Source organism: Malaya genurostris, chromosome 3 (genome assembly GCF_030247185.1).
Source record: "Malaya genurostris strain Urasoe2022 chromosome 3, Malgen_1.1, whole genome shotgun sequence".
Lineage (NCBI taxonomy): Eukaryota > Metazoa > Arthropoda > Insecta > Diptera > Culicidae > Malaya > Malaya genurostris.
This window is the reverse complement of record NC_080572.1, coordinates 53,109,834-53,163,180: the sequence shown is the minus strand read 5'-3', so window position 1 is coordinate 53,163,180 and position 53,347 is coordinate 53,109,834. Positions and strand designations below refer to the sequence as shown.

The window sequence follows — 53,347 nt, the reverse complement described above, 5'->3', positions numbered from 1 at the left end:
TCTACGGATATACGGATCCGTAGATAAAATCTACGGAAATTGGATTTTTTCTACGGAAATCTACGGAAATTAAAATTTATCATCAAAGTAGAACTACGGAAACTAGTTTTGCCTGTCGAGAAAAAAAAAGCTTTTCACCGCGAGAGCTTCCGAGAAATATGCCAATCTACGGAAATCATACTACCACTATCTAGTATCGCTGATAGCGTGATGGGTGAGTCGATGCCTTTCACGCTGCCTACTTGGGTTCGATGCTCTGAAAATGAAAGCTGAAAGTCAATTCAATTCTCTCCTTTTTTCGGGATTGAAATTTATTTGGTGTCACAACAGCGACCATGAAATGTTCCTTAATGCAAATTACGCTTAATCTAAAATGTGATAAATCCTTTTATACCGAGTCATCTCATTTGTTTACTCGCTTTATTTTTTAGCTGAAAGTCGAGTTTCAATCAACAAATTGTGATAAAATCGAATTAAACATCTTTGCTTCGGCTCTAAGAAACAGTATTTCAGAAAAAATGGCTTGAGAATTGAGCAATACTGCTGTTTTAGCAACGCGAAAACTCGTTGCGAATGATCCTATTTCCATTCAATCCCTTTGAGCCAGTGGCTCGAACAAAGACAGCAGATCTTACTTTAAGCAATGATTTTAGTATATGAGAAGAGTACTGGAGCTAAGTTGAACAGGGGTACCGTTACCCTATATTGACCTTATTATTCGAAACAGAAAACTCTAACACTCGATTCACAATCAAAGGATTGCATGTTATGAATACATTAAATGAATAGAAGAGCCGACATGAATATAGCATTGTTATCATATATCTATGAAAAGGTTTAAAATATGTTGCACATTCCACTCTAATATCGTTTGAATAAAAATTTCAAATCTGTTGTAATATTCACAATAGAACTGATACAACTATGATGTTCCTCGAATTGAAACCACTTATATGCATACTTGACTGCACAGAAGATTAACAGGAGTATTGACCCTATCAAAAGAAACACAACTATGTTCTCATTTTTTTCAGTAATATCTAATACATGTTTGTTTGTTAAATAGCGAGAACATTATAAATTTAGTGAACATGAATGCATCGTAGCTACGAGTCATTAATAAAGTATATTAGCTCCATTCATTATGGAAAATCCGTCGTGATGAAAACAGATACGAACTAAGTTTACCAAACTATATTTCATGTTTCATCTTCGTACCAAGAGTTTTATACATTAATGATTCATCTCTAATAACTTATTAAAGAGTTTCCATTGAAATTTATAAAGTAGAGTTGACATAATTATCAAATCACATTCGATTTTCCCTGCGGAACAAGACGAGACTCATTGAAAATGTCCTTACATATCACGCCACCCGTAGCAAACTAGCGACCCATGCTTTATCGCAAAAACTGGATAAATACATTTGTTTTGGAAGAACCGGTTAAGTTTTTGTCCGGTTTTTGCATTCAAAGTATTTTTGTCCGGTTCTTGCAATAAATATGGTTTTAAACGACTTTTGCATTTCAAAGTCCGTGTCCGATTTTTGCGCTCAATGTTTTTATCCGGTTTTTGCATTCAAAAATACTTAAACTGGTTTTCCAAACTAAGTTGCACTTATCCGACTTTTGCTTTCAGCCGTTCATATTGTCTAGCTATTGAAGAACCGAATGAGCGTGGTTACCGATTCTTTTGAAATATCCCATGTATTTAGCATATTTTTGGTCGATTTTACCATTAAAAATGCCTTACACTTCGCTTCCCGAGGCTGGGTGTCTATTTAAAACATGCAAAACTAATCGCGTAACATTTTGCTGTCATGTGTTTGAACGCTTATAACTCAGTCATTTGTTGATGGATTTATATAATTCAACAACCAATCGATTCGGAAACATTTAACTTAAACTTATAAGATAACGTCATTTGAATATTTCAATTGCATACCATTGAAAAATTGGTTTGAATTGAGTATTTCATTTTGGTTCAATTTAGAATTATCGGCGATAGATTTTTCGGATCTCATTTGCAGCGCTTGTTCCTCGATGATTTGTTAATGGATTTTCCTTATTAGAATGGTTCCAAAGCTTCAATATTGTAAGCTTAAAAATGTTTTAATTTGTTAACGGAACGGTAAGCATACTTAAATCTTCATTCCCATACGAACAAAACGTGACAAGTGACTGAACAAGTTGTTATCCCACCAGGAATTAAACGCTTCAAAACATTCAAAATTAAATTCTAAAATTTATCTAAAAGCGGCCTCCTCGGTTTAGTAGTATAAATGAGTTCCACAGGCTCACATATACAGTACAATTAGATGCAATATCATATAGTATCAAAGATTATCTCAAGGTAAGTTTACCTGCGATTTGACATGTATTGTTTGAATAGAAACCCTCGTAGAATTTTTTTTAACCGCCAGTTTCAGTTTAATTATTATTGTTGTAACTATGACAATGATCATTCATGTTGTAATAACATCAAGTTACAATATGAACAAAATTTTGGAATAAAAAAATTACACTATTACTGAGTTTACTGGTTCAACATTTTTCGTTAAAATAAATAAAATCTTCTCTTAGATCGATTAACTGTTTATAATATTAATAAGTTTGTACGTTTCTCGAAAATTATTATCATAAAATAAAATAGTTTTATTTGTTCAGGTTCAAATCTTTAGGTTGTTTGTATCTAAAATTGATCTTTCAAGTAACTTTGAATTCATCATAATTGACTTCTAATTAATTTCGTATTCTCGAGACGGGTTTGACAAGTAATTGAAATTAATGTCATATTAATTCCCTACTTAAATTTAGAAATCCTAGAACGATTCGATGTGGATTTTGCCATTTATGACTAAATTTTAACATTACATTTTTATTTTTATTGGTCTTGTCCCCTACACAACCCCGAATTTTGTCGTTCTCATGTGTTCCTCATAATTGTACCGTTACAATTATGCAAGTGGCACATTAAAAGTTTGCCAAATTTACACAATCAATCAACAAGCACGTACAAGTTGATTGATTGTGTAAATTTGGATTATCGATATTCAGATGTGTGGAAAAAGCATGTCAGTTTTATTCGTATTCACGTCATCCAGTTATGTCTCTGACATTACCCTCTCGCTTTTTTACTGGTGGTTCTGTAGCACTGATATTTTTTTTATGTATGTGTGTTTTAGTGTTCAACTGACCGTCATACTCAAACTTATACAGAAAGGCTATGCAATCACTGTGAAAACCAACCTTTTAACCAAGGCGGAGGGCCAAATGTCATATACCATTCGGCTCAGCTCGACAAACTGAGCAAATGTCTATGTGTGAATAGAATTCAAATGAGAGTTCTCATGGTCCCATAGCCTAAAATTGAATTTCATCTCGATCCGATTTCCGGTTCCGGAGATACATGGTGATATGCACCAAAAATGGAAAAAATATGCACTCACTTTTTTCAGAGATGGCTCAAACCGATTTTCACAAACTAGGACTCAAATGAATGGTATTATCATCCCATAGCCTGCTATTGAATTGCATTTGAATCCGACATCTTGTTCCGGAATTACAGGGTAATATGTGAAAATTAGAGAAAAAATGTGCACTCAATTTCATCTAAAACGGCTTAACCAATTTTAACAAACTTAGATTCAAATGAAAGGCCTTATAGATTCCTAAAAAATTCTTGAACATTTTATCCAGATACGACTTCTGGTTCCGGAACTAACATGATAAGTAAAAAATTACCAATTTCCCGAGTATTTTTTTAACAATGGTTAAAACAAGTAAAAGTCCCATAAAACTATCTGATAAATTCTTCTAGTTTGTAGAATTTGTTAGTTTGTGGGCATATGGGCTTAATTCGGCACAATTGGTCCCCCCTTTTCCTGATCCGGAAACACCAAAAGTTGTGAAGAAAAACTTCAGAAATAGAGCTCACTTCGATTTCTCGGCGATACTTGAATCGATTTTCACAAATCTTAGTTTAAATTAAATCTGTCAAAGTTTTCAAGCCGCCATACAGAATGACAATAAGTACAACACCGGTACGTGCAACGTGGAAGAATAAAACACAAAACGAACGATGCGTGCTTTGTTCTATTTCGTATAAAGAAAACGAAACAGTTACGGGTGTCTGCTACTGGTGTGTGATATTGGTAAAGGACGGTGCTGAGGTTGATAAAAATTTTAACTATTCTATGGTAGTTGCAACCAAAAAATAAACGAATGTTAATGAATCGAAATTTATTTGAAAAATTAACATACATCGGAATTTCAAGCTTCGCGATGTAAATGCAATTTTCACAGCCGGTAGTGCAGTAATACCGTGCCGGTGGTGTAATGATGTCAATAATAATAATAATCCTACTACATATTTTATGCTGCTGATTGATGCTGTTTAGCTTGACTTACATATGCAAAAGTAACAGAAATGCAGGTTCGCTTCGTTTGTTAGATTTCGTTTAATTGATTTAATCGAAATAGAGCGTGAGATAGTAAGTGTAGGTTGAACTAGGTTGAAAACTGTCCGAATTTATTGATCATATTTGTTGCACATAACTAATTTCACTATCTTTACGTTTCGTCTTATCTGAATCGGCCAGTATTAGCCGTAACTTGTTTTCGTTCGGCACGTCAGGAAAGACTTAGCACTTCGGGGCTTATTACAAGTGTGTTGCAAATAGCAATAACTTTACGTCTGCTTAGCGGTTCAAATTGAACTGGTTGAGTTCGCAGTAAGCAGTTCAATTTGAACTGCTCTGCACTGACGAGTCTAAGACGAAACGTAAAGATAGTTAAACAGTGACGCTTAAAGTGATTTTATATTCGACAACTCTACACTCCCGTTGTTTCTCAATTGAAACTACTAGAAGATTTCAATATGGAGATCGTTTCCGGAGCAATAATTAATAAACAGTATTAAGTGGAATGGGTTTGGCATATTTTTTGGGCAAACTTTTTTAAATATCTTAGCCACCAGATCCACAAGATGCTGTAGTAGTTCAAAAACCCGCGATTAAAAACTAACTTGACGATCGACGCCTTCCGAGACACGTTGAAAGGTCTACCTCCACTGCATACCGGCACGAATTGGTAAGGTTAGTAATAACAGCTTATACTAGTGAAACCTGAAATATTTCAGTAAACCAGAAATAGAAAATGAAGAACCCTGAACGTGATCCACTATCATTATTGGAAATGGTACATTTACTCCGGGAGTAGAACTATGATCTCATACCATAGACAATTGTTTATTGGATATGAATGACAGAATGTAGAATATGAACGTTGCACTGGCGTCCGACTACATAATAATTGCACTGGTCATACGGCTGTGGATCACTTTATCGTCGATCAGAAAAGCATGCCTTCATTCGTTGGCGTTTCTAACGAATTGTATCTCACTACATTGTTGATATAAATTGAGCAAATTTGCTATTGTCTTATCTACCTAGAGTCAACTAAGTGGATTGCACTGTCTGTGACTGGCTCAGGAGGCAATGAGAAAATTGTTTGAACATTGTTTTATAACATTCAAGTGACATGGAGCTGCAGCGAGAATCTGTAAAGCACAATTTTTGCTTCTTACTTTAATAGATCCAGCTAAAAATTATTGATTCAAAAAACATTTTTGCTGGTTTTTTTCTAATATTCAGATAGTTTAATAATAATAATGTTTTACAAGTATTGTCAGAAGATAGATTTCCTTAAGTGAACGAGCATTATTATTTTTACTTCTTTTAGTATTATTATCTTTATAATAAAAATGATAATACATTAAATTACATAAATTTCTGATGTGCACTTTATTTTGTTCTCAAGTTAATGATTTGACAAGGCTTTTGTTATTGTTTATTCAGTCACCCGAAGATCTCTGAATTTTTCATTTTTTTAAATACTGCCGACAACGAAATAACAATGAAAATAATTAAAAAAAAATGAATTGATTAAGACTTTTAGCTAACTAGTAACAAAGAAAATGGTTTGATTTGAAAAAAATTATGTTCTTGAACAAGATTGATTTAAAATGAAACTAGAAATTGTGCTCATCATTCAGTATATAACAGTAGCAAGTTAATACATTTTTTCAAACCAAACTCAATAATAGCCTCGATTTCAGTGTTTCAAGTTGAGAAGGTTCCCTAGGAAACTCTGGTATGAAATGAATGTTTCCCGTAAATCACAGGCTGAGTACAGTTGAAATCTGCCGAAACGATATTGTTACAATGATGGAGAATGGAGAATGATGTGATTCGTTAATGTTATAGAGAAGCTTGAGGAACATACCAGCAAGTGGAACGATTGGGAATTTATTTCCAACATTTTTCAAATGTTTTCGAATTTCGCATACATACAAATAAGTTTAAAAGAAACACAACAAAAATTGCCGTCTAAATATCCAAAACCAGTTTCTAGCTATGATTTTAAAAATGTTGTGTAGTCCTATATCATCAGCGCGAACAACTCCGTAAGACCGTCCTTTGTGAATCTATCCGGGAATTCAAGAACAGTCGAACGGCGTACGATCACATGGTTAAAGCCGGGTTGAAATAATCCCAAGTAGCAAATGTAACTTACTGAAATTTCATGATGTTCCACAATTGTTTTAGAATTGAATTGTTATTTATGTTAGAAATGTGCAGAAAAATATTCAAACATAATAAAATCGGGTGTGCAACTTATCACTGTTAAGTTTCACAATACTACTGAAAAAATCACTATAGAACAACTTTGAGTACATCTAACCAACTTGCTCTTGTTACACTAGCAGTTATATAAGTCCTGAAAAAAATTTCACATAGTTATATAAAAAGGAAGTAACTATAACAATTGTGCATCTTATCCCAAGTTTTCCATATAGCTGTCATAATTGTATCGGACACAATATACGCCGAAACGGTGAAAAATCTCTTGAGAAAGGAATGATGCTCTTCGCAAGGTAAAAACTGATAAGCGGATTAAGAACCATGCTTAAAAAATGTTTTTCTGCTGAGTCTACATAGTTTTGGCCGCCTCACAGGTCAGTGTGTGCAGTTTTTTTATTTTTAGATAAACAATGATATGACATTTACGCAAAACTTGCAGACATAAGAACATCATTATTAATCCTGAAGAAATTTAAACAATGAAAACAAAACTGTATCAGAACTTGTGTATGATTTTCATCTTGCTGAAATAATGAGCAGACCTGAAATTACTTTTGAACAATATTGAACGCAAAGTTAAGATCATGAAAGTTACTCTCGTAGGTATATATTACCGCCTGAGTGACATGAGTTGACCAAAATCAACTAGACTGTGATTTTTACAGGAATTTGAGTAATACCTTTAAAACACATCTATTCGAAGGCGCTTTAAAATTTCAGGTGTAGAAACATATGTTTCGCCAAAAAATGCAGTTCTATTTTCTATTCACAAAAACACAAATGATCAATTCTAAAGTATGTAGAATTATCATTCTCCATGTTCAGCATATTGTTTAAAAAAAATTTTGTGTTACGAGCAGTTGTATTGAAAATCAAATGCGAAACTTATTCATAAGAAATTCTGTTTGTAATGTTTTGTAAACATCAATTCATTCTTGTTTACGTGCACACTTAAAAAAAACCTGTGATTTTACATCTTATTAGATGCACATAAATGGAGCGTCGCAGTTCACGCAAATCTACTTCGAAGAACAATTAATATTGGGTTCAAAACTCCATGACATGAAATTCATTGAAATAAAAAAAAAGAATACTGATAGATAGCAACCGACGCGACTTGAACCGAGAATCATTGGATCGCAAGTACGTCTGTTAATCGACTGAGCCACAGAAGCATGCATCTGCTTGGCTGGTAAAAGGTGCATTTAAATTCATACAGTCGCACCTGCTAGCAGAACGCAAGTTACAGTCGAAACCAGTAAAATTCGAGCTCATCTAACATTAAGTCATTACAAATAAAATTTTTCGTCATTTGACAGATTGGGTCTTTATGAATTACATCATATGAGGGATTAAGTCACCTGTAAAATTCAATTTTTTTGGAGTGTGGTAGTTTTCATGAGTTTCCCAATTGTTTTTTCGCTGAGTTGCACAATCGTTTAAAATGAAGCAGACACAACTACAAAAGATTTTTTTTTTAAGTTTCACAATTGGTTCTTTACACGGTCACATATCTCTAACGTTTTTGGTTATTTTATTTCACTCCAAAAAAAATTGAATTTTACAGGTGACCTAATCCGTCATACGATGTAATTCATAAAGGCCTAATTTGTCAAATGACGGAAAATCTCATTTGTAATGACTTAATGTTAGATGAGTTTGAATTTTACTGTTTTCGACTGTAACTTGAATTTTGCTAGCAGGTGCGACTGTATGAATTCAAATGCACCTTTTACCAGCCAAGCAGATGCATGCTTCTGTGGCTAAGTCGATTAACAGACGTACTTGCGATCCAATGATTCTCGGTTCAAGTCGCGGCGTTGCTTTCAGTATTCTTTTTTTATTTTAATGAATTTCATGGCATGGAGTTTTAGACACAATATTAAATGTTCTTCGACGTAAATTTGCGTGAACTGCGACGCTCCATTTATGTGCATCTAATAAGATGTTAAAATTTTTAAGTGTGTAGTTTCACAACAGATTTTCCAAGATCATATTATATAGGTATTATTTATATATATATATATATATATATATATATATATATATATATATATATATATATATATATATATATATATATATATATATATATATATATATATATACATATGGTCAGTTTGTGTGATACAACGGGCAAAAGTTCCCAAAGTTGAGTTCAGAGATGATGTTTTCACCGCTTTCTCTGTGTGTGCGGAGACGTTTTGTTCGAATTTCAAGCAATGCTAGATTCAATTTCTGATGTCGGTAGCGATTAGTATTTACAGGCCCTTATTACCGGTATCACTACACGGTGAAATCCAATTGTAGTGATTGTGACCCTTATTATACATTCCAAAAAAATTTAATTTTACAGGTGACTTAATCCCTCATAGGAAGTAATTCATAAAGACCTAATTTGTCCAATGACGGAAAATTTCATTTGTAATGACTGAATGTTAGATGAGCTTGAATTTTACTGGTTTCGACTGTAACTTGCGTTCTGCTAGCAGGTGCGACTGAATATATTTAAATGCACCTTTTACCAGACAAGCAGATGCATGCTCCTGTGGCTCAGTCGATTGACAGACGTACTTGCGTTCCAATGATTCTCGGTTCAAGTCGCGTCGGTTGCTATCAGTATTCTCTTTTTTTATTTCAATGAATTTCATGTCATGGAGTTTTAGACACAATATTAAATGTTCTTCGACGTAAATTTGCGTGAACTGCGACGCTCGATTTATGTGCATCTAATAAGATGTAAAATCACAGGGGTTTTGTTAAGTGTGTAGGTATCACTTCCCGGTGGAAATCAAGTGAAATGAATATACACACATAAAAAAAACCCTGTGATTTTACATCTTATTAGATGCACATAAATGGAGCGTCGCAGCTCACGCAAATTTACGAGGAAGAACATTTAATATTGTGTCTAAAACTCCATTCGACTGTAACTTGCGTTCTGCTAGCAGGTGCGACTGAATATATTTAAATGCACCTTTTACCAGACAAGCAGATGCATGCTCCTGTGGCTCAGTCGATTGACAGACGTACTTGCGTTCCAATGATTCTCGGTTCAAGTCGCGTCGGTTGCTATCAGTATTCTCTTTTTTTATTTCAATGAATTTCATGTCATGGAGTTTTAGACACAATATTAAATGTTCTTCGACGTAAATTTGCGTGAACTGCGACGCTCGATTTATGTGCATCTAATAAGATGTAAAATCACAGGGGTTTTGTTAAGTGTGTAGGTATCACTTCCCGGTGGAAATCAAGTGAAATGAATATACACACATAAAAAAAACCCTGTGATTTTACATCTTATTAGATGCACATAAATGGAGCGTCGCAGCTCACGCAAATTTACGAGGAAGAACATTTAATATTGTGTCTAAAACTCCATACATGGAATGCATTGAAATAAAAAAAAAGAATAATGAGAGCAACCGTCGCGACTTGAACCGAGAATCATTGGATCGCAAGTACGTCCGTTAATCGACCGAGCCACATGAGCTTGCATCTGCTTGGCTGGTAAAAGGTGAATTTGAATTCATACAGTCGCACCTGCTAGCAGAATTCAAGTTACAGTCGAAACCAGTAAAATTCAAGCTCATCTAACATTAAGTCATTACAAATGAGATTTTCCGTCATTTGACAAATTAGGTCTTTATGAATTACATCGTATGAAGGATTAAGTCACCTGTAAAATTCAAAATTTTTTGGTGTGTAGGTTCATATTGCAAAAGTCGCTTTAGAGCAAAAATATAATTACCTAGATAAGCTCGTGGGTATTACGAACATCACCTTACTAAAATTTAGTGGGAAAATGATACTGATAATAGGGAAAATCAAGTTAAGTGACATGTAAGTTAAGAGAATGTGAAAGTGGAAGTGAGAACGGTAACAAGGGCCACAGTTTCCTCTGGTTTGTCTCGACAGGAATTCAATGGGATTCAGCAGCACCACCACAAAACAAAGTAATGATACAACACTTTTCGCGAATGCAGTATGTATATTACACTAACTTGATATTGACAAAATAGCAATGGTTTTTGGTTGTTGCAAAAAAAAACGCGATAGCTTCGACGGTTAACTAATCCATGGAAAAAATCCCGTTTTATTAACTGGCACATCTGGTTCTACCCAGCAGTGTAGTACCTTCGCAGCTTGCTTTAGAACTTGAAATTATCAATGAAAAACATTATCGATAGCTTTTCTGAAAACATTGCGTCGCACTGATAGTGTTTGTTGATGTTTATACACCATTTCGTGATATTTTGCATTCAGTTCCGCATCCTCCGGACCCCAGTCGTATGTTGGCTTGAAGCAATTCAGAACTCGATTCAGCATTCTTGGATCTTTTCGTCTCATAAACGTGTACACCGCCCAGGCTGGCAACTGTAGAACACCGCCAGCAAAAACGCACCAACCGAATGCTGAATGTAAAGCTTATTAAACATTATTTAAAATATTTCGTTAATCAAACATACCATACATTCCGTCAGTGAAAACGTAGCCATGGTATGTAAGACTCTGGTAGGTCAAAATGTGATAGAACAAAATGGCAACCAATAAAACCGGGGTTACAAACGCCCAACATATCCGCCAGTATAGACCGGTTTTAATGTTCAACATGAACTCAATATCCCGGCAAAGTCGTCCAACTCCGTAGATCCAGGCAAATGTAAGAATCTCGAATACTGCCAGCACCAGAGCAACGAAGGATGCTCCGTAGAAATCCAGGAAGTTGAGCATAAACTGTCCTCCCGGGGTGGTGTAAATTATTCCTATACCGAATCCAGCAATCGCTATTACAAATGCCACCAGCGAAGGTTTCAAATTGGGAAACCGATCTCGAATAACGGTCATAATGGTGGTAGCCATTCCTACGTTGCTTCCAATCCCTAGGACAAACAGCATCAGAAAGAAGACGATAGCAAAGAACTGTGGCCAAAATTTGAATCTGGCGATGGCATCAGGATATGTTATAAAGGCAAGACCGGTACCACCACGAACTACACTGCTAATGTCATCGACGTCCATTGCATGGGCCAAGTGGCCAATAATACCAAATACTATCAGCCCCGCTATCATTGAGGTACAGGTGTCCAGTAAAGTAACGATTGTAACATCTCTGAAACGAAGATGCAGTGTCTTACACTTTTTGGTTTAGGATCATCACTCAAAGTTTGAAACAAACCTGTACACATTGTTCGAAAATCGATTGTACGAAGAGTACATTATAACATTTCCGAAACAAACCGTCAACGAAAAGAACATCTGGGTGACAGCGGAGTACCACACTTTGGCCTCGAAGATTCGATCCCACTGGGGCTTTACAAAATACAGCATTCCGCTGCCAGCTCCTTCTAGTGTACTTGCCCGAATCAACAGAAGTATCATGACGACGTACGGGAAGATCGCCAGAAAGTAGGAGGCCTTTCCGGAACTTCGGATGCCTAGAAGTATAATGCAAATTCAATGATGCAAATATACTAATGTATATATAATAGGTCAAGGAATGAATTTTATTTACCTTTTATTAACGTCAAACAAATACAAATCCAGGGTAAAAGAAGACACAATACTAATTTCCAATCCGGATTACCAATACCGTTGTCGATGTTGCTGGATTCCTTGAGAACGTCATTTCTGTAAACAATATATGACTTGGATTAGAGAGGAATAAAATAATGCCATTCTTCTGGTAATTAATGAAATCTAAATGCGGGCGACTATGCAACGGAACGGTGCAAGTTTCGAAAACGCGATATTTTTTCCGTTTCCTACTTTCAATTTTGCCTTTTTCAGAATAAATGATACAGGATTACTGGAATTTTTGTTCGGAGCTACGGAGAGCTATAGCAGAATATACTAGTCGACTCGGTTCGATGGGATCAGAAAATATATGTATGTGAATCTACGTTTCATATCTACTCCGTTTTCTAAACCGATCTCAACAGTCGTAGGATTGTTCGAATGCTACTATTGGGTAATTGATCAAGGTCGAAGATCAACTGGCGGGAACTTCTGGTTCCACAGATGAAACGGTAAGTGAAAGTGAAAGTTTTTTTCTATCTGTTCAATATTCTCGGAAATGACTAAACCGATATGAACAAACTTAGGCTCATTTTAAAGCCATTAAACATGGGTGGAAGGCAAGGTCCGTATCCGTGTATTTTGAGATCATGTACATTTCTATTTTAAATGACGATAATTCACTGCATTAATCATTCGTGAGTAGCACGGAAAGAAGTAGTCCGAGATTGTTCCTTTGAAAAATCGGAAAACATCTTCTAAATATGTAGGTCATATTAGTCGACGGGCATATAAACTTCTTTTGGTAATACTGGTTTCGAATTCAAGTTCCGGAATTAGCGGTATAAAATTCCAAAACGAAACTCACATCGATTTCTCAGAGATGACTTGCACACCAGATTTTTCTCTAGGATGCCGGTAAAGTGTTACTGACTTTCAAACAACTGAACATCCAGCAATCAACTAAGTAGAAGTTTCATTTGCTGAATGATCAGCAGAGTTCCATTAATTTTCGATCTGTTATAATTCTACTGACTGATTTCGGTGAAATTTACAAGATAATCCTCAAATATATAAACATCTTAATCGGTGACGTGTTACTGTTTTTCGGTAATTTTTTTTTGAGATCTGTGAAAGGAAGGAGCATTTTATTTAATCAAAACATATTTTTTTCAATTCATTAATTAATTCCAAAAATGATTTACACGAATATAATGATCTTTCGGTTGTCGTCTTTAGCGTTCGAATTTCAGTAAAATATCATCAATCATTTTATGATAGAGCTAAATGAAAAGCTGTAAAAGGCTTTTTGAATATGTTCACCCGAAGTTAACTTACCATCAGAAATCAGTATTTCTATTTTTCCACAGTAATTAATTTGCACCAAAAATCTTTCTCTATAGATATCGAAATACTGAGAACTTCGCTTTCGAAAATTATGTTATATGACAGATCTGTATTTATTCTGAATTTACTGAAATTCTTCATTATTCTAATGAACTTACTTAAACTAGGTCAAACATTTACTGAGCTCGACAAAAGAAATGACATTTCAGACCGTGTCAGTAGATGTTTTGGAGGACGGGTGTAGCATGATGGGTTAATCGTTGTCTTTCGTGCAGCTCGATCCCGCACATAAGGTCAGACATTTTTTTTTACCTTAAGAGAATGACCTTAAGGTTGAAACCTCTATAATCAGAAAAAATGTAAATGAGTCTTAACGTTTACATAGGATTTGCCGATATTCAGTAGTTCTTTGATAGATGACCGTAAGTTGAAATCAGGTGACCTGTGTTCAAATCAGGTGACCGTTGTGATTATAATAATTACCGTCCTATATCTACATTGTCCGTATTCAACAAAATATTTGAAAAACTTCTAGTCACTAGACTTATCGAATTCCTAAGTAAGCATAATATCCTCTTTAAATTCCAATATGGCTTCAGACAAGGTTCTAGCACCCAAACCGCTATAATTGAATTAGTTGACGAAATTATAAGCGAGATCGATAGTAAAAATATAGTTGGTGCATTATTTTTAGACCTTAAAAAAGCTTTTGACACACTAGATCATAGTATACTATTGGACAAACTCGATTGCTATGGGATAAGGGGCATTGCTAACTCAATTATCCGTAGTTACTTGACTAATAGAAAACAATTTGTATCCATCGAAAGTGACAGTAGCAATCTTGCTCCAATAAACATTGGTGTTCCACAAGGAAGTAATATTGATCCACTATTGTTTCTTTTATATATTAATGATATAGGTAATTTACATCTTAAAGGAACTCCACGACTATTCGCCGACGACACAGCTCTGTTCTATCCTGACAGTGACATCAATGCTATTATTAACTCAATGGAAAGTGATTTAAGAACTCTTGATCAATATTTCAATGCGAACTTATTATCATTAAATGCCACAAAGACTAAGTATATGATTTTCCGTTCCACAAGGAAAATTATACCAACGCATAATCATCCCCAGCTTGGACACAATATTATTGAAAAAGTTGACTATTTCAAGTATCTGGGCATATATTTCGACCCCACATTAACCTGGGCTCACCACATAAAGTTTGTTGCCAAGCACGTGGCGTCGTACTGCGGTGTTTTATGGAGAGTCAAGTCCTTTGTTCCCCAGCGTGTGCTGTTAAATTTTTATTTTGCTTATATCCATTCACAGCTCAACTACTTGGTATCGGTGTGGGGGCGAGCCGCTAGTTCTTATCTGAAGAAACTCCAAACTCTACAAAACAGATGCCTAAAAATCATTTTCAATAAACCCTTACTATTCTCGACTCTATTGTTATACTCTGACAGAAACCATAATGTTTTACCAATAACATACTTATGTGATGTCCAAACGTTGCTATTCATCCATGATAATTTGTATAAATCCACAGTACACCATAACCTACAGTTCCCAACTATATCCCATTCTATAACAACACGCCGTAGTAACAATTTGTTTCGTGTTCGAGCAGCTACAAGCCTTGGTCAAAAACGGATCCTTTTTGTTGGTCCAACTAAATATAATGCACTTCCGCCTGACATGCGAGGAATAAGCAATCGTGCCACATTTGCGGCTAGACTAAAGTACCATTTTAAGCACAGACTGAACGAGATATTTAGCTAATTTAGTTTTTTTGTCTTATAATGTAATGTATTTATCGTCAACAGTATTTCATATTAATAACTAATTACCTAGCGTAGTAATTAAATTGTGGATCCCTTAAAAGGAAATCTTTTCCACTGGGACTCCACTTTAATAACTTGCACATCAAACCATGAATAAATAGAATCTCAGCGGACTTTGTATCAAAATTAAATTTGTATTTCTAGTATTATTATTGCCAGTGTCTATTTGTTTCTTGTTTTTCCGCTGAGACTAGTTGCGTCCACTACCAGGGGGCTTCAAATGGAAGCTTTTTGGTGTGGGGGAGTGTGGTTGGCATTCTAAAAATAAAAAAAAATAAAAAAAAAAAAAAAAACTTTTGCATTATTCTGCATATCGTTCAGTAAAAATAATATTTTATAGATCGTAGTCGCAAGTATATTCACATAAAAAAGAAATTTAATGTGTAAGGTTTGAGGACCTGTTGAACTTATCGAAATTTCAAGATGTTCTACAATTGTTTTAGAATTGTTATGTTCGCAAAAATTTTCACATGGCTATGTAAAACGGGAGTAACTAAAACAATTGTGCAACTTATTATAAAATTTTCCAATCGGCTGTCATAATTGTATTGGACACAATATACATCGAAATTGCTATAAATCTCTTGTGGAAGAAAAAATAGTGAAATGATGCTCTCCGCAAGGCAAAAAATGATTTTCTACTGAGTCCGCATAGTTTTGGCTGCCTCATGAATTTTTAGGTAAGTGTGTGCTGTTTTCTTTAGTTTAAGAAAAGCAATGATATAAAATTTAAAACTTGCAAAAATGTTGTGCAAGATTCATATGTTTTAAATGTACACAAAACTATGTTTGAAATGTACACATTATGCGGACATATATACATCAATGGAAAGCTAAAGTCCCTAACTAACAACTGTATAAAAAATTAAGTTGATTTAATCGATTGAAAAAACTTTTTTATAAATTTAGTAAAGTGATCAATTTTGGCCATTTCAAAAAAGGTGTTCGGTTACCGGCATGCCAAGAAATTTCGCTAAAAATAGAAAAATATAAATAAAGACTGCAATTATTCAAAGAAAAAATGGAATTTATTCTTTTCGGAGGCGTTTTGGACAAAAATCTTCATTGTCTGGTGGTGATTTCGCTTTGGCTCTCTTGGCCGATGATTTGAATGGTGGCGCCTTTGGTGTTGATTAGACCGGTCTTCCACCGGCTTCGCGGGATTGAATACGTTGCTGCAGTCGAATTTATTGACTTCTTATCCACTAAGCAACGTTTAATGGCATTAATCAGTGCATTAAAGTGCATTTTTCTCGACTTGGACAATTTGTTTGAAGTCGCCATGGCTAACAGAACCAGAGAACCAAAGTTTTTACTTATATGACGGATGTATTGAACCAGTCAAGTTGTCCACGTGTGGCATATCACCAGAGATGACAGGTAATACAATAAGTTTAGCTAACAAAAACGAAAAGATCGCGCCAATTTTCGAATGTCTGTAATTTCTCGAATCGAAGTTTCAAAAGTGTGTAAAAATTCTTTAGACGGAAAAAGGGTTACATGTTAACAAAGAAATTTGATAATTTACAGAAAAATTTGCTGACTTGGCATCTCTGCATATCACTGACAATTTTTCGCGATTTGTCGAAAAAATTGGGTTCCGGTAACCGAAATCGGTAGATATTTTGAAATGATGAAAAAAAGCTTTGATTGCTAAAATTTTGATTAAATCACGAAATAGATCGATTTCACCTCATAAGTATGCACTCACCTTTTCGATTGATGCTTTTCAATTTTTGAAACTATAAAAAAGTCATAAAAAACTTTTGTGTTGATTTTCACGCAATTAAAATTTGTTTTGAACGCACCACAAAGTTCAACCGCCTGTTTGCTTCAGTATTCGGCACAGAAAAAAACGTGCTGCTATTACACACACATGACATTTGTCGGAATGACGCTATCTGCTTTCTGTCAAAAGTTACGGTGGGGTGCAGGCAACCGAACATCAAGATAGTGAACGAAAAGTTAAGTTCATTACTGCTTTAGCAACTTGTTTTTGCAACTCCTGCACATGTGCTAACCAAAATAATACCTACAGTGCGTATCACATAAGTCGGGCCCGGGAAAATGAATAAATAAATAAATATATATATATATATATATATATATATATATATATATATATATATATATATATATATATATATATATATATATATATATATATATATATATATATATATATATATATATATATATATATATATATATATATATATATATATATATATATATATATATATATATATATATATATATATATATATATATATATATATATATACTATTGTTGTTCAGTTCAACTAGAAGATTTAACCCCTTAACGCTCAAGGGAAATATGTTTCCCTTTTATAAAAATCGTTATAGATTGTTCAATTACTATTAAATCGATGTTTTTTTTTACTGAATGTTCAAGAAAACTTATGTCCAAGGTACAAATTTGTTTCTGAATGAATAAGTAAAAAGAACTATCAATCTTTATTGCGCTAAAAAACTTTGTGCAAAATGACGTATAGAAAATAGAACACATAATAAATGTGTTATGTGCAACTTTCACAAGTACATGAAATCGTTTCGTAGAATGCCATAACTAACTATTTATTTTACTATTGTGATAATTAAAGTAATTAAAGCAATAAATTAAATTACGGCATGATAAACCCAACTCTTCTTGTATTTATTTCTAAGAATTAAAGGGAAAAATATTTCCCATGAAATTATAGGAAACGTATGCACCCTGCTATGTTTTTCTGGTGATATTCCTTTAATTTACCCTCCAATAGCCAAAATGTTGTCTTGTACTGACATATTTCGTCCTGTACATCTTATGGTCGTGAGAGGGTTAAACTGATAAAAAAACAAAACGTAGAGCATTTCTTTCCGAAATATTAACATGATAATGTTTCCTGTTATTTAGAAAATATAAGTCGTTGCGTGAACCATTTTCTATTCAGCTCACTGTTACCGTCGATGCCATATTAGAAAATATTAGTTTCATCAAAATCGTCTGAAAATTGTAGGAGTGTTTGAATATATGTAATTGAAATACTATTCCGATGATTCCCATTGAAAATAATAGACTGTTATATTCACTGACATTGGTGTACAAAAAAACACCTTAATTCAAAAGCTCTTGAAAATTTCGGGCGTACGAATACATGTTTCACAATAAAAATGCAGTTCGTTCTCGATTGTTCATTTACAAACACACAGAAGATCAACTCTAGAATATGTAGCATTATCATTTTTCATGCGCAGATTATTCTACAAGATCCATATTTGTGTTAAGAGCAGTTGAATAGAAAATCAAATGTGACACTTAACATATTCATTAGAAATTAATTCCATGTCTTGTTTACATAACGTAGTAGTTTTCACGAGTTTCACAATCGTTTTTTCGCTGATTTTATTACTGCTTTTGTAATGGAATCGACTCATGCTTTTTGTATTAGTTGCATAATCGTTGTGAATTCGTTATAATTCGTAATAACGGAAGAACTTGAAGATATATTGCACAACACAGAAAAATTGCGCTTTTTCCACAAAACATCAGTTACTGGAATTGTAATATAAACTAACTTGATAAATGGCACAATCAGTAGAAAAATACAGTTGCGTATTGCTCGTGTAGACTCTTAAAACTTGTTTTCACTGAAGTTGTTGGACTACTGAGAACATGCCTGGAACCAGTGGCGTGCCGAGGAAATTTGGCACCCGAGGCAAAATAAGAGATTTGCCACTTTGCCGCCCCCTATCAATGGTTGCGCCCGGGGTCAAGTAAGCAATGTATAGCTCCTGAAATATGAACAGCAAACAAAAAATAGACATTCTCTGCTGAAGTTCTTGCTGTGGCGCAGTGTAGTTCCGAAGGACAGCATTCCACGTAATTCTTGGAATATCTCATGTGTCTTAGAATAAAGGGCCGCTCGGGTTTTATCGAAAAGTATTGAAGGAATTTATTTGATTTTTTTACTGTAAGTTGAGACCTCCGTTCAAATTTCATCAAAAATATATGTATGTATTTTTACATTTCCCAAAAATTACCTTTTCAAATCGTTGCAACTCGGAAACTGTTAATTGTACAAAAATGGCGTTCAGGAGGAAGTTGTAGGGAATCGATTGGGTACTCTAAAAAAATATACACTGAAAAAAAATTTGATTTTTTTCTCAATAATTACAAAATAATCCGAAAAAGTTAAATAAAAAAAATCGGGGTTTTAATTTTTTTGATAATTTTTATTTTAAAGCTGTTATTAAAACCTACATATTGCTGGCTGTCCCATCCGTGCCTTTTGAAAAATGTAGAAGTTACAGCTAAAACAATATACAAATATAATCGAAATTTCAAGTTCTCGTTGAAAGATAATCATTTAAGCAGTAGAACTAACGTAACTACGTCAAAACGAATAAACACATGTAGAATCAAAGAGGTGTGCCAGTTGACTACCTACTGTTTACAACCAACGTACGTACCGGCGAATTGCTTACCTATATTCTACCTATTTCACATATGAATAGCTATGCATCGTAGAACAGATATCTCTTTCGAAACAGTTACAATACTACAATATGTTTTTCCCAAAGTGTTGTAAACCTTTTCCAGATTCCATTTCCAGATCGAGGAATTTCCAGATCGAAATATTGGATTTAGTACATTTGCAGCATTAAGAGCAAAACACTGCAAGTTGCTTGGAAGTTCTGGTTCACATAAGATATGTGTTTGCACAATCCATGAGAATATTTCATTAATGATTCATGCTGTTGGAAAATATTTCAAGTGTGATGATAAGAATAATTATTTAGAAAAGCTAACTCATCAAAAAGATCCTGCTACCTCCGTAAATGCAAAAGTTGTCCAGCGACACAAGATCTGGATAGAAGCGTTTTAGACAATTTCGAGGAACGTGATTTGACTGAGATAAGATTTGAACAATGGGCTTCTACTGACAGATGTGATCTAGAGAAATTTGTCAAACCAGTAGAAGAATTTGCAGCATATTTTTGCGAAAAATTAGAAAAACTTGTGACTCATGATTTTATTAAAAATCAGTAATCTGATTTTCTTAAAAAGTCAAAATCTAATTTAAAGACAGGAAAAATTGTAATTATTTCGGATTTTTCAGAAAATTTTTCATTTGTGCTTCAGGATGCTGTTCAAAGCCACTATTGTAGCAATGATCAAGCAACCATTCATCCGTTTGAAATTTATTATAGAGAATTTGAAGAGCTTAAACATTTAAGTTTCATTGTAATTTCAGAAGTGCTTAAACACGGTACCATCGCGGTTTAAGTGTTTATTTCACACTTAATGTCATTTTTGAAAGACAAAATCAAAATAAAAAAAGCAATATTTATGTCTGAGGGAGCTGCCTCGCAGTACAAAAACAGAAAAAAATTTGCAAGTCTCTGTAAATTTAAATCAATGTATAACATTGATGCTGAGTGGCATTTTTTGCAACTTCTCATGGTAAAGGACCATGTGATGCACTCGGGGGTACTTTAAAGTGAAAGGCACGACGTGAAAGCTTGGTTAAACTACATGAACACCCAATCATAACTACAAAACAATTATATGAATGGGCAGAGCAGAGACGTCGAGATGCATTCACGACCATGTCTTTTTGTTACGTGTCACAAGAAGAATATGAACGGGGTGTGACCGAGTGGAGTAGTGTTTATAAGGATACCAAAATGATTCCAGGCACAGAGAAATACCATTCTTTCGTTCCGATTTCAGAAACCACAATCGTCACAAGACTGTATTCGAATGACGATGCACGTAGTACTCATACAATTTTCAAAAACTTAAAACCTTAAATGTAATTATGAATGTACATGTAATAATTATAGATATAGCAAGCAAATAAACAATTCATGGAAATATAAAAAATTGTGTTATGATTAAATATCCAAGTATCTCAAGAACAGCTACTTCTAGATAAAAGGATATCATGAACAAAGTTTTGCCTTTAACCTGTAGAATAATATTCTACTCAGTTTTTGCAATGACTGAGCGGAAACATATATTGGAGAAGCCAAATGAAAGAAAAACTAACAGAAAAGATTTTTTGGAAAAAGATACGCTCAGAGACAGAACCTGCGTTCTTATGCATTCCGTGCATACGCGCTACCATTTCGCCACTCTCAATCTTGTTTTAGTCACTCTAAAACGCCAGTCAGACACAATAGCGCGTACATCGAACATGGTCTACATCCTGGCCGTCACCCGGCCATACCTTATATCCAAACATCCTCTCTGTCCATCAAACACTAGTCTTCTCGCTTTATACCTATTTCTCCGTTCAAGCATTGAGTAGGAGAGTGTATTTATAATCGCTTGTCACCTTCTTTAATGGTGCCAGTCGCTGGCTGGACATATTCTACTGTTTAAATGATTATCTTTCAACGAGAACTTGATATTTCGAATATATCTGTAAATTGTTTTAGCTGTAACTTCTTCGTTCTTCAAAAGGCATGGATCATCAATCTGTAGGTTTCAATAACAGCTTGAAAATAAAAGTTATCAAAAAAAAAATAAAACCTTGATTTTTTTTATTTAATTTTTTCGGATTATTTTGTAATTATTGAGAAGAAAATCAAAAATTTTATCAGTGTATAATTTTTTTAGAGTACCCAATCGATTCCCTACAACTTCTTCCAGAACGCCTTTTTTGTTCAATTAACCGTTTCCGAGTTACAACGATTTGAAAAAGGCAATTTTTGTGAAATTCAAAAATACATATCCCTTTTTTTAAAAACAGTCTTGAGTCGGATTGACCTCTCCATCGGTTCAAAAACTTATGGTTTGCCATACTGAAGCCATGTGCAAAGTTTCATCCAAATCGGAGAGGGTCGATTCTGGTTTTGTCACTTTTTCGCCTACTCATTCCTGGAATTGCTCATTGAGAACCATAATTGTATACCCAAAGAATTATGCGAAATTTTCCTTCACTATACTGTATTCAACCTAGTGTTATTTGGAGTAGAACTTTCTGAAGATTTTGTATATAAAATGCATAGCACTGACTCAGAATAGATTCGACCTCAACTCGTCACTATCACGAAGGTTTCAGCCTCCATAAAAGGTTTTTTCAGAACCACCATTATTTAATTATAACGTACTACAATGGTTATTTCGTAATATTTAATTGTATGTCAGAATGTTTAATGTAACTAATCTGTACTTTAGTTTAGGTGTATCGTTTCAAAATCTAGTAGTGAAAAAGGTGAAAGCTTGCACAATACACACAGTTGATCAGCTAATTGATATTCGGAAGTATAAAGAAAAAGTATCAGTTCTTCGTATTCACGACATCCAGTTATGTCTTTGACATTAGACACCCGTACTTTTATTATTTGAAAAGAAAAATAAATTATCTAATTTTTGAGACGATAAAGTAAATAAAAGATGAAAATACGTAAGAAGTTATCTACACATTAAAATTCAGTAAAAAGAAAACGCGAAGTGAATGTATTTCGTCAAATTTAGAAATCAGTTTCGTTTCAAATAATTTTTGCCTTTCTCATATAGGAAGGTTATGCAATCACTTGAAATATCGATCAGCAAAAATTCATATACCATTTGACTCAGTTCATCGAGCTGAGCAATGTCTGTGTGTGTATGTGTCAAATAATTTCACTAGGTTTTCTCGGAGATGGCTAAAAAGATTTTGACAAACTTAGATTCAAATCAAAGATCCTAAATTTCATTTGGATGCGACTTCCGGTTCCGGAGTGTTAAATATTTTACACCGTCACTTAAGCCGGCGAAACAAAAAACGCAAAAAAAAAGTCATGCTCAAAAATAGATATCACTCACTTTTCTCAAAATTTGTCGATGTTTCCAATCTTAGGGTCAAATGAAAGGTCTCAAGGTCCTACCAAAAGTTACTGCATATTTTCGGATTCAACCGTCCTTTAGAGTACGATGCAAAATCGTATAAAAACATCAAAATTTGAATAAAAACTAGAAGAGTTTGTACGTCATGTTAGTTGCTGGCCGTACGAACCGACTTCGATTATACCAGTTCTCGGGTTCCGGTGCTGGAAGTACATATAATTTCAAGTATACCATATATATAAATATGAATCACTCTTGCGATTCACGAGAGACATCACAGTAAAGTGCGGTGGTGTAAAAGGTTACTAATACACTACAATTTTTTTAATGCACATATGACAGCTTTTCCAATCAGTACGCTGAACCAAACAACTCCAAATATATGGGATATTTTTCGATATACACTGCACGAAAAAATAAGCTGGAAATTCGGTTTAGAATCTCAATCTGATACTAACTCGGAAGAGAACATATTGTTTTATAAAAATCCCTATTTACATAAATGTGTGTGAGATGTACACGCAAAACTAAAAAAATAATTTCAAAGATAGTTCAAGAATTTTACCAAAATTTACGAATTATGTACTAGAATTTCTTGATTTAAAAAATTATTCCATTTGTACTCATGTTTACTGTGATAATGATTACGGTTCCAGTTATATAAATGCACAATATCAGGTAGTTTAATAAATAAAAAAATAAATAAATGCTTTAAAACAAAATAATTTAGTATATAAATAAAACGTAACTTGTCATTCGCCTCAACGAGAGCTATCAATTGAAGTAAAAGTAATAAGTATAAGTTATTCTTATGATTACTGTATTGCACTTATCATACTATTCATTAATTTTTTTCAGAGCTAAACAAACTTTCCATTTGTTCCATTTTTGAACGGTTCGTCTGTTGATTGAAATTCATCTACTCTTTAGAAAATAAATATCGAAATTTCAAATTTTGACTAAAAGTTTAAACTTTTCACAAAACAGTTCACAGCAAGGGGCAGATCGCTTAGGGTATGCACTTTTAATTCATAGACTATATATAAAATATAATATTTATATATATATTTCTTTTACATTCTAACTTTCCCTGAGAGAAAAGATAATGTGCAGTTATTTTAAATTCAATGTCATGTACGCAATGACAAAACATATCGCAATCAAAGTAACTTGTAATACACCGTTCATTTCATTTTAATTTTGTTGATATAGTGATCTGCCAAACATTGCCCTCAAAGGCTATAAGTTTAAATTTTTTAAATATCATTTATTTTACGCCGGCTTTAACCAATAAGTTTCGTCTTTTCAGCCCTATTCATAACATTCATGAGCAAAGTTGAATACTACTTTATAACTCTTGAAAGGGAAGACGATAGGTCTAAAAAAGCGTAATTCTACATTATTTATAAGCGATATTTATATTCGTCAGAAAAAACACAGTTTAATATAAAAATGTTCACACCTCGATGTGGGCGTCATGCTCAATTATTTTTGACATTTCACTTCTGGGTGCACGCAAAACGCAAACTATTAATAGTGTAACTGTGATGTCTTTTTCGATTTGTATTGGATTCGTTAAAGTGATTCATATTGATAAATAATATATTTGATAATAGCGTTTTCTAAAGCACGACCTAGTTAATGCACATCGAAGAGAAATATTTTGAATAGATAAATATATATATATATATATATATATATATATATATATATATATATATATATATATATATATATATATATATATATATATAATATATATATATATATATATATATATATATATATATATATATATATATATATATATATATATATATATATATATATATATATATATATATATATATATATATACATATATATATATATATATATATATATATATATATATATATATATATATATATATATATATATATATATATATATATATATATATATATATATATATATATATATATATATATATATATATAAGAAAAAATCATTACACCACTTGTCATTACACCACTTGCTGTATTAAAACAGGTTTTTACTGTTTTCAATATACCGATTTATGTTATCTCTGTTAACTTTGTAATATTAACGGATTTGCAAAATAGTTTAGTTTTATCATTCAGTTTATAATCTTGAAAGACAAGCAATAACATGAAATAATGGAGTTATCAGAAATGAATCGTTGAAAATATCTCATAACTGCTAAAAGAAACTCCTGCAATTGTGGCCTTTTACGACATGGAAGCAGGAACCTAGTGGATCTATTATTGGCTCATTTTTTTGCACCGAATTCCACACGGCATCTAGGTTGGCATTGTCCGGAGAAAGATAATAGGTACTATCAATCTCCTAGTGGATCCCAGCCCCTACAAATAATTTAATTGCCGAGTAATAGCTTAACTTTTTATTATACACCTGAGTCACAAAGCGGTAATAATGAATTAACAAAGTTTGAGCGCAGTTTACTGGTCCATTCTAGGAGTAATGAATACTCGCAGAAATTCCATCCACTGCCAAAAAGCTCACAATAACGTTTAGCATCAAGGGCAACTTTCCCATGCCAACAACTCTTTCTAATTAAAAGTAATCTGTGTGTAAAGCAAATTAGAATCGTGTTGCCGTGAGTAAAATATGTGTTCCATTGCTCAAGTTTCCGTCACCGGAAGTTCATATCATTTGACTGGTAATCCGACTAGCAACGACATTTGGTTAATTCTCCTTGCCGGTGGCGGCTTATTTTCAAATCGTTTCAACCGGAAAGTTGAAACCTGAGCAAAACACGTGTCAATGTTCGTATCAAAATATTTGAATTGCAATTTACGGCTAAATTTGAGCTTCGAACTACAAAGCGTTTCCTGAAAAGTTTTTAATCATACATACAGTAGCGCTCAAAAGTCTTTTGTAGGTGGTAGTTTTTCGATAGTGTAGGCGTCTCTGTTACCAACAAAAGAGTGCATCAAAGTCTAACGACAAAATATGTTCAAACAAACCAATATAAACATATTTTAGCGAAGAACATCGTGAAGCGAGTGTTAAGATTTGAAAAAGATAAACATTCAAACGTCTTAAAACTGCTGGGTCACAAGTTTTTGCCGTTCTCATATAAAAAGGTTATGCAGTCATTGTGAAAACCGACTTTTTAACTTTTAATGTCATATACCATTCGACTCAGCTCGTCGAACTGAGCAAATGTCTGTGTTTGTGAGTGTTTTTTTAGGAGGTGAAATCGCCAGATCATCAAGCTACCTGTGAACTTGGTAAGTGGAAGTCGAACCCGAACTAGAACACCCCCTTAAGCTTCGTCCTCCTTTTCCTGCCGGGACTACCATAAGGTATTACTTCGGCAGGGGGGCTGTGCATCTATCTGCTGTCTATCGCCTCCGTGGCAAGAACTTCGACTTCTTCCCGGCATTCTCCAGTTACTGTGAGCACAACGTCATCCGCGAATCCAACAATCTTCACACCCCTGGGAAGCTTCAGCTTCAGTACTTCATCATACATCGCATTCCAGAGCGTTGGGCCGAGGACTGACCTTAGTGGAACACCTGCGGTGATTTGAATTCTTCTCTGACCTCCATCTGTTTCGTACAAAAGCATTCGATTACGGAAATAGCTTTTCAGGATTCTAAACAGATAAACCGGCACCTTCAGTCTGTGCAGTGAACGGGCGATTTCTTCCCAGCACACACTGTTGTGTGTGTGTGTGTGTGTGTGTGTGTGTGTGTGTGTGTGTGTGTGTGTGTGTGTGTGTGTGTGTGTGTGTGTGTGTGTGTGTGTGTGTGTGTGTGTGTGTGTGTGTGTGTGTGTGTGTGTGTGTGTGTGTGTGTGTGTGTGTGTGTGTGTGTCTGTGTGTGTCTGTGTGTATATGACAAATAACGTCACTCACTTTTCTCACAGTTGGCGTGAGCGATTTTCACAAACTTAGATTCAAACGAAAGGTCTTATGGTCCAATCGATCGCTATTGAATTTTATCTTTATCTGACTTCAAGTTCCGGAATTACAAGGTAATATGTGCAAATATATAAGAAATATATCCTAAGAAATCTCCTAACCGATTTTTACAAACTAAGATGCAAAAGAAAGGTCTTAAATTTTTTTAAAAAATCCCCTAAATTATTCAGATCCGACTTCTGGTTCCGGTATTACACTGCGATTAGTAAAAATTTCCAATTTCATTAGTATTATTTTAACAAGCAATGGCGAAACGAGGTGCAAAAACGGAACTCACTTTGATTTTCACAAATCATGATTCAAATTAAAGCTCTCAGTGTCTTAAAAGATACTGTGCAATTCCAGCCAGATCCTAATGATTCCGGTTCCAAAATTATTGGATACTGAATAACGAAACTTAAAAAACTATCATACAAAATTATGCAAAATCGGTACGCATCGGTACGTGCTTTTACGGAAGAAGAAGAATACGCACCCGCCTAGCACACAGCGTGCTTTGTTCAATTTTGTATAGCGTGCAGGGTTGCCATGTTTGAATCTATAAGTTGACAGAACTGTTTACAAATTGAAAAGGTGGTGGTAGTTTATACCAAAGAAAGTTTTTGATTTTATTCAAATTTGAAAAGAAAATCTTGAAAGAATCTTCCAGTGATGTTTTTGAAAACATAGCAGTTACGATATAACAATAAATTTGTTAATTTAATGTTCAGGCTTTTTTCAGAACCTGATGAAAAACACATTTTGACAACATATAGTTCCAATTTTTACATAATAAATTGCCGAAAACATCAAATCTGAAAAATCTGAGATATAGATTTTGAAATTTCTCAAGAACCTTCTCAAAAGGGAGGCTTGAGTTAAAATGCCAAACTAGTGATGCAAATTGTCGGTTTTTTTTAACAAAATCTAAGTCAAATAAAAAATTCAACAAAAAACCGTGACTTTCAGTAGAACCGCACAATTTACATCGTCTTAAGTTTTAACAGTGTCATCAATGAGTATTTAAAAAAACCTGTTTTTATCCACCTAGTGGTGTATTGATGCCTTTCTCATATCAATCATTCAATCATATATAATACTATGGCATTCTACAAAATAATTTTCTTCGATTCTTGAAGAAATAACCGGAATCTCTTTGTCTACTGGCCGTCTACTGATAATTATAACCGATCGGAGCAGTTTTGATGATAATTAAAATTTTTCCACGTGTTTTGTTAGCCCATTTAAGTTATGGAATCAATTTTAAACACACTTCACCCTATAAATCCCTAATGGGAGCATTTGGGAAAATATGACCACTATTTCCGGTGCCTCCGGAATCGGAAACCGGTAACCATGATAGCCGGAATCAGTTTTTTTCTCCTTTTCTGATAATGACTATCGGATGGAGTAGTTTTGAGGCCTGTTTAGAAAATGTTTCAAATGTTCAAGTGATGGTATACAATTTTTAATACACATTACGCTATAAAGAGTGTATCGAAAATAAGCTATCCACATACATACCCGGTTCTTCCAACCCGAAACTGGACCAGAAAGTGGTATTTCTAATCATGAAAAACAAATCAAAATCAATACGTGATTTGGCCAAAAAAGCAGGAACGAGTGTCGGAATGATCCAGCGTATCAAGAGACGAAATCACCTGAAGACCTACAAGAAGCGGAAAATCTCGAAACAAAGTGTAGAACAGAAGCAGCGAGCAGCAACAAGGGCCCGAAAATTGCATTCGCGTCTATTGCAGTGTCCGGATGCATGCGTTTTGATGGACGATGAGACTTATGCAAAGGAGGACTCAAAAACCCTTCCACAATACTGTACTGTCGTCGTTGGGGAGGATGTGAGCGATGCGGACAGGTCGTGGTCGTTCAAGTGGAGAAATTCGGTTGAAAGGTACTGGTATGGCACCATTTTTCACACTACCGGAACTATAAATGCAGAAATCGATCTGAGTGTCTCCAGAAGAGATTGCTGCCTTTATATAAAAAGCATAGTACACCTCCACTGTTTTGGGCGGATTTAGCATCGGCTCACTTTGCCAAAACCACTCTCAATTGGCTTGCGGAAAATGGTATAAATTTCGTTGAGAAAAATATCAATCCACCAAATTGCTCTCAGCTTCGAACGTTACTGAGCAATCGTGAAGAGCGTCTTCAAGAAGACTGGTAAGGCAGCTGGGAACATGCAGAAGTTCAAAAAAATTTTGCTCAAACGTCCAAAATGCGATGCAATACTTGTCCGGAACTTTATGAAGAGCGTTCGATCAAAAGTTCGAAAATTCGTGAAGGAATAACTTAAATTTCATTTGGTTTTCATTATGCTCAAGTTTAAATTCGTACAATAATGGATCAATTTTTAGTTTGAATAAAATATCGCTTTTTATCATAATTTGAAAGAAAAATTGGTGGATAGCTTATTTTCGATACACTCCTTAATTCCAAAGCCAGAAGTTGGATCCAGATGAAATTCGAAAGTTATGTATACCTTATGATCAGAACAGAACCGGAATTCTATTAATAAACGTGCTTAATCCACCTCTCAGTGAGATGATACCTTTTTTTATCAATCCGCATGTGTTTTTTTCATGAATATTCTTCGGTTCTCATGACATTATTTTAATGACCGTCGTTTTAAGCTGCAATTTGACATTTTAATCACTCATTACTCTATCTAAAAAGGTTACAATCGATTCAACTTTCCATGATATGTCGAAGTGAGTTCCACTTTAGAATTTACGGTAATTTAAGGTACTTCCAGAGCCGGTATTCAGGAACCAGCATAAACCAAACCGATTCGTATGGCCATATGACGAATAAATTGCAATAGTTTTGAGTCCAACTTTCAAACTTTTCGGGATTATCATCTTCTATATCGGTTTGAATTTTAAAAATTCATCCTCCTGTAATTCCAGAATCGGAAGTCAGCATTGAATAAAATTAATTAATTTTGTGTGGGACTATAAGTTTATTTTAATTTGAATTTTTTTCTGAAATTCGATTTGGCTTTATTTGAGAAAACGATTGAGCTTTGAGAAACGATTCGATACTGGAGCCGGAATTCGAAAATCGGTGTGGCCGAAGTCAGACAAATTCACTTGATTAGTTTACATTTTTTTCAATATGTTTAAAAGTCAGTATTGACATCTTTGAGAAATCGTAGTACGAGTTAAATTGTTGGGTGCCTTCCGAATCGAAAACTGAATACCACTAAAACTGAAATAAGTTTATTTGGTTGTCGACTATTCAAATCAGCAAATCTTAGATGATTCTTAGATATCATTTGAATCTTAGATCGGTTCAGCCATCTACGAGGAAAATAAGTTACACAATTTTAATTTCGTTTCACATATCCAAACATAATTCAGGAACCTTGTTTAGGAGCATACGAATTTTCATATGAATCTGAGTTTGTAGAAAACGGTTGAGTCATCTTCGAAAATAAGGTAAAAAATTGAGTGAAATTATTTGTCACATACGCATTTGCTGATCTCGACGAACTGATTCAAATGGTATATGGGTGTTTTGTTCTTCCAGCATTTATTGCTGTAAGCAGTTTAAATCAATATAATTATGAAATTGTTCAGAATTCGGAAGTACTGCCATCTTTCCAATATGTCATATTCGAACGATTATGTTGCCAAAAACGAACCGTGCTAAAATTGGTCCGAGGCAAAATGTCATGAAAAATAATGCTGTTCACAGTCTTTTTGGTACTTAGAAACTATTGTATGTAACAGTATAAAAAATCGTGTTTTACGTAGCTCCCAAGCCTTTCTTTGCCATACAGCGCTCAGAACTTCTACTGCTGGAATATGGGGAAAAAGTCGCTTACACAAAAAATTCGATATCTCCGTTAAAAATGGACGGATTTTAACAATCTATGGCTTGTTGGATAGATATTACCGTGCGGAATCTAAGTCTGAAAACATATTTTGTTTTCAAGGTCAATTGTGACAGATACTGTCAAAAAACTGAAAATTTTGACATAAAACTTCGTATAACTCAAAAAGTAAACATCCGATCTCAAAACCATTCAATAGCGGGTGACGGGGAGACCTTTCATTTGCGACTAGTTTGATCAAAATCGGTCCAGCCATCTCTGAGATCTCGACCTCTTAGTTGACAACACACATACAGACACACACACATACACACACACACACACACATACACACAGACATTTGCTCAGTTCGTCGAGCTGAATCGATTGGTATATGACATTCGGCCCTCCGGGCCTCGGAAAATTTTTCGAAAGTTTGAGCGAATTCTATACCTATTTTTTATATATATAAAAAAAGGTAAAACGCAAAATTTCAATTTTTAATAAATTTCTGTATTATCGCCTTCAAAGTACTCTCCTCCTACGACAATATATGCATGCCAACGCTTGATCCAATTTTCCATACAAGTTTTATAGGCCACCGAAGGTATGGCCTTTAGTTCACGCAGCGAATTCTCTTTTATAGTCTCTATGGTCTCTAAACACGTTCCCCGCAATGGCAATTTGAGTCTGGGGAAGAGGAAAAAGTCACACGGGGCCTTATCTGGAGAGTACGGTGCTTGGTTGATGATATTGGTTGAGTTTTTGGCCAAAAACTGCGACACAACCGACGATGTGTGAGCCGGCGCATTATCGTGGTGTAAAATCCATCAGTTTTCCTTCCATAAGTCTGGCCTTTTTTGCGAATGGCCTCGCGCAAACGACGCATAACGGCCAAATAATATTCCTTATTAACCGTTTGACCGTCCGGAAGGAATTCATAGTGCAGCACACCACGAATATCGAAAAAAACAGTCAGCATAACTTTGTTTTTGGGCGGCCAGGGATCTCATCATGATCCTTTGAAGCGTTTATACCACTCGTATGCCTGTGTTTTTCCTAGACACGATTCACCAAAGGCCTTTTCTAACATTTTCAACGTTTCGGAACACTTAAATCTATTTGCAACACAAAATTTGATGCACGCACGTTGTTCTAAATTTTCAACTTCTTTGTATAGACGCCAAACAAAAACTAATCGTACGATATGCGTCAAAATTTGACAGAATGTGTATAAAAGTGTTGCCAACGTTGAGAGAATAAAAGTTTACCGATTGGACAAGCACGGGAATTTTAAAAAGAAAATTCCGGTTCTTTTTTTATCATAAGGTATAATCATAAGACCTTCAATTTAAATCCAAGTTTTTGAAAATCGGTCACGCCATCTTTGAGAAAAATTAGTACACATATTTTCATTTCTTTTGCACTTTTTGCATTTTTTTAACCCCAAAACTCCAAAACCGCAAGTCCTATCAGAACAAAATCCAAAATTTTAAATGAGATCATAAGACCCTTCATTTGGATCTAATGTTGTAAAAATCGGTTACATACATAGACATTTTGCTACACGACGAACTGAATCGAATAATATATGACACTCAGCCTTACGGGCCTTAGTTAAAAAGTCGGCTTTCACATAGCTTTTTTATATACAACAAGAGATATTCACGATCGAATATTTAACACTCTCTCAGAGGGTAAATCTTGAAAAGTTGTCCCATGATAATTCACGACAAAGTCGGTTGACCGGTCTCCTAGAAATTCGAGTGCACTTTTATCATATTTTTGCATATTTTACCCTGTTACTCCAGAACCGAAAGATCTATCTGGATAATATTTAATAACAGGTTATGAGCCCAAGAGACTTTTCATTCGAATCTAAGATTATGAAAACCGGTTCAGCCATTTCTAAGAAATTGGAGTGATTTCCGGTTTGAAGTACATGATCACTTATTTTCGATACTCCCGGAATCGAAGATCCGGTTACGTTTCATGTAAAAAGCACGTCCCTGAAAATGAAATTTTTATACATATAAGTCTGCAATTCCGGAACCGGAAGTCGTATCCTGATGAAATTTGGTAGAATTATATTGGGTTGTAAGACCTTTCATTCGAGTTACACTTGTGAAAATTGGATGAGCGGTCTTTAAGAAAATCGATTGCATGTTTTTAGATCATTTTGCACATTTTACCCCGTAACTCCCGAGTCGGAAGTCGAATCCAGATGAAATTCAATAGCAACCTGTGAGACTACAAGGCCTTTAATTTAAATCTTAGTTGAAGAGGTTGAGCGGTTTCTGAGAAAATCGAGTGCACATTTTATTAATTGTTTTGCGAATTTTATCTCGTTACTCCCGAACCGGAATTCCGATCCGTGTAAAATTCGATAGTACGCTATGGGACCAAGAGGCCTTTCATTTGAATCTTAGTTGGTGAAAATCGGTCCAGCCATCTCCGATAAAATCGAGTGCACATTTTTGTTACACGCAAACATTTGTTCAGTTCGTCGGGCTCACTTCGATTTCTCAGCAACGGTTAAAGCGATTTTCACAAATCATGATTCAAATCAAAGCTCTCAGTGTCTTCAAAGATACTGTACAATTTCATTTAGACCCGACTTCCGGTTCCGAAATTATAGTGCAATGAGTATCAAAACTTTCAAACCGTCATACAAAATGATGCAAAATAGGTGCTCATCGGTACGTGGTGGTACGGAAGAAGAAAACGCACGCACCTGTTCAATTTTGTATAGCGTGCAGGTTTGCCACGTTTAAATCTGTATTAACTTGACATAACTGTTTACAAATTGAAAAGGTGACGGTAGTGTACACCAAAGAAATTTTTCGATTTTGTTCAATTTTGGAAAAGAAAATCTTGACAGAATCTTCTATTGATAAAAAACATAAGTAATATGAGAAAAGCATCATTAAACCACTATTCCACCAAAAGTAAACCATGATAATTCCAGAAAACCGACGTCATGATCATTCCAACCCGGTGGACTTCAGTTTATTGCCGGGTAATCATTCTGTTCTTTGACGTTTAATAATGGATTGTTAAATAGTTGCCAACTGATTAACCAAAAGTCAAACCAAAACTGCATCAGCATAGTCAAACATGCAGCCGAAGTGCGCTCGCGTTCGTCTTTTGAATGCTGAATAAGTATGCTTGGCACTCAGCATCAATTTATCTGTCTAATTTACAGAATCTTTTCCAAAATACGTCTGCGCTCACTACTAATCCGCGATATTGTTAGGAATCGCATCTTCACTTTGGGTTGTCCAGTACCATTTTATGTAGTTTTAACACTGTTAAACGCAACCGCATCGTAGGGTCTTCTGCCGCGGGCTGTACCGGTAGTGGAGTTTGACCATCACAAGTTTGACGGAGTAATCCTAAGGAGCATTAGCTTCATAATTTTTATCTTACTTTTATTTTTGTTTTTTTTGTATTGCCTCACAAAAAAACATTTTTGGGAGAACGAAAATTTTGTTTATTAATAAAAATTTAAAATAGGTATGAAAAATGTACGACGTAAACATTCAATAAAAGTAAAACATTCAATAAAAGTGTTTGATTTCGGGAGGGCCAAGGCCGGTATACGAGCCTGAATTTTAGAGCAATCGTTGATTTGTAGAAACTGTGGTTTTGAATAAGATTGAATTTTTACAAACTATACAGAAGTGATATAATGATTTCGTAATACAGTATTTGATAATGTTTTTATTGCAAGTAAAAATTAGAAGGTAGTGTTTTTTTCAATTATTGTTCTCATTATATTGCTCAAATGATCTAAATTTAACTGATAATTTGAAATCTCAGCAGATTTGGCAATCATTTGAATTCAACGCAAAGGCGTCAAAAAACACCTTTTAGTATACATCAAATCGTGGTAGAAATAGTGGTAGTTGAGATTACCTCTCGAATGCTTTACACAGCTTATTTGTAGGAGAGATCAAAACTAGATTGAACTTTGCTGACAATAAACAAATTTTTAGAGCTCTGCAAAAGAGACTTTGAAATTTTCATATTTGCTGGTTAAATTCTTGAATCTGCACTAACAAATCTGTAACAGTCTTCATAGTATCTACTTACACAAAAAATAGCTCCGCTGAGGACACCTTGTTCGTGCTGCTATTTTCTGCAGAGCTAACTGCAAATTTCGAATCCACACAGGTCGCATTCCACTCTTGTCTGCACTTGCTCCATGGCAAAGGATTTCCGAACGAGGCAATCAGATATCGCATTGTGAGACCCATCAACGATGCATAATAGGTCATCACGATAAATGTTGAGTACGTCTGACCATATCCGATCCCACGCATCGCCGGTGCTACATCAAAAACTTCGATACATCCACGGCTGGAAAATTGTCCAATCAACATCTCTAGATAATAGATCGGTCGTCCCACTAGCAGCAGAACAATCAGATATGGAATTACAAAAGCTCCGCCACCATTTTCCAGGGCGGCAAATGGAAAGCGCCATACGTTTCCGAGCCCCACGGACAGAGCTATGCAGGATAACAGAAATTCAATATCCTTTCCCCATTTGTCCCGTAGATTTCGTTTGCTGGTGGCGCCCGAAATATCTCTTTCGAGCCGAGGCTTTGGACCTGTTGTATCATCATAGTCCGGAGGCTCTGTTCTGGGAAACTTCCGTCTTTGTTCAGCATTCGACTCTTGAAAGCCGTCGGGCTCGTAAGCAGGATTAACAGTGGCCATGTTTTAGGATGCTTTTTATGTTCAACTGAAATTCACTCACTATCTGGTTTCGGAAGACTAGAAACTTGTTGGCTGAATGAGCCATTCAACTGCTATCATTATCTAACAACCTGTTGGAAAATTGTATTGATAATTAGGGTGCTTAATAATGCATAATGCAAAAAAAATAAATCAAACATTGGTAATACATTTGTTCTCTAGCTAAGAATCTAACTTTTTTCATCCTAATTAGCTGCACTTATCAATGAATAATTTGAAAATTTTGAGTAATGCAATTAAGTAGGTAACCAAAGTTTAATCTTTCTATATAATATGTAACGAGGAAAATCGCTGCAAGGGAAAGATAATCAATCAACTCGGAAATTTGGTATGATTGTGATTATGTGCGTTAGCAGACGGATTCGTCGTTCATGTGGTAGTTTGTTCCATTTAAAAAAATATTTCATTAATTCCCAAGTATCTATTTGAAGCTCGGCCTAACTGTTCTTGGGTGAGATGCGTGATTTCGCTTGGATAACAGCTCAATGGTAGTTTCAATACTGTCCGACTTTCACAACCGCAGATTGAATGTTGAATGAAATATGATTCAACGATTGATACAAAATATCCTTCGCACGACTATGTGTCATATCAAGATTGATGTTATAACCAGAATAAAGGCTTCCGATGCTTTGTTTTGATAACAAAGTGATTTATCCAAAATATTCCACTTGACTTGTGAATGACTGGAGCTTTTCATGTTCCATTACATACTGGGAGTTTAATAGACGGTGAAGCAAATTTCACAATTTGCTTGACAACCAATTTGATGCTGGAAATAATATGAGGTAATTTTTGGTTCGCTGATTTCGAGATTATTGAACAAAATCGATGTTCAGCTAACCAAACAAAATATGTTGAAAACATGCATTAACCTAAACACTAAGCACCGCAATGAAAATACCAATGATTTTATAAAACAGCATGCATAATAAACTGTTTGAATTCGAAGATCTGCATATGAACAGTCCCAGAAAAGCGGCCCTGTTACTGATGTATATGTTAGTTAAATGGGGAGTAATATTTTTCAAACAACACAATAATACTTTCTTTATGATTGGATTTTTATTTTTGCTATTGTAATCAATATAATAATTTGTAATCACAGCATGTATGTTAATGTTGTTTAGGGATGACCGGGGCAAGTTGGCCGAAGAGGCAGGCTGGCCGAGTGGCTTTTATGCGCAAAGGTGACATCTAGTGTCATTTTGGTGGGGTATTAGGCCACCCATGTACCGACATAATTTCAGGTGTTTCTGTGTCGTCGTTTGTGCAAAAACCCGTTTATTCTTTTTTTGGCACTTTTTAGAAAACTTAGGTTTTTGTACAGTCATATGCGTAACGCGAATCAATTATCATTCGAATTCCAAAAACATTGTACCGCTGGAAAGGGCATTCAAAACCCTAAAAATGGTATGATAGATTCCAGTGTTCTATTATTTCTGTTAGTGTAAGTGGTGCTTGATCTCGGAAACAACCATTGGGGTTGGTTGGCCGAGTTGTAAATTTAGTGTAGTCGTGAAATGCAAACTTTTTCTGATTGAACTTAAATGTTACGCTAATGTTGATGATTATAAGTGTTGTATGCATAGTAATTTTATATGCATGCAATTATTTCTATGCGCGGTACTCTTATTTCCTCATACATATTACTTTCTACGAGTTACTACAGTTTTATTAGGAGGAGTGATATCTGCTCGATTCTCTCTTATTTTTTTCTCCTCTCATGATTCCAATTGATCTGAGTTGTATCCACTAATAAACGTTTTCCATTGATGCATTTGATGTGTTTCAAATATTTCTTCATACTCGGCCAACTTACCCCGGCCTTGGGGTTAGTTGGCTGATTTTTTTCCGCAATTTTTAAATAACTTTTTCCCTGATTTTTCTAGAGTGATGAAAAAATTCATAAATGTGCTCATAAGATATATCTTCAAGACAGCGTAAACTGTTTATTCAAAATTCTAGCCGAAATGAATACAGAAATTTTGAAACGAAAACTCGGCCAACTAGCCCCCCGGTCTCCCCCGTATTGACAATTATATTACACAACTGGCTGTTGATATTATTTCATATAGGCACATCGCGTCAAGCCTGTCTATATATATATATATATATATATATATATATATATATATATATATATATATATATATATATATATATATATATATATATATATATATATATATATATATATATATATATATATATATATATATATATATATATATATATATATATGTATATAACGGGTGATTTTTTAAGAGCTTGAGAACTTTTTTAAACAATAAAACGCATAAAATTTGCAAAATCTCATCGGTTCTTTATTTTAAACGTTAGATTGGTACATGACATTTTCTTTTTGAAGATAATTTCATTTAAATGTTGACCGCGGCTGCGTCTTAGGTGGTCCATTCGGAAAGTCCAATTTTGGGCAACTTTTTCGAGCATTTCGGCCGGAATAGCCCGAATTTCTTCGGAAATGTTGTCTTCCAAAGCTGGAATAGTTACTGGCTTATTTCTGTAGACTTTAGACTTGACGTAGCCCCACAAAAAATAGTCTAAAGGCGTCAAATCGCATGCTCTTGGTGGCCAACTTACCGGTCCATTTCTTGAGATGAATTGTTCTCCGAAGTTTTCCCTCAAAATGGCCATAGAATCGCGAGCTGTGTGGCATGTAGCGCCATCTTGTTGAAACCACATGTCAACCAAGTTCAGTTCTTCCATTTTTGGCAACAAAAAGTTTGTTAGCATCGAACGATAGCGATCGCCATTCACTGTAACGTTGCGTCCAACAGCATCTTTGAAAAAATACGGTCCAATGATTCCACCAGCGTACAAACCACACCAAACAGTGCATTTTTCGGGATGCATGGGCAGTTCTTGAACGGCTTCTGGTTGCTCTTCACTCCAAATGCGGCAGTTTTGCTTATTTACGTAGCCATTCAACCAGAAATGAGCCTCATCGCTGAACAAAATTTGTCGATAAAAAAGCGGATTTTCTGCCAACTTTTCTAGGGCCCATTCACTGAAAATTCGACGTTGTGGCAGATCGTTCGGCTTCAGTTCTTGCAGGAGCTGTATTTTATACGGTTTTACACCAAGATCTTTGCGTAAAATCTTCCATGTGGTCGAATAACACAAACCCAATTGCTGCTAACGGCGACGAATAGACATTTCACGGTCTTCAGCAACACTCTCAGAAACAGACGCAATATTCTCTTCTGTACGCACTGTACGCATTCGTGTGGTTGGTTTAATGTCCAATAAAGTAAACTGAGTGCGAAACTTGGTCACAATCGCATTAATTGTTTGCTCTTGGTCGATTATGTAGACCATAAATCGGGCGTAAAGCGCGAAACACATTTCGAACCGAACACTGATTTTGGTAATAAAATTCAATGATTTGCAAGCGTTGCTCGTTAGTAAGTCTATTCATGATGAAATGTCAGAGCATACTGAGCAAATAATAATGCATGAAAATCATAACCTCAAAAAATCTGAGCAAATACTAATGCATGAAAATCCTAACCTCAAAAAAATCACCTTTTATATATATACATATATATATATATATATATATATATATATATATATATATATATATATATATATATATATATATATATATATATATATATATATATATATATATATATATATATATATATATATATATATATATATATATATATATATATATATATATATAAATTCATCAGATTGCAATCCGAAAGTAACATTTTCGATTGCTCTCAACGCTTCGAGCAAATCGACAAGTATTGAGAAGTATGCTGAATTTAAACGTAGTCGTGCAAGTATCAATGATGCATGATGGTCTACACCCTGTTCCATGTTCGATGTACGTTCTACCAAGTCTGACTGCGTTTTAGAGAATCTTTTACAAGGTTCAGAGTAGCGGAATGGTAGCGCGTATGCACGGAATGCATAAGAACGCAGGTTCGAATACTGTCTCTGAGCGTATCTTTTTCCAATAAATCATCTTTTCTGTTAGTTTTTCATTCATTTGACTTCTCCAATATACGTTTAAGCTCAGTCATTACAAATACTGAACTTAGTTATGGCGGCTTTGCGTCAAATTAACTAAAATAATAAATCGTTCTGAATGCAGTTTTTTTTTCGAAATCTTTGTATCTAGTAAATAGGGGTACCAGTTCGGGTGCCAATATTTCAATCCAATCTAGAAAGGACTAATAATCTGTAAATTTCGATAAAATAAATCTAAGACAATACGTTTATGCAATCGGATAAAAATTTGACTAGCGCACATTGCCCCAAAGCCAATCGTAATGTGCCATTCGGCTTGTAAGTATGTAAGTATGTAAGTATGTAAGTATGTAAGTATGTAAGTATGTAAGTATGTAAGTATGTAAGTATGTAAGTATGTAAGTATGTAAGTATGTAAGTATGTAAGTATGTAAGTATGTAAGTATGTAAGTATGTAAGTATGTAAGTATGTAAGTATGTAAGTATGTAAGTATGTAAGTATGTAAGTATGTAAGTATGTAAGTATGTAAGTATGTAAGTATGTAAGTATGTAAGTATGTAAGTATGTAAGTATGTAAGTATGTAAGTATGTAAGTATGTAAGTATGTAAGTATGTAAGTATGTAAGTATGTAAGTATGTAAGTATGTAAGTATGTAAGTATGTAAGTATGTAAGTATGTAAGTATGTAAGTATGTAAGTATGTAAGTATGTAAGTATGTAAGTATGTAAGTATGTAAGTATGTAAGTATGTAAGTATGTAAGTATGTAAGTATGTAAGTATGTAAGTATGTAAGTATGTAAGTATGTAAGTATGTGTATACATGTGTTAAATAATGGAACAATAGAATGGAGTGTGTTTAAAATCTCAAACCGTCATTTAGAACGATGCTGCTAAAACTGGAACAAATTGACTCAGAACTGTTCATAAATTAAGTCACTACACTACTAAGTTGATTAGAACAGATTGATTAATTTTAATTGCAAGTTTTATCACTTGAATCGCCATAACATCTTTACTTAACGCTAGAACTTGATTGTATATGGTCTGTAAATCATCGTTTCTTGTTATAAGCGAATTACTAACTGTAAATTTAGATTTCATTAGTTCTCTCTCAAAAAGTATTCACAACAGGTAGGAATAGGTGGGACAAACAAAGCACTTTATCGTTTGTGAAATGGATTTTCTTCAGCAACCCCTAGCAACATCAGAAACAAGTGTTTGCTTTCGTCATAACGCTCGATCTAGTTTCAATTGAATCAAAGCATATTTATTTATCAAGAACGTCGGAAGAAGAAAACATACCAAATAAAATTTTTCTCCTAAGCTAGCCGGAAATGGATAAGTTGAATGAAGAGATATTTTAGTAAAATAGTGCAATTGTCACCTTTTACGACATGGAAGCGGGAGCCCAGTGGATCTATTCTTGGCTAATTTCTTCCACAGGATTCCACACGGTATCTAGGCTGGTACTGTCCGGAGCAAGATAATATGTACTATCAATCTCCTAGTGGACCCCAGCCCCTATAGGAAACCCTTTCTATGGTTGATTCAAAACTCAAAGTTTTGAAAATGCTAAAATTTTCAAGAAACAAAATCTCTCTGCACCGTTCGTTTTTTATCTAGAACGTCAATGTGTTGAGTTTTGAAACTACAATGTTCGGTTTAATCCACTATTGATTAAAAAGCCGCTAAATAACTAAACATTCGTAAAAATCAATTTGCTGAACTTACCAGTAAACAACAAAAATACCGAAATCAGCAAATGCACACTTAAAACCATTTCTTGAGCTCGGCATAATAAAATGCCGAAACTGATCAGCAACACGTAAATTTGCTGATTGCTCAGTAATCAATACGCATGTTCCTGAACTTCGTTAAATGTATTCACTGATATTTCGGTAAAATGCTTCACTTTGCCGGAATTTGGCATAATTGCTTGCTGAATTTATCAGTAAACAACAGATATGCCGACATCAGCAGAGACGTTTGCCGAGGTTTCGGAATATGTGCTAGCTGTTGCCGAGATTCAGCACGACAGCTGTCATTTATTGCCGCGTTCGAGTGAAAAAATGAATAATCTTCGAAGAAGCGTGGAAAAACTTGCAAGTAAAAATATTGAATAAATATAGTGACATGTTTCGCTTTATAAAAAGCGACTTTATCAGAGCACTCGCGATTATAAGGGAAAAACACCCAACACGGGGCTCAAAGCGTCCTCGAGACAAAACTTTGGGGGATATGCGAAAAAATAATCCAATGCATGGAATAATTCAATAGATCAAAGTAAGTTTATTTTTTGAACAATATCGTATATGCATCATTAAATATTGAACATTTTTGTAAGCCAAAAATCAATATATATTTTTATTTTCATATTTCCAGCTCGACTCAAGGTAGCCGCATCTAGAAACGCCGCTTTTTTATGCTACATGTTTTCAGGTAGAGGCTTTAAGCACTACTGGCAACAAATTTGTAAGCCTCCTTTAAGTGTTAATAAAATGAATTTTTGATCCTGAATAGCGTGTTTATAATGTAGAGAAATTACAAACAAAATTAATTGACTAGATTTTTAATTACTGATGATTCGGTAATTTATTTTTTTCATTTTTTTGTTTTATTGGATTGCCGAATATTCAGTGAACGTTTCACTGAGCAAACAGTAAATCTTATGCCGACGATTTCGGCAATATTTGACGTTTGTCAAATTTCAGGGTGCCGAGACGCTCAGTTATTTTATTTTTGCCGAGATGATTGCTGATTACTCGGCTGTGCGAATCTCGGCATTTTTTTGCCGAGACTCAGCTAAAAAATTTAAGTGTGTGCGTTTGCCGAACTCTTGTGCTTATACAAGAATAAAGAAAAGATTTCTGGGGGCTTCGGTCATAGTAACAGTAAAAGGTTCCTATTAACTTCGGAAGTAATTGACAGTTACCAAATTTATGGTTGCATCACACATTTGACATTTCACATATTCACAGATCGGTAATCAAACCCATTATGTACTGCGACGAAACACTTCCAACATCAATAGCAAAACTAAAATTGCCCTACTAAAAAAAATTACCAACCGCTATCGTGTGTAAATTTATGTGTTGTTCTTACACCAATACTCTTGCAATTGAGGCATCCAAAGATCCCCATTCCTCATGGGAATGAATCTACACTGGACCGACGGTACGGTGAGATCTTCAATCAGCAAATCAACCTGCTCTCTCGCTCAAGCCCTGAAGCATCCGATTGAAGCCAAATTAGCCCTGGTGGCCTGCAACCCACGTCACGAACCTCACCAAACGGGCCGAAGCGACATACAGTGATGCTTGACCATGCTTGGCCTCGGAAATCTGAGAAAACTACTCACGTTACAGTCTAACTTGTTCAACTGCTACGTACGGTTTGATCACGGTGAACAGGTTAGACTGTCATTTTTATTTCATGGGAGATTGAATCCGTAGGAATGTTCGATGCCGATGTTATGCTTTGTGTACATTGCAATGGTAGCTAACAAACATGCCACAGTTCAGAAGAAGCTAAAATGTCACCTCGAAAACCTATCGGATAATTTATCAACAGAGCAGAATGTTCAGTTTGTTCGCTAGGTGCATTGCTAATTAGTGAACGTGACAAAATGCTACGTTTTTGTGCGCAGAACAAGCATGCGTTATTAACTGCTGACTAATTGTAAGGAAGATTGTCTAATAATCATACATAATGCCTACATGTAAAACATGAAGCAAGCTAATAGGAAGCTCGATATGTTATGAATTACTGGGCTGACTACTCAGTGAAATATGAGATAACATGGTTAAAAACCTGTTTTGATTCTCCTAGAGGGGGAATCATGCCTTTCTCATATTACTCATACCATCACAAATATTACTGTGGAATTCATTGTTTATTGAATAGGAACAGGAAAGGTCGTTCGGAAGTAAACTAGCAAAATCTACAAATCAAAATACCCTGTAGTTCCGAAGCCAGAATTAGTATCCGTAACAAATTCATGAATTCTGTATAAAATCGTAAGTCTTTCCATTTGAATTTAGGTTGTGTGATAATCGGTTTAGCCATCTTGGAGAGTGATATCGTTTTTGCAATTTTTTACCACTGTTTCCGGTACTTCCAACATCGGCCCAATAGCCGAAGTTAGTTCGAATAGTTGAAATAGTTATGAGCCTAGTTAAAAAGAATGTTTCTCTCTTTTGCAAAGCCACACCAAATGACGGTATAAAAATTAAACACTATTCACCCCGTAATTCCGGAACTATAGGGGGGATAAAGATGTAATTCCGAAATTTGATACGGAACAATAAGACCTTTCATTTGAACCTAAGTTTGTGAAAATCGTTGAAAGCATCTTTGATAAAAATGAGTTAGCTCCGTTTTGGCGTATTTGACCTCTATTTCCGTTGCTTCCGCAATCGGAAACTGGGAACCAGGAAAGCCGAAATCAGTTTGTTTGGCCGTCTATTAACAATGACTACTGATTGGAATAGTTTTGAACCCATCTTAGATATTTTTTATGATTTTTGCTTTGTCGTTTTAGGTGACGGTAATTATGGAGCGGGAAGTCGGATCCGGATCAATCACAGAGGTTTGGTTTGGAACCATAGCAGTTTGTCAAAATCGTATCATAGAGTAAAAAGAGAGTTTCCCATGATACTCTAACACCTTTTATTTTAATTTAAGTTTGTGGAAATCGGTTCAGCCAGCACTACTGGCTATACGACCATAAGACAAAGATTGTGAACATCAGTTTAGCCATTCCCGAGAAAATTGTGCTCCTGTATTTTTCTATTTTTCGGTGCTTATCACTCTGTATTTCCGTGATATACCGTAAATGGGATGCAGTTGCATATTATGCATTTAAAAATAATTCTCATTCTTTTGTCAACATGTTATTAAATATTTTCAACTTGAACGTCACTTCAGGAGTATGTGCTTAACACTCAAACGCTCGGGTAGGGATTTTCATCGAATTTATTTTTTCAAAAAATCATAACTCTTGATACCGTTGACCAATTTTCATGCGTCCAGTGTCAAAAAAAACAGATTCTCTTCTAGTCCATGTGGACTCATATGGAACCGCAGCGGTTCAAAAACACCGGAGCTATTCCAGATCGCGTTGGGGTATGTCTGTTCTGCCGTTAGAAGTTTTTGATACATAAAATTTTATATAAGTATGGGATTAATACGGAAATTGTATAAAATGTGAAGGACTTACTAGAGCTCATAAAATGCAATGTCCAATTCCGGTAAATCCGAATTGTGGTCCCATAGAATTGTGCTTGAAATTTGACTTGGCATTTCATCTCAGGACTTTTCAAGTTGTTAAAAGACTTTCAAAACTAATTTGGGAACTCCAGTTTAGTTGATGTATAGCTGCGAGATTTTGATGTAAATTCAAAGTACTTTCCACTTAGAGCTGTTTGATCAACTACTTTTTGCCTCCTTCATAACATACTTCTAACGACAGAACAGACATACCCCAGCGCGATCTGGAATAACTCCGGTGTTTTTGAACCGCTGCGGTTCCGTATGAGTCAGCATGGACTAGAAGAAAATCTGTTTTTTTTTTACACTGGACGCATCGAAATCCATCAACGGTATCAAGAGTTATGATTTTTTGAAAAAAATAAATTCGTTGAAAACCCCTACCCAAGCGTTTGAGTGTTAAAAATGGCAAACGTAATATTAATTTTCAAATCGGAAGATCCATCCCTTTACTTTCCGCCTTATATCAACCATCTCGAAACCAACAAGACAACGAGATGGTAGTTGGCTGGAACCAGGTCTAGTGAATAAGTTGCATGGTCAATAGGGTGGGACAAGGTTGTATGGGAAAAAATATTTTCTCGCTCCACCAAACTTTTCGTGTTCGTTTTGGGTCCCATAGAAACTGTGTAAAATTTTAACTCGATAGGAGAAACTATATTTTCGCGCCCGCGGTTCAAAGTTTGTATGGGATTTAGTATAGGAAAACTAACTTTTAACAAAAAAATCATCTGGAGGTCACCCTATATACTCAAAAAATCAGCGGGCATAAAACTTTTGTAGGAAATTTAATGAGGAAGAAAACCTTCGAAGACTGTAACATAATCCGACATCTGTGAAAAATGTTATTAAAGAAAAACCGACACAAGGTCCGAACGATGGCTCATTCCTTAATGTATCTAGCACCACTGCTGCTAGTGGTGGTAATGTGAGTTTGCTTTCTTTTATTATGCTTCAACGGTTGATCTGAGTTGTTTGATGTCGTCACAATAGTTGCTCGGTGTAGTTTGAAGATTTTTTTAAACTTAAAAACCATGTTCCAAAACTCACTGTAAAGACACACAAAAACTAACTTTTTTTTTTGAAGAAATACAATTTTGAAGTCTTCAACAATATTGTAGATATAAACTCAAATTCTGTAACTTTGTCGAAGACATAAATCATCTATCTCATAAGGTTTAGAAGATATGGACGATAGAAAAATAAGAAAAAGAAAAACTTGGAATCAATGTTTTTTTCATAGTATTGAATGAAATCATCCATATCTTCTAAACCATATGAGGCAGATGGTTTATGTTATAGTATTTGAGTTTATCTACAATATTGTTAAAGACTTCAAAATTGTATTTTTTCAAAAAAAAAGTTAGTTTTTTGTGTGTCTTTACAGTGAGTTTTGGAACATGGTTTTTAGGTTTAAAAAAGTCTTCAAACTACACCGAGCAACTATTGTGAAGACATCAAACAACTCAGATCAACCGTTGTAGCATAATAAAAGAAAGCAAACTCACATTACCACCACTAGCTTGTCGCGAACGCATTTCGATTTGTGCAATGATGCATCGTTATCGAGCAGAATTCTGTCCCTTTCCTGTCTATCTCTGTGTACTGGTGGATTTTTCCCAAATTTTGTGTTCAAATCGTTCATTTGTTGTTGGTAGCGAATGCCATTGACAGTTTCACCAGGTTTCATAAGCTGGAAGTAGTTCACGCCAGTCTGGTTTCACCACACACAGCTTGACCCTTAAACCGTATCGATTTGGTCGTGCTTCACCTGTTTGCACCCATGATCTCTTACGGTCAGGGTTCTCAAAAAAAAACAATATTCCTCACCAATGACAACACGATGCAAGAAAGTTTTTCTTTGTAACATTAAAGTGGCATTTAACACATCACGTTTCGGTTCTCCATTTGCATCTCGGCTATGGCGTACCAACGATAATTAGCGCCCGGATCAAAATATGATTTGTATTGGGGATTGGAGAAAAGCGGTCCTTCGACTTTAGCTCCGAAAAGCGAAAAAAAAAGATCCCATTGAAGATTGTTTTGCCGGCCCTAAAAAACGTTGCGCCCGGGGCGAATGCTCTCTTCGATCCCCTTACATACACCACTGTCTCTCGGCTCGCCCATGCGACACCCACTTTCTACTCTACTGAATTATTACCATGGGCTGTAGACGTTTGGGAATAGATATCGCACATTTGATACTCATTCATCATATGAAAGAATTTCAATGATTCAAAAGCCGCCATCTTGAATTTCAAAATTTCTTCAAACATCAATATTCGACACTCATTTTTTGTACCCATTCAAATAGTACTCATATTGTGTGGATTTTGAAGCATTTCTATGAACCGAAAGTCGCCCAACTAACAAAAAGTGCTGATGAAAGGGACTGATTTGGCTTAAGCAGCTTACGAAGTTCGTGAAGAGAATTCTAAGCAACCCTTTTTTAAGTAATCCAACCGAACGAACTTCTAAGCTACTTCTAGAATACATTGTGCAGCATGCAGCCAGTAAGTTAACACGGAACTTGTTTTGTACTTTCGAGTTCTCAATAGTTCCGCGTGTACTTTTAAGCAACAAGAAAGTAGACGTTTTAAGTAATTGTGGCACTTCTGGTTGCTAGGGCGCCATATTGGATTTACAAATCCAGTGCAATCGGCGATTTTACAATGAGTGAAATTATTCAACAAAGAAGTGCCATTAAATTTTGTGTGTGGAATAAAAAATTTCAGGAGCCGAAAAGTTCATAATGTTGCAAAACTCCTTCGGTGTATGTCGCGAGCAAGTGTTTTTGATTGGTACAAGTTGTTCAAAGTGGGCCGAGAACACGTTGACGAAGAACCACGTCCAGGACGGCCATTTCTTTGAAGTGTGGTTTACTCCGAATTCCTTTCGACCGGACAAACTGTTAACAAGGAGTTTTATGCATCATTTGCGCAAAGCTATTCGTAAAAAAGAAGCCGGAACTATGGACCGACAACTTTTGGTTTTTACACCACGATAATGAACGGTCTCATACTGCATTGATTTTTCGTGATATTTTCGTCAAAAAATCAACCAATATCGTACCACAACCACCGTGTTCACCTGATTTAGCTCCGTGTGAAATCCGTTTTGAGTCAATTGAAGACATCAAACGTGAACGGCTACGTGCATTGCAGGCTATTCAGGAATGCACGGTGGGCACGGTGGCATTTTATAGTGAGCAAAAATTACATATCAAATAATGACACGAATTTATGCAGTATTGAGTTTGTGTTGTAATACGAGTTGAATACAATAAAATGGGTATTGTAAGAAATCGTACATTTTCTAAGTAACTGTCGTTTATAATGCTAGTGATGTCCAAGTCTGTTGAGTTCAATGCATTAATTTTGAAGTTTGCCCTTTTTGTTTCAAGACTTCGCAGCCGATTCATAGCATAGCTTCGATTACATAGCTAGATCCTATTGACACAAAGAAAAAGTAATAATATAACCACTTTCTACTTATTCGAAAATGAGAATGAAAGTGAATTAGAATAGAATATATTGGCAGTAATTCCAGTCCAGTTATGTACTTTTACAGTGTTTCATTCGATGAAGAAATTCGATCGTGCTCTATCATGCGTGTGAAGTAAATACTTTTACATAAATTTCATCATTTTATTGGCGTGAAGGGTCTGGTGAACTTCTGTTAAAGATACCGAAAATACTTGAATGTTTTCTTGCTTCAATCATTATTTTGAAGAAAAATCCATGCTTGCTACTAAACTCAGGCATATACATGATAAGCAAGTTAGTCAATGCATATACATATAACCTTATGTTAGTCAATCATAATTACTCATGATTCATAGTTCTAGTGTGATAGTAATCACTAATAATAACGATTGAATTAGGATATATTCAAAGTGTGAAGGATTTAAAAACCCATTACGAATCAATAAGTCTTTTTTATAAACCAACAAAACGAGTGGTAAGCCCACTGCGCTCAATCACTAAAAATATTCCTGGTTTCTATGTGTCGATTTTTCTTGTTATGCTTTGTGCGACGATTCGATCAACTCAAGCGGCTAATATTTTGCGCGTCTTTTTTGAGACTACATTTCACCTTAATGAAATAATCGATATTAAAACTCTGTATGCGGCTATTTTTATAGCCGTTAGGACCGCCCATTAGTGAAAAAGCTACAAACGAAATCACGTAAAAAGAAACCTCCTAACAAAAATTGGATCAGTTTGGATTCAATCGCCACTGCTAGCAGATGTATTGTGTGTCGTTTGCAAAGCTAGTTTCACTTCCGACAAGAGCGATTACGTCACAGCTGCCAGCTGAATTGATGAAACAACGAAAAGAGGACAACGATGGAGAGCATCACACAAAATCAGCCGTTTCATTGGCTCTAACTATTAGGATTTCTTGCTCGCAAATCGAAGGTAAATATCCTCAGTTTAAAGCAAATCTAGAACAGTCGCTGTGTGAAATTCACAGTAATCGATATACCCTGTCGTTCAACATAAGTTCTAGTGTAAATCGCTGTATAGCTGATAATCGAGAGAATGATCATTTCTTATCATGTGTGAGATTACGCAACACCACTATAGTGATAATGAACGGGATGAAATTTTGTCCATACTCAGTGGTGATATTTGATTATGTGATAATTTCGCCACTCCGTTCAGAAGTGATAATGCTGTCTCAATATCATTATCAGGAAATCGAACGATTTTCGATGTCATTTTCGGTGATGATATTGTAAACGATAATCTCCAACGATTATCTTCAGAGAAGGTAGCTGAGGTGTTCTGCTCTATTAAACTGATCTAGTGAAATCCATAGAACTGAATGAACACAGAACCACGCAACCAACACTTCACTAGAAAATTTTTACATACCTTTAAAATGTTGATTACAAGATCGGTTTTGTTACTGTAATTATTTTAGAAAATTTTTTTTTACTGCTGTGAGACGGAATTTACTGAGATATGGGGAGTAAAAGCGTTATTCGGAAGATTTTCTGGCAAGTTTTGAATATCAACAAAACAGCAACCATAGTATTCGATGTGAAACATATGATTTTAAAACTATATTGTTTTCATAAAAATAAATTATTTGTTCTCCTAAAGAATTCATGTTCAATTAATTTTCTTCATAATAAAACAACTAATTATCATTACACATCATTGCACAAAACTCAAACATGAGATTATTTGGCACATCATTTTAGAACTTTCTTGAGGATATTATGCACGAAAAATAACATACAACAAAAACAGCTTCAATGTTTTTGACCACAATCGGCTTCAAATTAAAACGGGTAATCGATTCCGGTTCTAACGATTTCCTTTGATAGAATTCTAGTATTAATTGCTCTATCACACTACATCGAAGCACAAGTAAAGGGTGATTTTTTAAGAGCTTGAGAACTTTTTTAAACAATAAAACGCATAAAATTTGCAAAATCTCATCGGTTCTTTATTTTAAACGTTAGATTGGTACATGACATTTACTTTTTGAAGATAATTTCATTTAAATGTTGACCGCGGCTGCGTCTTAGGTGGTCCATTCGGAAAGTCCAATTTTGGGCAACTTTTTCGAGCATTTCGGCCGGAATAGCCCGAATTTCTTCGGAAATGTTGTCTTCCAAAGCTGGAATAGTTACTGGCTTATTTCTGTAGACTTTAGACTTGACGTAGCCCCACAAAAAATAGTCTAAAGGCGTCAAATCGCATGATCTTGGTGGCCAACTTACCGGTCCATTTCTTGAGATGAATTGTTCTCCGAAGTTTTCCCTCAAAATGGCCATAGAATCGCGAGCTGTGTGGCATGTAGCGCCATCTTGTTGAAACCACATGTCTACCAAGTTCAGTTCTTCCATTTTTGGCAACAAAAAGTTTGTTAGCATCGAACGATAGCGATCGCCATTCACTGTAACGTTGCGTCCAACAGCATCTTTGAAAAAATACGGTCCAATGATTCCACCAGCGTACAAACCACACCAAACAGTGCATTTTTCGGGATGCATGGGCAGTTCTTGAACGGCTTCTGGTTGCTCTTCACTCCAAATGCGGCAATTTTGCTTATTTACGTAGCCATTCAACCAGAAATGAGCCTCATCGCTGAACAAAATTTGTCGATAAAAAAGCGGATTTTCCGAATGGACCACCTAAGACGCAGCCGCGGTCAACATTTAAATGAAATTATCTTCAAAAAGTAAATGTCATGTACCAATCTAACGTTTAAAATAAAGAACCGATGAGATTTTGCAAATTTTATGCGTTTTATTGTTTAAAAAAGTTCTCAAGCTCTTAAAAAATCACCCTTTATAACCATTCTTCAAAGTAACATTCTTCTGCACTCCTAACAAGCACTCAAATTCAAGTCCACTTTGTCGAAACCTGACCAGATAAAGGTTAAACATGCATTCGACCATAGCAAAAGATAGCTAACCAATCATTACTTCATACGAACCAAATCAAATCCGGTTAAACCTGGTCGGTTGAATGATGCTCGAAAACTGAAACAATTCTTCCATGGCTAATCGTATCCAGCACTCATCAATAAACTTTGATGTCTGGAACGCTCCAATAAAACAATTACCTCAGCCCGTTTTACTGAATGAAGGCTACGATGTCACCGCACAGAGCATGACAGTGAAACAGGTGTAGGGTTGTTCTCCCAATACGTAACGCGGACTGATTTTGTTTGTACAAGCCACAACACTTGTCACTACTTTGACTATCGACGGGCTTTCAACTAGTCACCCTGTTACCAATTATTTAACCAAACATCTCTTGCCTCCATCAACATCTGTTTGTTGTAATTTTGATTGCTTTACAACCAGCTCTCATCGGCAATGCAAATAACCGCTCTAACAGATCCAAATATTGCAGCCTTGTTTTTCTCTCGTCGCCGTTCGTTCTCCGGAATTTTCTCGGAGATGGCCAAACCGATTTCAACAAGCTTATGCTCGTTTGAAAGCTACTATAAGATTGTGAATCAAGTTCGTAGACCAAAAGACTGACATTTCCAGCTCCGGAGATATAATCGTAGTAGTTTTTTTTTTTTTCATAAATACGTTTATTTCATAGGCAATATACATAAGTTTTTCTTCGCCGTGGCATCCACAATACATAGTAGTTTAAACCTAATACATTTCGAATATCATATTAGTATGTTGGTACTCATTAGTTAATCTAAACACTGTTTTTATCAAGCGAGTTGCTATTTTAAATTACATTAAATAAAATACATTTATTTTGTACATGATCTTATAACTATTTCAGGATTGTTTGTATCAGTTCACCACTTATATTCAATATCCTATAGTTGGCTATTGGTTGAACTCATGGAAGAGAAAACAGTCTAACATAAAATAAAATTTAAATTGGAACTCCAATGGATTTAATGAAATGATAAAGAAGTTTCATGTATGGAAGGTCACGACAAGCAAGAATGTCGCGAACTGGGACATTGGATAGTCTACCTTGGGTACGCAAGGAATTTATTAGTTGAGATCTGACATCACGAAACTCCACGCATGTCCAAACAACATGGTCAATATCGCGGTAACCTTCGCCGCAAGCACAATGATTAGTCTCGGAAAGTCCAATTCGAAGGAGATGTGCATCTAACGTGTAGTGATTGGACATGAGTCTGGACATCACACGAATGAAATCTCTACTCACATCCAGTCCCCTGAACCATGCCTTTGTCGATATTTTAGGAATAATTGAGTGCATCCACCGACCCAGATCATCTTTATCCCAAGAAGCTTGCCAGCTGGCAAGTGTTCTTTGGCGAGACGCGCTATAGAATTCGTTGAAAGCAATCGGTCTCTCATAAATTTCACCCTCAATAGCACCACGTTTGGCTAAAATATCGGCTCTTTCATTGCCTGGAATGGAGCAATGAGCCGGAACCCAAACTATTGTGATTAGATAATTATTATTCAATATGTCGTTCAGACACTGTTTTATTTTACCCAAGAAAAACGGTTCATTTTTGCCAGCAGCGTTTGAGCGAATGGCTTCAATTGCACTCAGACTATCTGTGAAGAGGAAATAATGGTTTGGAGATAATGTGACGATTACATTCAAGCTATAATGAACTGCTGCTAACTCTGCTATATAAACAGATGCAGGTTCTTGAAGCTTGAATGAGGCCGAAACATTATTGTTGAACATACCAAACCCTGTCGCTTCTTCCATTCGCGATCCGTCCGTGTAAAACATTTTCTCAGAGTTAATATGCCTGAACTTACTTGAAAATATTTTTGGGATTTCCATAGAGCGTAGGTGGTCCGGGATTCCACGCACTTCGCGCTGCATGGATGTGTCGAAAAATAAA

At 35.1% G+C, this 53,347-nt stretch overlaps 1 protein-coding gene across 4 annotated transcripts; it reads right to left on the bottom strand.

The window, feature by feature from the left end:
• Positions 1-10,614: 10,614 nt before the first annotated feature.
• On the bottom strand, positions 10,615-51,783 carry LOC131435384 (sodium-dependent nutrient amino acid transporter 1-like). Of its 4 annotated transcripts, none has more exons than XM_058603205.1 (6): positions 51,599-51,783; positions 35,065-35,803; positions 12,159-12,274; positions 11,823-12,081; positions 11,113-11,756; positions 10,615-11,058 (listed from the first exon to the last, which is right to left on the bottom strand). In XM_058603205.1, the coding sequence occupies exons 2-6, from the start codon at positions 35,691-35,693 to the stop codon at positions 10,811-10,813; spliced, it is 1,896 nt and encodes a 631-aa protein (XP_058459188.1). In that variant the 5' UTR covers positions 35,694-35,803; positions 51,599-51,783; the 3' UTR covers positions 10,615-10,810. The 4 variants fall into 4 exon arrangements, with proteins under 4 accessions (XP_058459188.1, XP_058459189.1, XP_058459190.1 ...); XM_058603206.1 differs by having other exon boundaries at positions 51,470-51,599; XM_058603207.1 differs by lacking the exon at positions 51,599-51,783 and adding an exon at positions 51,459-51,571.
• Between the last annotated feature and the right edge of the window lie 1,564 nt (positions 51,784-53,347).

What these genes read in the sequence shown, in the direction of transcription:
- LOC131435384 (XM_058603205.1), bottom strand. Translation starts at nt 35,693, where the DNA reads ATGGCCACTGTTAATCCTGCTTACGAGCCCGACGGCTTTCAAGAGTCG. An exon ending in TCAGCGGAGCTATTTTTTGT is followed by an intron (nt 12,275 to 35,064) that starts GTAAGTAGATAC and finishes TATTGTTTACAG; the next exon opens with AAATGACGTTCTCAAGGAAT. An exon ending in TTTCACTGACGGAATGTATG is followed by an intron (nt 11,059 to 11,112) that starts GTATGTTTGATT and finishes CTTTACATTCAG; the next exon opens with CATTCGGTTGGTGCGTTTTT.